Below are 72,089 nucleotides of genomic sequence, written 5' to 3' on the forward strand. Positions count from 1 at the left end.
AACACAGCAATAAATGCATCATGCATGTGATGCCAATGTCATGGTCACCCCGACGCCAGTCGATCATCTCATACAAAAGTGAGGCCGAGTGGGTAGGGTTGACCCTGCACTCTGTCGTCACTACTCACGATGAGTGACCGAGTGGACGGGATCTTGTCGAGTACACCTATCCTCCTACCCCAAATCATAGATGGGGAGCACAATGCTCTCAACTCCCGGTACACGATGCGGGAGGAATCCCTGCCGGATAACACGTTGTGTCACACTACCCATGAGTGGACCAGCGGTGCCTACAGAGCGCAACACACTCTGCCTGAATCGACCACTAACCCATGAGTGGTGGTGTGTGCAGATCCATGTAACTGGCGATGTGCTCAACAATAATGGAGCGGACTATCGCACAGCATGCAATCATGCAAATGATGCATGGCACTAACCACAAGAATATCCTGACCTAATCCACATATATATATAAATACATCAAAGGTCAACGAATCCAAAACAATCCAAAGGTATACAGAAGGTATAAAACCTAGGTCCTGAACATGGTCAAGCATGGCATATCACTACCCCTATAAGCATGTATAAACAGGTAAAATATACCTGAGATGCAAAACCCAATCAATCAATCAAGCATGTAAGATTTGGGTAGTGATTAACCGAAACAGATAAGAAACACAATTAATGCAACATGTTAATTTAATTACTAAGCATATCAAATGACATAAGTCAAAAGTACCCGCCTCCAATAGGAATGTCCAAATCCGACATCGAGATACTCGTCTCGCGTCAAAATCCTGTATCCAATAAATACATTTTTATTTAGCTAAAATTCGAATGAATTGCTAAATAAATCTTTAAAACCATTTAGGGCAAAACCCTAAATAATAATCATCAACTTATCTAAATAAAGTCTAACGATAAATTAGGGTTAGTTACCTAATCCCCAATCCACCATTAGATCAATTCCAAACTACCTAATCCTATCAACCAATCATCAACAACATGATCAAAGTAAAACCCTAAATCTTACCTCAATCAACTATTGTAGATGTCGAAATAAAACCAGCTACTGGAAACAAGGATGAGTTGCTTGATCAAGAACACCACAAACAACAACCTTTCAGCCACTGCCCAACAACTCAATTGATCCAAGGTTGGATAAAAAAATTAAAGATTACAAATCCAAACAACAATCTAACCTTACCTCTTCCTCACAGCCCCTCTTTTGATGATCCTCTGCCAAGATCGTTGCTACTGGCAACCAGGTGAATCGCTGGACCAAAGCACACCACAAGCAAACCGGATCAAAAATAAAAATCCTTGCACCTACTAAATTTCCAACCAAACAAAACCTCACCGTGGACTTGATCAATGGCAAAGAGCACTAGGGCACAAGGTGGCCGTCGTCTCTAGGGCTCGGGTGCCGGCACAGAGGAGTCGGAATGAAGGAAGAACTCGGCCGGCGGCAGCGTCGGGTACGCACGGCTAGGGCAGAGGCGTAAGGGACGCAGCCCGCGCGGAGGAGAGGACAGGAATGGGCTCGGTCGGCGGTGGCTCTGTGCAGAGCTCAGCGTGTAGAGAAGACCGGCGGTGCTGAGTGAGTCCAGGCAGAGGATGAGTCGCCGGCAGCAGAGGATCGAAGAAGAAGAGGAGGAGGAAGAGGAAACCGCCGAGTGGCCGGCGGTTAGGGCTCGGAGGAGTCGGCTCGGGCGGCGTCGGGGAGAAAAGGAAGAAGAGGTGCGGGAACGGCTCGGTTTCGGCGACAAATGCAAAGGAAATAAAGAAAAATAAAAGGAAAAAGATATATATATATAAATATAAATTTTTTTCCTCGCTTAATTCGGGTAGCTTAAACAAGCTTTTCCGGGCCCCGTTTTTATCCCCGTGAACTTATCCGTACGAGCTCCGAAAAATTCCCGAAAAATATCCAAAAATTCCGAAAAATTCCCTTATTAACATTCGTCATTTTTTTTCCGGTATTTTACAAAGCTCAAGTCAAGCTTGAATTGAGAGCTTGATAACATCTAAACGAACCAAGCTCAAGTCAAGTTTCAAACAAGCTCAAGCTCATAAAAAATAAACCAAGCCAAGCTTGAACACTCATTTCAAAAGTTTGGTTCATTTTAAGCTCGGCTTAGTTACCTTACAAACAAGCTTGAACACCCCAAAGTTCAGCTCGGCTCGGCTTGTTTACAACCCTATCTAAACCAAGTAAATTCTTGGTGTTGGCATTTGATCTTTATTTTCTGCTACAATTACTTGATTATCTTAAACGAATTAGTCACGAGCGCTATTCACCCCCCCCCTCCTCCCCTAGCGCTTTTCGATCCTACAAATTAGGGATCTAATTTTAAGCATCATATATCATGCAGTGTTAGTGTAAAGTTACAATAATGAACATAAAGATAAAGTGTAAACATCTACGGATCTATATCAGTTCCAACTTAGACTAAATCAACCACTTGTGGTTTTCTCTTCATCAACTTTCAAGTAACACTATCTTCGAGCATTGATTTTTTCATGCCCCGAGGATATACTTGTCCGCCAAACTGGATGGTACTCCTAGTGACAATATAAGAAATAATCGATACCGAACACATTCAAGCCAATACAACATGTAACGCCCGAAAATTCTCAAATTATTTTTAAAAATATTCTATGATTTTTCTGGAATTTTTAGATATTTTTCCGGAATTTTCCGAGTAGCGGAAGTAGCAAAAATAATTAGAACCGCAAAATAGCTTAGGCGGGAATCGAACCCGAGACCTATGGTTTGCGGATAATGTTAGAAACCAGTGAACCCAGCAGGGCCGTGCTGAAAGAAAGGAGAACCAAATATATTTATATTGGAGTTGGGTTCATTAAACCACTTAATATAAATTAAAAACTTAAAGAGAGTTTGGTTTATTTTGAGAAGTTTGGTTCGGCAATTCCCTCTCCACCGAAGCCCTCGCGCCTCTCTTCCTCTCGGTTCCTCTCTTCTCTCGGCGCCCCCAAGCACAAGCAAAAAGGAACCTAGGGTTCCTTCCCTAAGGGTCACGAGAGCACCTTCCGGCGAGATCTTCGATACAAGGACGTTCCCCTCCGCGAGAGGAACGCGTAGACGCGAGCAGCTCGTCGAGAAGGTCTTCGTTTCCGGAAACCTAACGCTTAGATTTGTAAGAATCTTTGCACACGAGGTAAGAAACCCCTCACCTGCAGTATAATAGCTCCGTTTGGTTTTCTACGCATTAGTTTTAGCTATATGCAGGTTTTTCGGCACATAGGGTGTGTTTGAACCCTCCTCGAGGATTAGGGATCTAGTTGAGCACCTCTAGACGGGCCGGACACGTTGGTCTCCTTTAATTGGAGATTCTAGACGTTGTCGGGTGCCTAGAGGTGATCTCCCTATTAGAGGAGAGAGTTGGAGCACACCAAGTGTTCGGTAAAATGTTAGTGTAGCTAAATACCACCTCAGTTATGTTTAACAGCTCAGTTAAATGCATTAGTGGCATTTAAATCAGTATGTTAGTCTAGTTTCAGCTTACATGGGACTACGGTCCAATGGGTGGGCTCCCACAGTCGCCTCTAGGTTTAGATAACCTAGCTCTAGGTTCAGATAACCTAGAAACAGCAAAATAAGCAATTAGTAGCTATATTCAGTATTTTATTTTCAGTGGCACTGTACTGGATTAGATATCCATTGGGCTGGGCTCCCATAGTCGGTCCCTAGGTTTAGATAACCTAGTCAACCCTACTAAATTCGGGACTTGCAAACCCGGGTCTAGTTAGGGATGCGCGCATAGCAAGTACAGTTGCCGGGCCCAAACAGCATGATTACTATTTTCACTTATTATGATATTAGCTTTCAAACTCTTAATCTAATCCAGTGATTATAGTTTAAGATCAGTTTTAGCGCAGTTCAGTTTCAGTTCAGTATCATGCTTCAGTTTAGTTTTTCCCTGTGAATATGCATGATAACTTTATGTGCAGTTGTTATACATGTTTTTATGTTCAGGTTTAGATATGCCATGATTGTATGCTTATACGCCATGCCATGCTAGTTTATTCAGTATATCCAGCATATGTTTTAAACAGCATGATTTAAAATCATATTTGCATCGTTGCATGTTTTTGTGAGGTAGATGGTTTCTTACTAAGCTCTTTAGCTTACAGGTACTACTTTTCTTATACTGCAGATACAGGTAAAAGAAAAGTGGACTAGCGGAGGCTGGAGGACAATGCTATGGAGGTGTGTGTGTGCAAGGGGTTTGGAATAAAGATCCTAGGGGTCGAAACAGTTTAATTTCAGCATTTACGTTGTTAGTTTATTTATGGTTTAGTCCTTAGCTAGTTAAATGTTTTAATCCAGTAAAACTATGCACTATTCAGTTCGTCCAGTTTAGGACGCATGTAAATTAATGTTAGATTGTTTTTCATATATCTAGAACCTATGTCTGTGAGTTGTAGTACGTTCCAGTGCTTGAAATTTCTGAAATCAGAAACTCTGATTTCATATCAGAGTTGGATCGGTCTGCCGACCGATCCGTTGCAGTATCAGGGTCCTGGATCGATCAGCCGACCGATCCAGAGGCTATCTGATCGGTCGTTCGACCAATCCAGCACCGAACAGAGAGCATCCCCGTGTCTCCAGGTGCCTGGATTGGTCTGCAGACCGATCCAGACACACCTGGATCGGTCCGCAGACCGATCCAGCCTCTACTGGATCGGTCCCCAGACCGATCCATCCAGTGTTCGCGTGGGGGTCAGTGGATCGTTCCACGGACCGATCCAAAGCTCCAGTTTCACCTCCTCCTCAGTATAGCTATGAATATCTAGAAGGTAGTTGGATATGAAATCTCACTCTCACAGAGTTAACAGAGACAACTACAATAGTTTAGTAAAATTTTATTTTACCCAGTTTCCGCACAGTACAGCACAGTAGTTTCAATAGTTAATGTAGCGATCCAGCTCACAGTTTAGTACTCAGGAGTTGGGTCGTTACACAACACTAACAAGGTACAAATGTCAATGCGTGTATGTATGCATGTACATGTAATCATATTAAACTAAATAGTTAAACTATTATAACAAAACTCAGATTTGGCTAGGAAATACGACCATAAACAAAGGCAATGGAAACATAAAATCAAATGACTCGAAAAGGAGAATCCAAACGAGTGGGACCGGCACCCAGTACCTCTGAGCGACAAGACACATCCTCTACTCACTAACCTGGAAATAGAGGAAAACCAAGGGGTAGTAAGTATAACAACTCGCCGGTATAAGAAGATAGTGCATGAACAATATAGTGTAAGGAAATCAAAGGATGCAGTCTCAGGTAATAAATACTTACTACAAAAGTAAGAGTATTGACATAAAATCATCTACTAAACAAACCGTAACCAACAACGTAACTCATTACTAACTTGCTCCACCAGGTATAACCAATAAATCGCCTGCATAAAGCAAACACATAACAAACATATAACAAGTTCTGACTACACGCAATAACATGCTACCATGAATGGATCTCGTGGGCAGATGTAAATAGTCACTATCCGCTGGAGAATGCTCTACCACGGATGGTCCCGTGGGCTGACAGGATGAGGTAACTATCTAGCTCCTCAACCACTAACTGCGGGAGAATGCTCTACCACAGATGGTCCCGTGGACAGTCGAGCTATGTAAACCGTCATTGTCTGCAGTAGAATGCTCTACCACGGATGTTCCCGTGGGCAAACAGGATGTATAAATGGCTACTATCTGCAGGAGAACAATCTACCATGGATGGTCCCATGGGCAGACAGATTATATACATATACCAAGTCATAATCACAAAACAAGTCGTAACAATCCATCCAAGGATAATGCTCTTGAAGCCACCCTACGGTCTAACCTCACTAACATATAAGTATGAGCCTAAATAACAACCAAAGGTCTAGTAAGATACTCGATATCCTACACTATGGTACGATCGTTCGAACAATAAGCACAAGCTCAAACCATCAACCAGGGGTCAAGCAGGATACTCAAGATCCTACACTATGGTATGGTAATATCATACTTATATAAAAATCAAACATGAAGAATAGTGAGACTGCATAGATATAACATGAATCAAACTAAGATATCAAGCCATAAAAGGTCAAGCTCAAGAAGTAACATAAAGTAGATATCAAGGTAAAATAGCTATTACACAAATTAATGCAAATAATAGTATCATGCACTAAGGTCGAACTAAAGAGGTCAAAGCAGGAACTATCCGCCTTAACTATAGAATGTCCTAACCGTCTTCAAGTCAAGAAAAATGCCTCGAGCTCGAATCCTACAAGTATATGATACAAATCCGATCTAAGGATCTATAAATCATTTAATCAACCTATTGATTATATTAATCCATTACTACCCAACTCTCGATCATCTAATTAATTTATCCAAATTAATTATGAATGTTTAATCAATTACAATTCATTTATTATTCAAATTCTATATCAATCCAATTAAAGCCAGCATTAGTCTATCAGATTTAATTACTTAATCAACCTCAAATTCATTAATCAATCTAATGGTAAACTTATTCATCAATCAAATTAAGTAATTGAACTATTAATTGTTCCATAAACCAATTAATCAATAACTATCTAATCCATCGATTAATCATATTAATCATTTAACAATTAATTAATGAATCAATGATTCAAGTATCTCTTGCTCCAAACGATTCAAGTACCTCTTATCAATTTAATTGATTAGGCATCAACTATTAATCACCTATGAATGATTAAGATTTATATAAAATAAATTCACTTAAATCTGTGATCAAGATTTATAATCAATTAATTGATTAACTACTCTAATCCATTAACTTATAACTTATTAAATTGATTATAATATAATCAATTCAAAATTTAGGTAATCATATAATTGATCGTTATCTTCATTAATTCCATTAATCAGTAACCTTATCAATTAATAAACTCATTAATTAACTAATTGATTAATTAAACCCATTAATCAAGCATTAAAAATAAATTTTAATTAGATTTACTTGTACTTAAAACGTTATCAATTCTTCTTCTTCGGTGGTCGAGGGTGGCATGCAGGCCCAGCTCAAGGCATAGGCCATTAAGGCCTATGCCTAGGGCCCTCAAAAAATTAAGGCCCATTATTAGTTAAAAATAAATAAATATATTTAATATCTAATATTTGCATTTAAAAGATAGGGTAATGTTAAGTGGCTAGAATCTGGCCAGCTAGAATTCATGCATGCATGCATGTACAAGGGTAGTTTAGTAATATCATATGCATATATTAATTACATGCATGTACATACATGTATTATGATTGGACGATAGAGAATTCTAGCTGGCTAGATTCTGGCCAACAAGATTTACTCTAAAAGATATAATGTGCAGTCCCAAGCTGCATTATGCACACATGCATACATATTTCGCTTTAATTTGGCTTGCTTCAATTTCCGTTCTAGTGGCATATTTTGCTTTAATTTGACTTGCTTCGATTTCCATTCTAGTGCTCTCTAGATTTTGCTTCAGATTTTGCATTGATTCCAATGCAACGATTTTACTTGATTTTATTTTATTTCAATTTCCACTGTGCTCTTCAATTAATTCCAATGACAACTATATTTAATTACATATTAATTATAATTATTATATTCTCTAATCCTAAAGTTATAATATAACTATACAAGATCTTACATCTAATTTCTTTTCTTTCGTCTCATTTTATAATTAGTTGAACATCTACTCATTCTCTCATTAATGTTCTATGTATTTTTTCCTCTTTCATGTTCTCTAAGAAGACATCCTTCTCCTATTTTACTCGGTAATATTCTTTTTACTCTTTTTTTTAAAATTATGGAAGGAATGTACTATGAACCCAAATCTAAATTATTAGCAATTGCATCAGAATTTTTTTATATATTTGTGTCGATAATAGTCAAACTTTGAAATATCATCAAATTAAAATTACACGACATGAATTTTTAAATCTAGTTTATTTTTAAAAATAAATCCGCCGTTATCGGTTCCAAGTCTGAATAAAAAAGAATAAAGAAAATTTTAATTTTTTTAAAAACATTATTAAAGATTAAATTTTTTTTTTCCTAGGGCCTCGTGGAACCTTGAGACGACCCTGGTGGCATGAGTGGCCAGTGGTGGTCCAGTCGAGTAGCTTCGGCTACCGACGGTGGCAGCAATCTGTGGTGGTGGCAAGACGTGGCGGCTAGGAGGTGGCATTGGTTGCTCGGCGTCAAGTCAAACGCATAGCACCGCCGATGCTCATGAAGGGAAGGCGCGTGCCCCTCATGAAGGGGAGGGGACGGCGATCCTGCTCACAGTGGGGGAAAAAGAAGGCAACACCGCATCGCTGTTGCTCCCGGCAACAACGTACAGGCTGCTTGGATTAGGCGGCGATCGAAGGAGGCATCAAGGAAGGAGGGGAACGCACTGTTGGTGTTGGCTACTCACGTGGACTGTGAAGCGGTGCCAGCAGTCGGGCGTGCAAAGTGTAACGCCCGCCCCTCTGGTAGGGGGCGGGGTTACGGGAACATACATGCATATTAATCTATTTCTAAGCAGCGGAAGTATTTATTTCTATATTCTTTTATGTTTTTAATTTACTTTTCTTTTTAAACACCAATAATTAATTATCTAAACATTTATAATCATATAAGCATGTTAAGCATAATTTAAAATTTAAAAGGTCATGATATCAATTTTCAACATAAGCATGATAAATATTAAGTAATCATGCAAGACCTTAACATAAGATAGGCATAGTTCATATCAAGCATAAATTAACATAAGCAGGTCTTTTTCCTTAGCCGAGCCACCACCACACACATCTCTTGCCCCTCCTGTTGCTCCCTTAGTTTATTCATCCTTTACCTTTATCTACGGTACAAGGAAAGTAAACTATAAGCACACAGGCTTAGTAAGATCCTTTCCTACTCACAAAAATCATGTATCATAGCATCATCACATAAGCATATAGCATGGAGACATAATTATTTAAAACATCATATCATGTAAAAGAGTATCATGTCATATCATATCATAACATAAAAGAGCATCATATCATATCATATCATAACATAAAAGAGCATCATGTCATATCGTATCCTATCATAAAAGAGCATCATGTCATATCACATCATATCATAACCTATCATATCATAAGAGTATATGCAAGATGTCTTTCAAAAACATGCGTCATGTCATGTGCAAGATGTATTTAAAACAATATCATATAATACTTAAATATAATCTCAACATGAGGGTCCGGCTATGTACCACATAACATAAATGCGCGCAATCCCTAGGACGGAGTAGCTAATCCTGAACCTCCTAGGGAACTAGGTCCGTACTACGTCCGTCGACCTAGGGGCGAACTAAGGAGTCCATCCCTTGGACACTAAGGTCCGGTACAAGCCACATAAAAAAAGTAAAATAGCATGTCTTATTTACTTATCATATCATGAAGAGTGTTCTTAGTCCCAATTAATAGGGAAGCAACTCTTAGGCCTTTACTTGTCATATCATAAAGAGTGTTCTTAGTCCCAACAAAAAGGGAAGCATCTCTTAGGCCCTTACTTGTCATATTATAAGGCATTCATACTTGTGAATATAGCCCATCATAAAAGTCATTATCATGCATGATTCATTAACATACATAAGTGGGCATATAACATATCATAGGGAAACATAATCATGCATGGAAAAACATTAACTAGCATCACCTAATTCATATCATAGCATATGAGACACATAGTAAATCATAATTAGGGCTCTAATCCCTAATTCCATGAAGTGGCCGAAACTTACAAGGCATTGAATCTAGGTTACAAGTAACATAAAAGCATATGAACCCTAAACCACTTCATAACACTTATCATAAAGAACATCATGAGCAAGTTTAGTTTAGATTCTAAGCTTCCTAGGTCTTTAAATCCTATTATGGCCGAAACTTGCCAAGTCTAACCCTAGGTTACAAGTAACATAAAAGCATATGAACCCCCCTAAACCAACTTCATAACTCTTATCATAAAGAACATCATTAGCATGCTTAGTTTAGGTTCTAAGCTTCCTAGGTCTTTTAATCCTATCATGGTCGAAACTTACCAAACATAAATCTAGGTCACAAGTAACATAAAAGCATATGAACCCTAAACCAATTTCATAACACTTATCATAAAGAACATCATGAGCATGTTTAGTTTAGGTTCTAAGCTTCCTAGGTCTTTTAATCCTATCATGGCCGAAACTTGCCAAACATAAATTTAGGTTACAAGTAACATAAAAGCATATGAACCCTAAACCAATTTCATAACACTTATCATAAAGAACATCATGAGCATGTTTAGTTTAGGTTCTAAGCTTCCTAGGTCTTTAAATCCTATTATGGCCGAAACTTGCCAAGCCTAACCCTAGGTTATAAGTAACATAAAAGCATATGAACCCTAAACCAATTTCATAACACTTATCATAAAGAACATCATGAGCATGTTTAGTTTAGGTTCTAAGCTTCCTAGGTATTTTAATCTTGTTATGGCCGAATGTTTAAGGAGCATAAAACTAAGTCTAAGCAACATACAAGCATAAGAATATCAAGCTAACTTCATATCATATCATAAGGAAAACCATGAGCATATTAGATTTGATTTTAAGCTTTCTTTGACCTTTAATCTCATCATGGCCGAATGGTTAAGGAACATGAATCTAAGTTCTAAGCAACGTACAAGCATAAGAACACTAAACTAATCTTCCATCATAGGGTACATATCATAAGAAACATAGTGAGCATGTTTAGTTTAGGTCTTAAGCTTCCTTAAGTTTTTATACTTTTGTGGTCAAAAGTTTCAAGAAGCAACCCTAGATTTTTTTTAAGCAAACTAAACTCATGGAAAAACACATGAACTACTTGTACCACAGGTGAGGGGATACTTACATCCTCTTGGTTGGTTTTTTTAAAAGAATGTACCCTTGTGAAGAGGAAGAAGGAAGCTTCTCCTTCTAGTTTTCCCTTTTGCTTCTCTTGCTTGTAAGGAGTAGATCTTGAGGACTCCTTCTTGTGAATTAGTTTTCTTAGGGAGAAAACCTTAGCTTGGATTCGAAAATGGGAGAGGGAAGAGTTTTAGGTCTCGGTGGAGGAGGAAGAAGGAGAAAGAAGGAGGAGGAAGAAGAAGGAGGAAGAAGTAGCCAAACTTTCTTTCCCTTCTCTTCTCTCATTCCTATTTATCCTTAATGAGGAAAAAGGAAGAATGTCCCAATCCATCCTCTTGACTCCTCTATTCTCTTACCCTCTTCATTCCCACGAAAATAGAAAGAAGAAGAAGAAAACAACTTGTCTTTTGCTTGCTTCTTCTCTTAACCAAGAGAAAGAGGAGGAAAGCTACTTGACATTTTCTTGCTTCCTTACTTAATCATACTCTTAGTTTTAACTACAATTTTCATCCCTTACTAATCATATATCATTCATGACTCTAGTGGTTATCATACACCAATTTAGCTTTATCTATTATGAAGGGTTCAAGGTTCAAGCCTTAACTTCTCTCTCTTTTTTTTTCTTTTCTTTTTTTTATATTTCTTTTTGGTTCTATTTCCATTACCTTTTATTCTAAAAGAGAATGCCCATATGTATAGCTTAAATATTTCGTGGGTGTTCCACATAGGGTAACGGAGGACACTATCGCGCGTGTGAACGAGGAGGAAGGTGACGACAGATAAATTAAAACTTCGGTTTTGATTATTAAACATAGGCTAATTGGTTCAATCAACTCCCATTTAAATCAGCCCAGATCCTCTGGTCCGCTTTTTGCGGACCAGAGAAGGGACCACTTACATGCATTGATGGGGAGTAATGGCCCCCACCTGTAAAATAGGTGGGGGTCATTACTCCCCACCAATGCATGCAAGTGGCCCTCCTCTGGTCCGCAAAAAGCAGACCAGAGGATTCACGCTCCATTTAAATAGAGTATTTTCCGATAGCTTTATATATTACCCCTTTATCCCCATAAAATTTAAAATGACTCATAAAAATTTCTATTAATTCATATACACTTATTTCCTTCTTAATTTCTCACTAAAATATATTTATTTTCTTTAAATTAATTTAATTATATCAAATTTTAATTGTTTTAATCTATATATATATATTTTCGGTATTTTACATATTTCTTATTCACCATATACTGATTTTGAAAATATTTACTATAATCTACTTGCGAAATAGATTCTCCACATGACCATGGATCCTAATCAAATCTTTGGTCAAAAGGCTGTTTGCCACTTAATCAAACCAAATTTCCAACATCACTGGTATTATCTTTATGCATCCATGTTCTTCTTGGGAGTTGTATCAAGTCTTTCATAGGTAGCTGGTATCATCCTTATGGATCCTCTCATATAGCTTGATAAATCCATGGAAATTTTCCCTTTGTCGTAAGCTCATCATTGCTTCCAAACAATCTTCTCATGTGTATAAGTTATACGTTGCAGACTGACTGCCTATGTTAAGCATGACTAATAAAACATTTGTGAAATTCATTATTCTCCAATGCTTTTGTCCTCTTTGAGTTGGTGTTGCATGTTGGAGGACCATCAATTAATAGCTTTGCTTTTGGATTTTGTTGTTGCATAAGAATATCAAAAAGGTCTGCTTTGGTCCATCCAATTAATGATCGTTGCCATGGTTAGTTAAATCATGCAGTCTTATGGGTTAGTCTGCAAGTGGTTTTCACTGTCTTACTTGCAATCTAATCAACATCTTTGCTGATCATTGCAATGTTTTGGGTAACTATATCTTTTTTTTTCTGCTTGTAGTTCATAAGGGAAAAGCAATACTTCAGTTATTCTCTCTTTTGGAAAACAGATCTATTCACACGTTACATGTGAGTTTCTCTTTTGTTGCATGAATAAGCGTTTACTGAATGAGATAATAGTCAAGAAAAAGATTGTGAGTCGGACTGTGTCACCAACTTTTGAGCATCACATTATAAAAATTTGAATTCTTCTTTTAGAACTTTCTGATTGGCATCCACCAAAAATTTCTAAAAATATAATCATGCTTTAAAAAAAGGTAGATTCGCTATCTTAGCGGCTCCCCTAGTGCCGGCCCCACGGATATAGAGGGAGGTTCATGCAGGTACACAGGCCATAGGCACATGGCGGGGTAAACCCCAGGTCGTCAGTTCCTGAGAATCGACCCCTGGCCATTACGCCAGAGATACCATGCGCCCACCGTCTGCGCTATGCCCTGGGGGCTATAATAATGCTTTAAAGAAACTACAAGACATGTGTTTATGATGGTATGAACAGTTCCAATAATACCTTAATTAGGCAATGTGAGATTATGACAAATACGTATATTAACTGAGGAAAACGAAGACTAAAGAAGAGGTTAGCAATGATAAAGTAGGATAAACTTCTTTTAAATATAGATGAGGATATAGTAGAGGATTGAGTTCAATATCATAGGAGGATCCATATAGCTGATCCCACTTAGTGGAATAAAGATATAGTTGGTGTTGTATTAAAAAAAATGCAACTGATTGACATATTTTAGATGTGAATATTAGATTGATTTTTTTTTTGGTAACCCAAGTATCCAGCTCTTCTAACCGACTATTAGGCCAACAACAACCAAAACTAAAAAAAATTGTTATACCAGAATTTCACATTACAACCATTGATTTTCACTACATCAAATAATCTTCACATACCATAAGAACTCTTCAAATTTCAAATTGCCGTAGAAATTCAAATTGCAACAGTTGTTGCTGACCTACAAAAGTTTGATAGTCAAAGCCCAATAAAAATTGGTCATGTCACCGTAACCTTCAAGAAAACTGAGATTTGTCTGTTGACCAGAGCACTCATCAAATTTTGATACAAACTTCATATTTATACTGATTACCAGTGTAGTTCACATTTTTTTTCTTTTTCCTTTTTCTTTTATATTTGTATCATTGTATATTACCCAGTTAGTGTTGTGATCTTAGTTGTATTCAAGTGTAGATTTTAACCCTAAGACCAAAAATTTTGTAGATGATGGTGTTTGTTTTTTTTTTCTTTCTCAAGTATTCCTATTTGACTGAAATCAGTTTCATGTGGTGCAACTCAACAAGATTTCACAATATTGTGTGTTCTTTTGAACTTGAATAAATTCATTGTCCTTGCTCATCATCTTCCTTCAAATATTTCAGCTGCAGGAACAATCATACATCATACAGGAGCTAGCCTGAGGATAGCTATTGGTGTTCCTCAAAATTTTTATTATTTTGTAAATCCACATGTAATTGTGAAATGATGTGTAGCTCACAAGGTACCTTTTTCAAGTCCCTTGCAAATAATTTACAAATCAATTTTGCACACATACCATACAACTCATTCTGATTAAAAAAGTGTAAATCCAATTTTGTTCTATAAAATGAGTCCTACTTTGTTATTCTTGAATTTATTATTACTTTGGACTCTCTTGGATATGGCAATTCTTGGATTAGAGATCAGAGTGGGTTTCATATGTTTCATATGACTTATTCTAAGAAAGAGTAGTGCACCAGAATGAGACATTATTTGAGATCGACTTGATAAATTCCCATGTTTGACTCGATTCTTTATAACTTTTTTGTGTATTGAAGGCGATTGTATTCCACAAATTGGACAGCTGAGAATATGCATTTGACCTCCCAACTGTTTACCACTTTCTGACTCAGAAGGCTGCACCAGGTAACCCTTTTGACCATATTTCTGCAACACCAATAACCGCATTTCATAGAATATTATTTTTCAGGTAAAAATCGTTTGAATTACTCTCTTCTTTTATTTTATATTTGTAGTTTTGAAAATTTTACAGATCTATTTGATTTTTTTTATTGTCTATGATTATGTCTAAGTGTTGAGACGATGGACGTTAGGGATGTGGTGCTCCTGTTGACTGGTCAAAGACTCCAAAGACGTAGATCCAATGCCGCCGTGAACCTACAAACACAGTGCCAAGCCGGGGAAGGGTTCTCCGGCGATGACCCTTCGACGCTTAAGTCAAATCTCCGGCAGAAAGAAGTAGAGCGAAGAAGAAATGAGAACTATAGCTACAGTGAATAATAGTGCATACCTCAATCGACGTGAGGGGGTCCTTATATAGGACTCCCCAGAGGCGTGTGCACGCTCCCCGAGGTGTGTGTACGCTCCTCAAAGCATACCTGGAATGGATGTGTCAGGAAAGCGTGCGTGCATATCTCTGACGCGACAGTGGAAGTTTCTCCCGTATGATTCTCTGTATGACCACGCCACCGACCATGCTTCTTGTCGGCGGCACTAGTTCCTAGGAAGATATCGCCAACTGCTCCTTTTGTCCTTTACCAGGTCGAGCGTAGGAACCTCTCGGCTGGCGCCTTCCCTGGGCCGAGCGGAGGACCGTCGGCTAACGACCTCCAGGCGGATGCCCGCTCGGCTGAATATCGTGTCTACTGTTAGTCAAGCGGGATGGTCGCTCGGCTTCCGTTTCTTCCCGCTTTGCCTTGTAAGCGTCGGAAACTGACGTCAGGCCGAGCTGTCGAAATACCGTCTTGGGTGACTGTTGCACCGCTCGGGAGATGGGTCGGCCGATCGACCGACCCCGGTTGTTGGCCGCCTTAACTCTGCCTGACTTTGACTCTCCTCGTGCCGTTGACTTCTCTACAGACCGGGCTTCGCCTTTACTGCCCGGATCACATGCCTCCCCCTCAAGTCTAGTCGAAAGAGGTTGTAAGCCCGACTGACTAGACAAATTAATTTAATGCTCTGCTGGCCGGTCGGCGGTGATGCACAAAGAGCACCGGTCATCTACAGCAAGTCGCTCGGCGAAGCGTACGCAAGCTACTAGGCGAAGCATGTGCCAGCACTTGTGGGGAATTTCGCTCCACGTCCTGGTCTTCGGGTGGTCAAAGCTGACGCCATCCGAATCTCTTCAGCCGTCGTGCAAATCACCGTCATCAAAGCTTAGCATGCGGCCACGCCGAGTAATAGCTCGCATTAAATGCATTTCAGTAAACGGGTGCCACGTGGCATGGTCGTCGTCATCGTACGGCCGAGGCGTAGAGTCCGATGGGACATGCAGCAGTTTGAATTCGACGGTTGGATGCGCGCCTCAACCTCTGCAACCTAGATCGGACGACTCTCCTTGGTCGAGCCCATCCTTATAAATCCGAGAGGCGGCTCCTGTAGCATCGCTTTCGTCCTCCGCGAGATTTGGCGACTTCGTGTGCTTGTGCTGCTCCGGCGGCTTTACATCTCCGTGTTCCAGCGATCCCTGTTCTGTAAGCTCCTCCTTCTCCCGCTGCCTCGTTTTGCTTGGCGAACCAGCTTTCTGTCGATCCTACTTTCTGCTTTTTCCGACGATTTCCTTGGTTGAACCTTCCGCCTTTGTTTTCCGACGATGGCCAGTTCCTCGCAGCCATCCGACCTTGCTCCCGACCCATGGTACACCACCATGGAGACTTAATTCGACGCACATGATGTGGCGAGCCTGATTAATGCCTTTGACATCCCTTCTGATTATGAAATAGTTTTGGCTTCGCCTTCCGACCGGCCACATAACCCGCCGCGCGGCACAATCTGCTTTTTTCGTGACCAATTCGTGGTCGGTTTGCGGTTTCCCATCCATCCGTTTATTTCGAAGTCTACAACTTTTTTTACCTTCCGCTCGCCCAACTTGTCCCCAACTCTTTCTGCCTTTTGTATTGGGACCAAATATGGAGCTAGAGGGGGGGTGAATAGCTCGGTGCGATCTTCGTGGTTGGCGTTGCTTATTTCTTCAAAGATGTGCAACGAAAATGTATAAGAAACAAAATACAACGCTAACAAATTGATTTTACTTGGTATCCACCTCACAAGAGGTGACTAATCCAAGGATCCACACACTCACACACCCTCCACTATGAAACACACTCCTCTACGGTAACTACTGAAGGCGGAGAAGCCTTTACAAACTCTCAATACAAGAAGAAAGGAAAGGATATGAAATACAAGCAAAAGCTTACAATAAACCTTAACCCTAACTTCTCTTCTTACTTTTGATCCGCCTCTTGACTTGGAATAACCTCCAAGAATCTTCAAGAACTGGCGATCTGAACTTGAGAGAGAGCTGTGGAGTCGCTGGCTAAGATCGGAGATGAATCGTATGTTCTCTACTGAAGGAAACGCTCGCCTGCACCTAAATACGACGCCAACGGTCGGATCCCGATCGATTGGATTGCTCCCAATCGATCGAGGAGGCTTTGGATCGATCAACCGATCGATCCAAAGTGCCTCTGTGCTCTCTGGAATAGCCTGGATCGATCGGCTGATCGATCCAGGGATTATCGCGCACAAACAGGCTTATCGCACACAAACAGCAGCTCCCAATCGATCCACTGATCGATTGGGACCTCTGGATCGATCCACGGATCGATCCAAAGGGGTTCTGTTCGTGGGGACTCACCTGATCGATCAGCTGATCGATTGGGCATGATCCAATCGATCGGCTGATCGATCCAGATCTGCTGATCAATCCAGATCTTGGTTTTTGCCCAAAAGCAAGCCCAAAGCCCCCTAAACCAACATCCAGTCAACCATGACTTGTTGGTACATAAAACCTAGCATCCGGTCACCCTTGACCAGCTAGGACTCTCTCACCAAGTGTCTGGTCAATTTCTTTGACCCACTTGGACTTTTCTCCTCTTGTCAAGTATCCGATCAATACCTTTGACCTACTTGGACTTTCACCAGATGTCTGGTCAACCTTGACCCATCTGGATTTCCCCGTGCCTGGTTTTACTCACCAGGACTTTCACCTGGCTTCACTCACCAGGATTTCCCTTCTGCCTAGCTTCACTCACTAGGTCTTCTCATCTGCCTGGCTTCACTCACCATGACTTTCACCTAGCTTCACTCACTAGGGTTTCCTTCTGCCTGGCTTCACTCACCAGGACTTTTCACCTAGCTTCACTCACTAGGATTTTCAATCAAGTATCCAGTCAACTTTGACCTACTTGACTCTCCTTCACAATCTCCCCACATGAACAATTGCAACTGCAATGTTCATGTGTTGTCTACAAGTATTGTCAAACATCGAAACCAAATCATCAAGACTCGAGCTTGACTCACTTCAAGCCCAGTCAAACATGTCAACCTTGACCTAGGGAATATTGCACCAACATTTTGTACGGTGTTGTGGTACTGTTCACAATCCACAATATTCCTCTTAGGCCCCAGATATTCCATTATTTCTATTACCCCAAGCAATCCGAGCTGGGCACCTATATCTTCCAGTCCCGGATCGGCCTAGTCTTCTTCGCTAAGATGTCCACCTTCAATAAACATTGGATAGACTACTTTTTACATAAGACTCCCCGAGCTGTCGTCTTTCCCAACCAAGCTGCAGGTCTGATTCCCAACCCCTCCCGAGCTAAAGAGATACAAGACCCAGCCAGAGTACCTCCATGCGGCCAATATGCTAGCCGACCTGAAGCTCGACATCAACAAATTGTTACCGGAGGGCGTGCTGTGCATGTTTGGGTTGAGTCCAACCCGAACATATCTCCCGGGCGGCATAGGTGAGAAATTCCCTTAAGCTTTTTTCCTTTTGGTCTAACTGATTTTCCCTCCTTTTTCCAATAGCTAACACAATAATGAAGTCGGTGGCGCTCGGCCTGCTGAAACTTAAGGTTGTCGAGGTCGAGGCAGCTGCTGCTAAGGAGATGGAGAGGCTCGGGCTCACGCCGGTCGACTCTCACGAGAGCGAGGACGAAGAGGCTCAAACCATTGCCGGAGAATCCGCCGCGCGGACCACCACTACTAAGGCTGTGGGAGAGACTGCTCCAACCGGCGCGCAACCCGTCATTCAGTCCGAGGGAACCGAGTCCTCTGGTAACGGAGTTCCCCTGAACATGCGCAAATGACGCCGAACGAGCACACCCACCCGTTCGGCCACATCGGCAGTGCGAGTGTCTGAGGAGACGGTCGTTCCTCCAGTTGTCGCATGCTAAGCTCAATCTCTGACACTTCCCCGCTCGGCTGCAGTACTGGGTGGAGAGTGTGACGGTAAGCAACCGCCTAGCGATGTTGGAGGAGGAGCTTAAAAAGCTCAAAATTTTTGGTGGAGCTCCTTCTCAAGGTCCCACATATGTCGAGCTGCAGGCGAACCTGGCGAAGACCCAGAAGTTACTAGAGGATGAGCGGAGGAACTCCTTCGGCCTGCAGACCATGGTGGGTCGACTTGAGACCCAGGTCAAGTCGTATGACCAGAAGATCGATTTGGCCACCACCAGAAAGACTAGGGTCATTGTCGACCTAGAGGCGAAGAACGTAGAGGCCCGAGCCTTGGAGCAAAGGGTCAAGGAGTTGGCGGACCTGCTAACCGCTGAGAAGACTGGCCGCTCAGTGGATGTTACTACTCATCAGGAGGAATTGAAGGTCGTCCAAGACGCGCTAGAGGCCTCGCGTGCTGCCTTAAAGGAATATCAAGAGGGCGAACCGAGCTGACTTGTCGTTCTGAAGCAAAACTACATCCGCTCGGATGAGTTTGTTAAGAAAGCCTGTGAGCAACTCGTTCGTGCCTTCGATCTGTCTATCACTGCGACAGTCACTTATCTCAAAGACAAGGGTCACCTTCCCCAAGCCTATGCCATTCCTGCCTTGGACCGTGCGGAGCTCCTCACCACTATCCCTGACGACATCTTCGAATACTTGGAGTGAGGAGTGTTCTTCTGGGAGGGCTTCGACTACGTGTATGAATCTTTTTGAGGTTATATATGTATGCCTGGGGCTTTTTCATTAATGTGATGTCTTTTTACCAACTTTTTCTTTAGTTAAGCTTGATTTTTTCGGTCGACGTTTGTTACTAGAGAGGTCGAACGAACACCGTACGTGAGGGTTCGGGTCGCCCTTTTGCCTTAGGTGGGTTCAATAGCTATCCACCTTGCTCGAAGGTGTATGTTTAAGATCGAATTAACCCGTGGGCTTATAGTAGCCGTTCGGTGGTCTTCAGTACGGGGTGTTTATGGTCGCCGCTCCGACCCTGGGGTTTAACGTCGCCGCTCGACGATCTTCAACGCAGGGTATTTATGATTGACGCTCCGACCCTGGGGTTTAATGTCGTCGCTCGACGATCTGCAAGGCGGGGTTTTTATAGTCGTCGCTCCGACCCTGGGGTTTAACGTCACTGCTCGACGGTCTTCAAGGCGGGGTTTTTATAGTCGCCGCTCCGACTCTAGGGTTTAACGTCGTCGCTCGACGGTCTTTAAGGCAGGGTTTTTATAGTCGCCGCTCCAACTCTAGGGTTTAACGTCGTCACTCGACGGTCTTCTAGGCAGGGTTTTTATAGTCGCCGCTCTGACTCTAGGGTTTAACATCGCCGCTTGACGGTCTTCAAGGCGGGGTTTTTATAGTCGCCGCTCCGACTCTAGAGTTTAACGTCGTCGTTCGACGGTCTTCAGAACGGATGTTTATAGTCGTCGTTCGACTCTAGGGTTTAACTTCGCCGCTTGACGGTCTTCTAGGCGGGGTTTTTATAGTCGTCACTCCGACTCTAGGGTTTAACGTCGCCGCTCGACGGTCTTCAAGGCGGGATTTTTATAGTCGCCGCTCCGACTCTAGGGTTTAACGTCGCCGCTCGATGGTCTTCAGAACGGATGTTTATAGTCATCGTTCGACTCTAGGGTTTAACGTCGCCGCTCGACGGTCTTCTAGGCGGGGTTTTTATAGTCGCCGCTTCGACTCTAGGGTTTAATGTCGCCACTCGACGGTCTTCAAGGCGGGGTTTTTATAGTCGCCGCTTCAACTGTAGGGTTTAACGTCGTCGCTCGACGGTTTTCAGAACGGATGTTTATAGTCGTCATTCAACTCTAGGGTTTAACATCGCCGCTCGACGGTCTTCAAGGTGGGTTGGCCGCTCGACGATAACTTTGTAAACTTTTGCTTTAGCTTTTAATCCTGCAGTCGAAGGATGCAGAGAACAAAGATTACATGGTATTAGTTACATCAGCGCACCTTTCACCCATCTCGGTACGACTGGAGGTGGTTTGCACTCCATGGACGCTCTAGCCTCCGCCCGTCCTCGTCTTATAGGTAATAAGCACCCAACCGGAGCTTTCCCACGACCTTGAAGGGTCCAGCCCAAGGAGCCTTCAGCTTGGTGACATCCCCAACCGGCTTCACCTTCTTCCATACGAATCCCTTTTCCTTTGCTTCACCGGCCTTACATCCGGTCGGACGTGAAGCTCATGCTACGCTATGCTCGGAGAAACGCGGGGTAGTTCATGCGTGCTCCAAGCGAAGACATCATGATTCCATCGAAGACATCCGATCAGCTTGGCCTTCTGCTCAGCTTACAAGCTGGCTTCTATGAAGGTTGTTACCTCCGTCCGGCTAGGGTGTATCTGCATCTCTTCTTTCTCCATAAACTAGAGTAGGAGGTTTTTTGGTTATGGCGTTTACCTTGTGCCGAGGAGCTTTCCGAGCGGACTAAGCCTCCGCCTTCACGATCTCGACGTAGTAGCGCCGAGCAGCCAGTTGGTCTCCTTTGACTTCCCTGACCTGTTGGCAATAGGTCAAGAGTACCACCCGGAATTTGTTGAGGGTCGGCCTGCCCAAGATGATGTTATAGGCTGATGGGGTGTCCACGACGATGAAGGTGGTGGTCCTAGTCCTTCGGAGCGGCTCCTCTTCGAGTGATATAGCCAACCTTGTCTGACTGATCGGCTGGACCTCGTTGTCGGTGAACCCATACAAAGGGGTTGTCATCGGTAGCAACTCCGCCCGATCTATCTGAAGCTGATCGAAGGTCTTTTTGAAGATGATGTTGACCGAGCTCCCTGTATCAATAAATATACGATGAATAGTATAGTTGGCGATTACCGCACGGATGATGAGGGCGTCATCGTGCGGCACTTCGATCCCATCAAGATCCCTGGGACCAAAGTTGATCTCGGGCTCGTTCGCCCTCTCTTGGTTGCATCCTATAGCATGGATCTCTAGTCATCTAGCATACGACTTCCGGGCTTGATTGGAGTCTCCGCTGGTCGGTCCACCAACGATTATGTTGATTTCACCCCGAGCGGCGTTGCTCCGGTTTTCTTCCTCCCGAGCGGAGTGCCCGACTTGCCCGCATGAGGTTGGGGTGCGGTTGTCACTCCTTGCTTGATGATGATGCCGCCGCTCGAGGGACTGCCTGATCTCCTCTCGTCGTTCAGTACTCTTCCGCCGATATCGCAGTTCAGGGGAAGGCGATCGACGGCGATAACTCCTAGGGGTCGGTTAGGCGATTGCGGGGACTCCACGATAGTCTCGAGTGTTGTGGGTGGCGGATTGGTGGAAGGCATAGAACATTGGAGTCCATACCTTTCCCTTGGGCCTTGGTCGTTCGGCCGCCACGTGCTGGACGGCGTGTGGCCTTACTTCTTGCTGTGGGCGTGTCATATCGGCTCGGAGCCCTCTTAGAGGTTGATGGCTGGTTGACGGTCTCCGTTCGAAGTACACAGCCGGTTCTGATAGCGCTTCTTTCCTTTAGGTCGCCTAAGCTTCCTCCACGTTGATATACTCGCTGGCCTTCTTTAGCATATCGGTCGTAATCCCGGGGCGGATTCCTGATGAGCGAGCAGAAGAAGTCCCCGTCCCTTGGATGAAGGTGTGCATCATTGTTTTGGATGAGACCGTGGGGATGTCAATGGCCGCATGGTTAAAGCATTGAATGTAGGTCCGAAGAGTCTCTCTCGTCCCTTGCTTCATAGAGAATAGACTGACGCTGGTCTTCTGATAGCGTCCGCTGCTCGCGAAGTGGTGGAGGATGGCCATCCTGAAGTCCTTGAAGCTTTGAATCTACCCGTCCGGCAACCTTCGAAACCAACGTTGTGCTGAACCGGACAAAGTTGTGAGGAAGACTCGGCACTTAACTCCATCCGTGTACTGATGAAGGGTTGTCGTGTTGTCGAACTTGCCGAGGTTGTCGTTTGGGTATATCGATCCGTTGTGTCACGCCCCGGAGGAGTCCCTGTCCGAAGAAACTTCGGCAGCATCTCCCCTGTACGGCGGACAATCTGAAACTTTCTACATATTCATATACCTCAGCCACATGCGGTTGGAATAATAACAGTAAATAAACAATCACCCACGCAGTTTATATAATAAGTAAACAGAATAATAATACCCTGACTCGAAATCAACCCTACTCAACTACACTCGTAAAACTCAAATCCGACGTTATCAACTTACCTCTTCTGCCGTCTAGGCAGGCATGTAGTAGAACAAATCTAAACCATACGAAAATCCATCGATCATAAGAATTCATACAATATACAAATCCTCAAACAGAATAAGTCTAACACAGTCTAAATAACAAACCAAAAGATATAAACAGCTTGTGGTCTACAGGGGACTAGCAACTGGAACTCTCTCCTGACAGCATAAACCTGAAAAATAACAACAATAGAGGCGGGGTGAGTCCAACACTCAGCAGGTACAACTGATATACAAAGTAGGGAAATAACACCTAGCACTAATCATGCGTACAGTCTCCTGATATAAGAAAGATAAAAATACATCTGAAGTAAACAGGAGAGAAACTGTACTAACCAGAACCTGGGTATAAGGACAAAACAGTCCGAGTGGTATAGAAATCCTATATGCATGTCAAACATAGGTATCCAAACAATATGCAGCATATAAATGCAGCAAACACAAACACAAGCAATAAATGCATCATGCATATGATGCCAATGATGCGTCCTGGTCACCCCTGACGCCAGTCGATCCTCTCACACCCAATAGTGAGGCCGAGTGGGTAGGACTGTGACAACCGTGCACTCTGTCGTCACTACTCCTAATGAGTGACCGAGTGGACGGGATGCTGTCGGAGTACACCTATCCTCCTACCCCAAATCATATATGGGGGAGCACAATGCTCTCAACTCACGGTACACGATGACGGAGAGGAATCCCTGCCGGATAACACGTTGTGTCACACTACCCATGAGCGGACCAACGGTGCCTAACAGAGCCCCTGCTGCAACACACTCTGCCTGAATCGACCACTAACCTATGAGTGGTGGTGTGTGCAGATCCATGTAACTGGCGATGTGCTCAACAATAATAGAGCACACTATCGCACAGCATGCAATCATGCAAATGGTGCATGGCACTAACCACAAAATATCCTGACCTAATCCATATATATATAAAAGTGCATCATAGGTCAACGAATCAACTCAAATCAAAGGTACACATAAGGTATAAAACCTAGGTCCTGAACATGGCAAAGTATGGTATATCACTACCCCTATAAACATGTATAAGCAGGTAAAGTATACATGAGATGCAAAGCAAACAATCAATCAATCATATAACAGGTATTGGGTAGTGACTAACCGAAACAAATAAGGAACATAATTAATGCAACTTGTTAAATTCACTACTATGTATATCAAATGACATAAAGTCAAAAGTACCCGCCTCCAATCGAAAAGTCCAATCTAGTCCGAATACGACGTCGAGATACTCGTCTCGCGTCAAAGTCCTGTAATACCAATACACAGATATTTTATTTAGCTAAAAATTCAAATGAATTGCTAAATAAAATTCCCAACACAATTTAGGACAAAACCCTAAGTCATAATCATTAACCTACCTAATTAAACACATATAATTTAGTTACTCAACATGTATCAAATAACTAAATCAAACTCCTAATTCAATTAGGAAAACCCTAATTCCAAAAACACATAAACCTAATCAACCGACACATGACTATAATATATTATGTATCATAGCATAACATACCTAAATCATGTATCAAAAACGTGTCAACTCAATCCATAAACCAAACCCTTACCTTACTTCCATAACCTTTATGCTAATGCCTTACCCAAATCCAAATCTGTGAGCTTCTGATAGAGATGATGCCTCTGCCGACCCTCCTCTCCCTTTAACCTAGTCCGGCAGAGGAACGCTTACGGCCGGCACTCGGCAAGGAGAAAGAGAAGGGGGGTCTCGGCGTGTTTCTGATCTCTACAGTGGAGACGGATCTAGGTCTCAAAGCGGCGGCCGGCGCTAGGGCAGAAGCTGAAGACAGGGTCTGCTGCCGGAGCCAAGGCAGAGAGAGCTCGGTGTCACTGCAAATCTAGGGCACGACCAAGTGGAGGAGGTCGGCGCTGGGGTTCGGGTGTCGGCACAGAGAAGCGGCCGAGAGGAGTCAGTGGCGTCGGCGGAGATGCTAGGCCACCGGGGTGTGCGGCAATGCTCCGTGTGTCGCCGGCGACAGTGCTCCGTGCGTCGGCAGTGCGGCTCGGCGCTAGGGCACAGGAGAAGGGTCGCGGTGCTACTTCGTGCGGGGAAGAGGGCAATCGGCGCGAAGATCAGAGGGGAAGGAAGCAACCGGCGCCGAGCGGTTAGGGCACAGCCGTTGGGTCCGAAGGGAAGGCGTCGGGAATGGCTCAGGCTCGCGAGAGAGAAAAAGAAAACGGGAAAGAAAAATAAGGAAAAAGAAAAAGAATTAAATATATAAACTTTTCCTCACTTAAATAGGGTAGCCTAAACAGGCTTTTCCGGACCCCGTTTTTATCCCCGTTAACTCATCCGTACGAGCTCCGAAAAATTTCCAAAAATTCTGAAAAATTCCCTTATCAATATTTTGCCTATTTTCGGTATTTTACATTCTCCCCCACTAATAAAAATTTGGTCCCCAAATTTCATTATCTACCATCAGCAAGTACCAACAACAGATATAAAGTATAAATGCTGAACGGTAAACAAATCACATACCTCAAGTAAAAAGATGGAGATATCGAGCTCGGATAGTATCCTCGAGCTCCCAAGTAGTCTCCTCATCTGAATGATGCTGCCATCCGACTTTAACCAACCGGATAGTCTTGTTCCGCAACTGACGCTCCTTCCGGTTGAGAATCCGTACCGGAATCTCCTCATAAGAAATGTCAGGCTGAAGGGGAACTGGGATATCTGTCAGCACATGCGTCGGATCAGGTACGTATCTCCTCAGCATAGATACGTGAAATACATCGTGGACGCCCAACAGGGACGGTGGTAATGCCAGTCGGTAAGCTACCGCTCCGATCCTCTCCAAGATCTGGAAAGGTCTAATGTATCGCGGAGCTGGCTTACCTCTGAGGCCAATCTCTTCACCCCTTTCGTGGGTGAAACTCGCAGAAATACATGGTCGCAAATGGAGAACTCTAAGAGTCTCCGACTTCGGTCAGCATAACCCTTCTGGCGGTCCTACGCCTCTGACATCCTCCGTCTGATAGTACGGACCAAGTCTGTCTCAAGCTGAGCTCTATGAGGTCCCTATAACTGGGCCTCTCCAACCTCATCCCAGAGGACGGGTGTCCGACAAGGTCTACCATACAACGCCTCAAACGGTGCCATCTAGATAACCAAATGCAAACCGTTGTTGTAGGCGAACTCTCTACTAATGGCAAATGGTCCTCCCAACTGCCTCCAAAATTCAATACACAAGACCTCAGCAAGTCCTCTAGAGTCTAAATGGTTCGCTCTAACTGTCCATCTGTCTGCGGATGGAAAGTTGTACTGAAACAGAGCTGCGTGCCCAAGGCCTGCTGCAGACTCTGTCAAAAACAAGACGTGAACCGTGGACCTCTATCCGAAATAATAGTCAACGGGACACCACATGATCTGATAATCCCCCGGTAAAACAGATCTACCAATCGATCCAGGAAATCAGTCTTCCGGATCGCTAACGAGTGCGCGGATTTGGTTAATCGATCAACGATTACCCAAATCGCGTCATGACCTCGTCGTGTCCTCTGCAAACCTACCACAAAGTCCATAGTAATGTGTTCTCATTTCCACTCAGGAATATAAATCTGTTGAAGTAAGCCGGCAGGTCTCTGATGCTCGGCCTTCACTTGCTGACAGACAAGACATCTTGCTACAAAATCCGCGATATCTTCCTTCAGGTTGTTCCACCAATAAAAACACCTCAATTCTTGGTACATACGGGTACCGCCTAGGTGGACAGCAAATCATGAGCGATGAGCCTCCGGAAGTAACTCCTATAAGACCGGATGAGACTGAAAATCTGCCTCGGAAGTGTATAACACCCTCCTCGTCTCGTGTGAACTCGGTCTGCTGCCCGGAAGCTATCTTATTGCAAATACTGATCAGCAGCCTAGGCTCTCGTATCCTCGTCCTGATCAACGACTGAGCAACCATGGTAACCAGAGTACCCTGCTCTGTCTGTCCTTACCCCTCAAGGCCCAAATCGGAGGAACCTTAAATCAAGTCTGTGACCACAACTCGGTGGCAAGCTAAAATCCCTCCGGACTTCCTGCTAAGCGCATCGGCAACCACATTAGCTCTCCCCGGGTGATAGCTAATAATACAATCATAATCCTTCAGGAACTCCATCCATCTCCTCTGTCAGATATTAAGTTCCTTCTAAGTAAACAGATATTTGAGACTCTCATGGTCAGTGAGAATCTCAAATGTAACACCATATAAATAATGTCGTCAAATCTTCATGGCAAAAATTATGACAACTTGCTCCAGATCATGTACAGGGTAGTTCTTCTCATGCTCATTCAACCGACGAGAAGCATAGGAGACTACCATATCGTGCTGCATCAAAACAGCGCTCAAACCCTGAATAGATGCGTCGGTGTAGAGGACATATCCGTCCTCTCCATAAGGTAAAACCAAAATCGGAGTCGACACTAGTCTCCACTTCAGCTCCTAGAAGCTGGTCTTGTCATCCTCAGTCCAAGTGAACTTCACGCCTTTCCAGGTCAAGCGTCTAAGTAGCATAGCAATCCGTGAGAAACCCTCAACGTATCTCCGGAAATATCGAGCCAAACAAAAGAAGTTGCGAGCCTCTTCTATATACTCCGTCTACTCCCAACGGTAACAACCTCGATCTCCTGTGGAACCACGGTATACTCCTACTGGTGACCGTATGTCTAAAACATCTCACAGAAGACAACCAAAATACGTACTACTGATCCTCACATCTAGACATTTCCATCGAAACATCTCTAGAACTATGCAAAGATTATGTGCGTGACTCACCGTGGATTCGAAATAGATCACAACATCGTCAACAAAGACAATGGAAACCGATCCAAACATCCTGAGAATACCAAAATCATCTAGTCTCTGAAAACATCTAAGGCTTCCCAAACCCTAATGGTAAAATCATGACCCATAATGTCCGTATCATAGACATTTCTAACCATAAGATCTCTGACAATAAGTCTGAAATATAATCACCAACAATACAACTCACCAAAGAATAGATCCACCAGTGTGAGAGCAACACTCCATCACAAGAAATATCACATATGTGGGAGCAACGCTCTACCACAAACAATCCGTAATAGGTGGGAGTGACGCTCCACCACAACAATCCAAAATATGTAAGAGCAAACGCTCTATCACAAACCAACAATAATATGTGGGAGCTCCGCTCCACCACAAACGATCCTTAAGTGTCCAAAGCACCTAACTATCCAACTAGAGGCTGCTTGAGATCACTCAACCACATATCACTGTGGGCAGCCAAAGGTATAACAATCCAGCAATCAAATCAAACTCATCGTCAAATCTATCAACATCGTAGTGAGTCACCCACTAATAAGAATATGGGTTGACAGAGTAATCCAACAAATGACATAATGCAGACATTCCACATCCTGCATTCAACATAAGTAGAATCATCATGCTGCTACCAACAATACACCTGGCACACGTGCACACACAATATAGGTATGATCGACATAATCATCCAATTAGTACACACTAAACACACTCATAGCACAGGTATAAATCAGTGTGATACCTCCAACAACACCTACCGAACCCGTGTGCATATATCAATATAGGTATAATCGACAATACACCTCAAACAATCTCACCTGGCATATATACACCTATGCCAAGAGTATAATCAACGTAATACTTCCAACAAAGCCTAATAGACACAAGTGCATCCATAAATCAAATATAATAAACAAGATACTTCAAATATTACACCAAACACATCTGCACATATCACAACTCAGATTAAATCGATAAAATACATCCAATGAAACACTCAAACATACGTGCACATTCCACAACATAATTTTTAATTGACAAATACCTCCAATAAACAATCAGACATGTAAGCCTATCCACTCGGGTATAATCTACTAGAAACCCACAATAATCATATGTATAAATGTGTACGACCTAAAAGATAAAGTCAGAATTCAAGAACATCAAGACACTTTCATTTTTATCCTCAAAAATATCAGCCCACATAATATCAGATGAATCAGTCTCTACTCCCCATAAGAGCAAGTTAGCATTCAAAACATCAAATCATTATTTATCCACATAGTCTAATATCAGAGGAAGTAAATATCAATTTTATCATCCTGTTAATTAACCACAACTAACCAGATTTATTAAAATCTCATAGGCACTCTAAACTATAAACTCTCTAGCACCCAATTTATAATCTGATCACCAACTATAATCATCAAACCTGTGAATATCATACATGACACTCACTATGTCACCATCAACGACAACCACATAACATTTACTCTCATAAATCATTAGAAATCAACATATCACAATATCTGATCTCACAATATCCCTCAACCTCAAACCATTCTCAACAATGATCAAACATGATAACTCCCCAAATGACCAATTTTCATTGTATCGGGTACCCTAATATCCAAAAGATATGAGTATAAAAACTCTACTGGCTAAATCCACAGGAATATGTAGGTATCATCCATTAGCCCGCTAAAAATAGCAGCGGCTGGTACGTGCCTCCATCTCCTACTAGTAGTAACAGAAGCTAAAACTACTGATGGTATGATATGAAAAATCACCAAAGACTATAATCCTTGATCTCTATTAGGGTCGAGCAAGATCAGTGGCTAACCCATCACATGTAATATGGGCTACAGCAACCAGACAGGTACTAAAGATAAAGTGCTAATACATGTCATAACTATCATAAAATAAACATCATACCTATATGCCGTCTGGAGATGTTCCATCGCTGTCCAGTCCCCAACTTCTGACCTCAAAATTATGAACATGAAAATCATCGGAAATCCATATAAATCCGAAACGAAAATCCATAACATATACTTAATGGAAAAATCCGTACAATCCAAAATAACTACCCAGTTTGACTCGCAAACTTGGGCTAACCCAAATATCAAGAACACCAAAAGCATGTAACATAACCCGCTCTGATACAAAGACAAATCTCGAAAATCCAACACACGGAAATCAAACAAGTATCGTCAAACTTTGGCGCTCTGATACCAACTAAATTGGTATCAGGTTATCCCAAATACCCAAAATACGAAAACAAAGGATCGTAAAATTGCGCTCTGATACCACTAAATTATCACGCCCCGGAGGAGTCCCTGTCCGAAGAAATTTCGGCAGCATCTCCCCTGTACGGCGGACAATCTGAAACTTTCTACATATCCATATACCTCAGCCACATACGGCTGGAATAATAACAGTAAATAAACAATCACCCACGCAGTTTATATAATAAGTAAACAGAATAATAATACCCTGACTCGAAATCAACCCTACTCAACTACACTCGTAAAACTCAAATCCGACGATAAGATCAACTTACCTCTTCTGCCGTCTAGGCAGGCATGAAGTAGAATAAATCTAAACCATACGAAAATCCATCGATCATAAGAATCCATACAATATCCAAATCCTCAAACAGAATAAGTCTAACACAGTCTAAATAACAAACCAAAAGATATAAACAGCTTGTGGTCTACAGGGGACTAGCAACTGGAACTCTCTCCTGACAGCATAAACCTGAAAAATAACAACAATAGAGGCGGGGTGAGTCCAACACTCAGTAGGTACAACTGATATACAAAGTAGGGAAATAACACCTAGCACTAATCATGCGTACAGTCTCCTGATATAAGAAAGATAAAAATGCATCTGAAGTAAACAGGAGAGAAACTGTACTAACCAGAACCTGGGTATAAGGACAAAACAGTCCGAGTGGTATAGAAATCCTATATGCATGTCAAACATAGGTATCCAAACAATATGCAGCATATAAATGCAGCAAACACAAACACAAGTAATAAATGCATCATGCATATGATGCCAATGATGCGTCCTGGTCACCCCTGACGCCAGTCGATCCTCTCACACCCAATAGTGAGGCCGAGTGGGTAGGATTGTGACAACCGTGCACTCTGTCGTCACTACTCCTAATGAGTGACCGAGTGGACGGGATGCTGTCGGAGTACACCTATCCTCCTACCCCAAATCATAAATGGGGGAGCACAATGCTCTCAACTCCCGGTACACGATGACGGAGAGGAATCCCTGCCGGATAACACGTTGTGTCACACTACCCATGAGCGGACCAACGGTGCCTAACAGAGTCCCTGCTGCAACACACTCTGCCTGAATCGACCACTAACCCATGAGTGGTGGTGTGTGCAGATCCATGTAACTGGCGATGTGCTCAACAATAATGGAGCGGACTATCGCACAGCATGCAATCATGCAAATGGTGCATGGCACTAATCACAAAATATCCTGACCTAATCCATATATATATAAAAGTGCATCATAGGTCAACGAATCAACTCAAATCAAAGGTACACAGAAGGTATAAAACCTAGGTCCTGAACATGGTAAAGTATGGTATATCACTACCCCTATAAACATGTATAAGCAGGTAAATTATACATGAGATGCAAAACAAGCAATCAATCATATAACAGGTATTGGGTAGTGACTAACCGAAACAAATAAGGAACATAATTAATGCAACTTGTTAAATTCACTACTATGTATATCAAATGACATAAAGTCAAAAGTACCCGCCTCCAATCGAAAAGTCCAATCTGGTCCGAATACGAAGTCGAGATACTCGTCTCGCGTCAAAGTCCTGTAATACCAATACACAGATATTTTATTTAGCTAAAAATTCAAATGAATTGCTAAATAAAATTTTCAACACAATTTAGGGCAAAACCCTAAGTCATAATCATTAACCTACCTAATTAAACACATATAATTTAGTTACTCAACATGTATCAAATAACTAAATCAAACTCCTAATTCAATTAGGAAAACCCTAATTCCAAAAACACATAAACCTAATCAACCGACACATGACTATAATATATTATGTATAATAGCATAACATACCTAAATCATGTATCAAAAACGTGTCAACTCAATCCATAAACCAAACCCTTACCTTACTTCCATAACCTTTATGTTAATGACTTACCCAAATCCAAATCTATGAGCTTCTGATAGAGATGATGCCTCTGCCGACCCTCCTCTCCCTTTAATCTAGTCCGGCAGAGGAACGCTTACGGCCGGCACTCGGCAAGGAGAAAGAGAAGGGGGGTCTCGGCGTGTTTCTGATCTCTACAGTGGAGACGGATCTAGGTCTCAGAGCGGCGGTCGGCGCTAGGGCAGAAGCTGAAGACAGGGTCTGCTGCCGGAGCCAAGGCAGAGAGAGCTCGGTGTCGCTCTAAATCTAGGGCACGGCCAAGTGGAGGAGGTCGGCGCTGGGGTTCGGGTGTCGGCACAGAGAAGCGGCCGAGAGGAGTCAGTGGCGTCGGCGGAGATGCTAGGCCACCGGGGTGTGCGGCAATGCTCCGTGTGTCGCCGGCGACAGTGCTCCGTGCATCGGCAGTGCGGCTCGGCGCTAGGTCACAGGAGAAGGGTCGCGGTGCTACTCCGTGCGGGGAAGAGGGCAATCGGCGCGAAGATCAGAGGAGAAGGAAGCAACCGGCGCCGAGCGGTTAGGGCACAGCCGTCGGGTCCGAAGGGAAGGCGTCGGGAATAGCTCGGGCTCGCGAGAGAGAAAAATAAAACGGGAAAGAAAAATAAGGAAAAAGAAAAAGAATTAAATATATAAACTTTTCCTCACTTAAATAGGGTAGCCTAAACAGGCTTTTCCGGACTCCGTTTTTGTCCCCGTTAACCCGTCCGTACGAGCTCTGAAAAATTTTCGAAAAAATTCCAAAAATTCCGGAAAATTCCCTTATCAATATTTGCCTATTTTCGGTATTTTACACGTTGTACTCGTCGATCGCCAAGAGTGCGTAGTGTCTTGGCAAAGGATCCTACAAAATTGCTTCGGATAATTGGCGGTTGATCCGCTCGGGTGATGAGTCAACTCGGGGCGCTTTGCCCTTTCTTGCATCCCGAGTGGGAGCTTCGTCTGAGGAAGACCGGTCTCGATTCGCTTGCGCGATCTCAGAGGGCGTCTGGAACAAGGCCCGGTGGAATGGGATCGGCACGGGTGGCGCCTCTGCTTGCATACCGGTCGGACCTTTGTTTTGACCCCATATGGAGAGTTGTTCCGACCAGTCCTCGTGCGCCGCTCGGCCTCCAGATGCTGAAGTTGTTTGTTGCACCAGCCGCTCGGCTAGCGCCTTCTGTTGTTGCTCTATCATCTTGGTCGCTCGTGCCTGCACGAGCGCGTCAAGTTCCTCTTGAGAGAGTGTCACAATGTGTTGGCGTCAAGCTTTTTCCATCTCCTTGACTCGAATTCAGGTGCGTTCCCACAGACGACGCTAATTTGATCCTGTTCGAGTGCTGAGTCGATGGACGCTGGGGACATTGCGCTCCTGTTGACTGGTCGAAGACTCCAAAGACGTATATCCTATGCCGCCGTGAACCTGCAAACACAGTGCTGAGCCGGGGAGGGGTTCCCCGGCGATAGCCCTCCGACGCTCAAGTCAAATCTTCGACAGAAAGAAGTAGAGCGAAGAAGAAATGAGAACTGTAGCTACAATGAATAATAGCGCATACCTCCATCGACGTCTGGGGGTCCTTATATAGGACTCCCCAGAGGCACGTGCACGCTCCCCGAGGCATGCATGCTCCTCAAAGTATACCTAGAATGAATGTGTCAGGAAAGTGTGCAGGACGCCATACTTTAATAGCACGAGCATATCTCTGACGCGATAGTGGAAGTTTCCCCCGTACGATTCTCTGTCTGACCACACAACCGACCATGCCTCTTGCCGGCGGCACTAGTTCCTAGGAAGATATCGCCAACTGCTCCCTTTGTCCTTTACCGGGCCAAGCGTAGGAACCGCTCGGCTGGCGCCTTCCCCGAGCCGAGCGGAGGACCATCGGCTAACGGCCTCCAGGCGAATGCCCGCTCGGCCGAATGTCGTGTCTACTGTTAGCCGAGCGGGATGGTCGTTTGACTTCCGTTTCTTCCCGCTTTGCCTTGTGAGCGTTGGAAACTCGGCGTCAGGCCGAGCTGTCAAAATACCGTCTTGGGTGATTGTTGCACCGCTCGAGAGATGGGTCGTCTGATCAGCCAGCCCCGGTTGTTGGCTGCCTTGACTCTGCCTAACTTTGACTCTTCTCGTGTCGTTGACTTCTCTGCAGACCGGGCTTCGCCTTTACTGATCCTGTCCGAGTACTGAGTCGATGGACGCTAGGGACGTGGCGCTCTTGTTGATTGGTCGAAGACTCCAAAGACGTAGATCCTATGTCGCCGTGAGCCTGCAAACACAGTGCCAAGCCGGGGAGGGGTTCTCCGGCGATGGCCCTCCGATGCTCAAGTCAAATCTCCGGCAGAAAGAAGTAGAGCGAAGAAGAAATGAGAACTGTAGCTACAGTGAATAATAGCGCATACCTCCATCGACGTCTGGGGGTCCTTATATAGGACTCCCCAGAGGCACGTGCACGCTCTCCGAGGCGTGTACGCTCCTCAAAACATACCTGGAATGGATGTGTCAGGAAATCATGCATAACGTCATACTTTAATAGCACAAGCATATCTCTGACGCGACAGTAGAAGTTTCCCCCGTATGATTCTCTGTCTGACCACGCCACCGACCATGCCTCTTGCCGGCGACACTAGTTCCTAGGAAGATATCGCCAACTGCTCCCTTTGTCCTTTACCGAGCCGAGCGTAGGAACCGCTCGGCTGGCGCCTTCCCCGGGCCGAGCGGAGGACCGTCGGCTAATGGCCTCCAGGCGGATGCTCGCTCGGCCGAATGTCGTGTCTACTGTTAGCCGAGCGGGATGGCCGCTCAGCTTCCGTTTCTTCCCGCTTTGTCTTGTGAGCGTCGGAAACTCGGCGTCAGGTCGAGCTGTCAAAATACCGTCTTGGGTGACTGTTGCACTGCTCGGGAGATGGGTCGGCCGATCGGCTGGCCCCGGTTGTTGGCCACCTTGACTCTCTCTGACTTTGACTCTCCTCATGCCGTTGACTTCTCTGCAGACCGGGCTTCGCCTTTACTGCTTGGATTAGTCTATGTTTCTAAAGGGTGACAATTTCATTTGCCTACTCTCTTCTTAAATTTTGTTAATTAGGGTTCATTTTCTATTAATTTTGCTGCGTATGTCCTGTTTGTTAACCAAATAATATGCTTTCATTAGATCAACTCGAGTTTTTCTTTTGTATTTAACAAGTCGATGACCTAAGCACAATTTTTCATTCTTTTTGGCTTTATTCTGGATCCTATCTTCTTCTCTCAATTCTCAAGCAAGAATGAGATTCCAGGATACTTTAGTGCTGAACTAATCCACAAGCAAAGACATGTTCTCTAGTACCCCAACCTCATTCTCTCTATATATATACATTGATATATCTACCGATACATCATTCATCAACAAAGACGAGTATGACGGACGAGACCAATGCCGATGGCGGCAGCTGGTCTGCTACCATCATCGGCAAATTAATCCATTCCTATTCCGCCGACGACCCAGACAATGGCCAACCGCAAGACCGATGGCGAGACTGTCCATTGCTTGGGCAAGGCGATGATTTGCCCCGCCGTGACCATGTCTGCCGGCCGGTTATCATCGGCAGAGACGGCAGGGCCATACCAGTGGACATGGCATCGTTCGACCTCCCCAGCCACCCTCTTCCCCAACTCCATCATCATCACAACCACCACCACGAACGACGACAAGATCAGTATGACAACATGCCAATTGGAAGCGTGTTAGGGCGAGGGAAAGAAGAGTACGTACATGGCGTTGGGGGGTTAAAAAGTGCTGAGGAAGCATGCAGTCATAATAAGAAGGCTAATGAGTGGTGGAGCAAACCGTGGCCGGTGGTGGACACGTCGTCGGCGACGTCGGCTCCATCGGTGATGGAATTGAGTGAGCGATTGAGGTCGAGCGTAGTGAGTGATCAGAGCAGCAAGTCGGACAAGAAGTATGTGGGCAAGTTCGTGTGGTGATTAATTAATTATAACTAAGTTGAAGCGCTAAAAAGGATTCCAAAGACTTTTTTCTCTCTAATTTATGTCTTGTTTTGGTTATCGATGTTATCAGTTTCCTTAAAAATAATTACTATGCTAATGGTTGTAATTCAAGAAGATTGTTCTGATATATTAAACTATTATGCTCCCGTGTGTAATTAATGAGCATGTATATATACGATTATCTTCGGGGTTTGCAAACACTATATATGTTGGTGCTAACGATCGACCTGGATCAAATAGGAATCAGACTAAAAAAAAACGAACTATACAAAGAGCATAGTTTCCCATTTTTAAATTACTAAAAAAACAGCGAAGCAGGGAAACTGATCAGTGTCTCATCATTTTTATGAACACTTAACTTCGCCTTAATATTTGAAGTCGCTAAAAAAACAGCGAAAGAACAAAGACTGCATTGCATATATTCATGTGTATCCCTGAAAATAAGTTTCACCTCAAACAGGACAGCTATAGAATATTAGAGGTGCACCAACAATAATATAATGTAGAGGTTAAATATTAGCGAGTTCATATGATTGAGGGTTAAATTATTGAGGAACGTATTAGATGCCACAACTCATCTTCTATTATCTGTCCTAACGAGTGTATATATTCGGAGAAAAGACTCCTTTTATTCCTTAATCATCTGACAGTCGGCTATAAGTTGATCTCATGATTTAACTCCTTTCGTATAATCTAGCGACGAACTGTGAGAGCTACATCTACATCGGTACGCCTAATCATCTTTTACTAGGTTAAATTATTAAGGCATTAGATGCCACAACTCATCTTCTATTATCTGACCTGACAGATGCATACATTCAGAGAAAAATTTCCTTCCATCCTCTAACCATCTAGTGATCGGCTATAAGATGATCTCATGATTTAACTCCTTTCATATAATCTTACAACGAACTGCGAGAGCTATATCGATGAACATAATCATCTTTTACTATGTTAAATTTTTATCATAAAATTATGAACTCCCTTATTTATATTTATTATATTTCTTGATTGATTTATATTTATTAATCGGAGTTGTCATAGTGCATATTTAATTAAAGAGAAACTCGGGGTAGTCGGGGCGTAAATCCCCGGTCCCTGTGCAACTCATCCCACCTGCCACATGCTCGCTCAGGATGCTATGATTTACTTCCCTCGTAATGGCCTTGGGTCAGGTGTGGCGGGGGCGTTGGGACGAGCGATTTCACCTTTTACCACATATTTAATTAAAGAGAAACATTAATAGTGCGTTATAGTTATGATCGGCTCAAAGACTATTTGCTACGACATTAATCAATCCAAATGTTTGAACTTTGATTTGAGGGGTCATGAAGTTTATAGTTAAAGTTCAATATAAAAAGGTTGTGAGAGATGACACGGTCAAACAAGTTTGGAACGCTCAGACAAGTTGGAGATGAAAGAATCAACAAAATCTTGCATAGCCAAAATATGAAATTGGATCAAGATAACCATCAAATAGCCATTGTGGATGTTCAACTAACTGTCCGTTCGATATTTCTTCTACTTCTCGTATGATCATTTCAATCGTTTTGAAATGAACCTAACCGCACTCATGGTTGCTAAAGGGAAAGGAATGGCAGAGGCCACCATTCAAGATACAACATAAAAGTGATAATTTTAGAGTAAATCACAAGCATATTGTTCAAAACCGGGATAAGTTGTTTATGGCAATGGAGACAGGCCAACAATCTCACTCTCTGATACAACTAAAAAGATCAGATCGAACAACATCATTCTTTCCACACCTCATACCGACCTGTTAGAAGCATTTCTGTGCAGAAAATGGAACGTGATAGCACTTATAAGCCCACATGATGGGAGTATCACACACCAATGATAATCAGCGGATACCAAGGGTTAACAAAGAAAAAAAAAATAAACATCCTAAACATTTACAGACCCCTGTAGCCTTCTAACCACTGAGGCCTATCCAATGAAATAAATCTCAGATGGTTGGGCTGAAACAACAATGTTGACCAAAAAGTGATGTTCTGCAGCAGCCTCAATTGCTCAAGAGCATTGGATGTGTTCGGCTAGCAAAGCAGAAATCTGAATACATCGCTCAGTGAAATTATTCCTTCCACACGTTTGCTTCCAGCCTCAACTATGATAACACGTCGTACCCCTGCCACCAAGCATGGGCAGAAGATATGAACCCAGAACAAACAATGAAAACCAACACTGTTAATAATCAAATTTTACCAGGATTTGCCAATCTCTCCATCACTTTCATCAAAGGATCTGTGCGGAGGCACATCTGGCATCTCTGGCCATCAAAGCCCCCTTGAGAAGGCATATCATGCCCAAGTTGTAGTGCCTGATTTTGGCATAAGGATACAAAAAAACAGTAAAATTCATTTATCTGGCATATATTCTAGGAAAATTAGCGAATATTTGCTTGAAGCTATATATTCAATCCAAAGCAAGGTCTTCATTTTGATATCAGTGGCCTGCAAAAGGATATCATCACACCATGTCCCAGCTCACTGACATTGATAAATGGACTGAAACTCTTGACTAAGTTAATTGCAGCTAATCAGAATTCCCCTAGGTAAAAACTCACTTGCCATCCTCACAAGGGTGGAGAGCGTATTGAGTTGAGCTTTATACAATGATTTCTCAATAAAACAAAATAAAAATCCATAATGATTATCCATGAAATAAAATTTGGTTTCTTTAAAGTGAATTAGAATGGTTCATATGCTGGAATAGGTTTACCTTTAATCTGTTCGTAAAATGGTTTAATAATTTAAATGTAAGCATACTAGTTAGAAGGATTTACTTTTAAGAAATTTTTGTGTACTATTGAGAACAAAAATTAATTAAAGTGCTGTATGTATTTTGTAATTATTATCATAAAATATGTTCATTATTGTTTTATAAGTTATTTCACACCATTTAAATTAATGTAAGAAAAACATTATATGCCTTCAAGACTTCACAACTTCATATCAAAATGGATAAATGAACACTAGAATATTTCTCTTGTATATAAATAAATTCAAATAGGGCTCAAGAAAAGCAACAAATAATCTGGCTGTCAAGAATCATGAGCTCAAGAAAGGAAATAGGAAAAAACACAAAATTAAGGTAGGATAAATAGTACAAGTAAACATTAATTAATAGTGTTATAATAGAAGAGGATGCCTAAGTCGAGCAATGGGAGAGGGCAGCAGCTGGTATTGAGGTGAGCCCAGAAAAACATTTTTTTTTCAAAGAACTACTTTTATTTCTGAAATTTTCCACATTTTTTTTCCACCTATGACATCTTCATAATGCCTAAGAATTATAATAGGGTTCATCCCTACTGTGCCTTACTTAATTCTGCCCATATTATGGTCGACCCATGTAGGCATTTTAAGGTCACCATTTTCAACATCGAACTTAACTTCAAAATGTCACAATAATCTCTCTCACATACAGCTCTGCTTGACTTTCCCATCAGGCATTAATACACAAGTTCAGGTCTTATACACCATAATTAGCCCACCACTCTCTTGTGGGAAAAGGTTGCGGTGTCACATCCTCAACAATATTCATATGAATTTTTAAGATAAAAGAGTCCCAACCTAATGCTATTGCATCACTCCTTCACTTCAAGGAATTTTAGTTTTGAGTTCAACTATAACTAAAAAGGGCCATTAATACTTTATCCAAGGAAGCAATGATGCACTCAAATGGAAAGTCATTGTTGAGAAAAGTACCAAGTTTAAACCGTATCAGTTCTACATGTTACAGGACAAAATGTTGTATGGCAACAAAATTGCTATTATGCTATTAAAAAGCAAGATCATAGCAGACATCAATGTCCCTGATTAAGAAAACTTAATTAAAGGGATTTAGATTAACATGCACAAGACCACTTCACAAATAATGGGCAAGAGAATGAATTGCGATTATTAGATTATCGATGCCAACTTTATCTCACAACTGGATGCTCATAACTGATCAGCTTACATGATTGATTGATCTCTTCCAAACTAGAATTAGAATTTATAAATATAAATTATGGTTCATTACCTGCTGAATGTTCATTTTATCAAGGTGTATTTGCGCATAAACTCTGTCTTTAGCTAATGCTGTGATGTCACTGCAAAATAGAGTAATAAAAAATTTCCTGAAGTGCATTGGGAAAAAAAAAGGGAAGAAGGTCGGTGATAAAGAAAAGACAGTCAGCTTACCTTCTGGAATATATATCCACAAAGGAATCATTTTCATCAACAATCGGGATTGAGCTAACTTTAGCTGCAGATAAGCACTACTCTCTAAGACGTCTGACATGAAAATGAAGTACAGGCAAAGTAGAAAAAGAAGGTTGTCTATGTGGCAAAAAAATATCTAATTGAAGATTGAAAGATACATACAACAAAGGAGCAACTGAAGAAAAAAGCAAGACAGCACCAAGGGAAAAATTAGTTGAATAAACTAAAAAAAAATCATGATTCACATAGGCAATCCCCAAAAAAGAGAGTACAAACTTTGAAGCAGAAAAAATTATATGCTAAATTTCGAACAAAGAGTGCAGAAATTATTGTAGTAGTAGTGAACCAATGTTATGAAGCCTCAGCTTCAATTGATCAATTTAGTCCCCCTCAAACTTTTCTATGCACTTCCAACTTTATCTGCGTGAAGAATGCTAAGTGTGCCAAACATAAATTATGTCAAATGATTTGAACTAGGATATAATAAACGCATTGTTTGGATCTACAGAAAACAATAGGGTACAACAGGAGAGATGTACAACGAACAGTGAGTTAGCTGACCACTAGGTTATATTAACCCTTGCAGAAGGAGAGGAGGGCAGAGCACAGTTTTCAATGTCCTCTCCCTCATTTACCTTGGTAAAAAAAACAGGGAGAAAAGAGAAGAGAGCCCAGGCACTCTTCTGCCCAAAAGGTCATCTTTACCCTCTGAATGATGACATGAACAGGTAGCTTGGACAAAGATGCTCAAGGTTGGTGAGAGCCAAGATGGTAGCTCAGTGCAAGGTATGATGACATATACAAGTAGCTCATATAATGGTGATCGAAGTTAATATAGGGAAGCTCAAACAAGGTCAATGAGGGGTGGCAGAAGTGAACAAGGTTAGCAAAAGGTGACCAGCATGAATAGTGGGCTCAGACAACGTCAATGAGGGTGAGGATAGTTCAAGGAAAAAAAACATAATGACATTGATGGGTAGCTTGGACAAGGATGGTCAAGTCAAGAAGGTGACAAACCTAAAGAAGGTCAAACAAAGGCAATGAGGATCATCCACCCCTTTCTGTCTTCCTATTTACTAAGAAGAAAAGAGGATAGGAATTCCTGCTCTTCTCTCCTCTCCTCTCCCTTGTGCAGGGGTAAACATAGCCTTAGTTATCAAACACCAAGCAAATTCACTTGTAAGGTTATTTTTGATACTATGAATGAATATTTTTAGAATACTCTTTTTTTATGAAATCTCCCACAAAGACACACAAGCTATTGGTGAGATCCAAAATTCATGCAGGAGGCGATGGAAATTGCATGCGTGAAGGTGGAAGGTGAACAAGAACATTGGTGGGTGGCAAGTCAACAAAGTTCCAACTCTATGTGAAACAACTTAGTTGGTCAAATGATATGCAAGAGGCTTGGGAAGGCCAGAATTCTGTCAGGAAAAACACAGTGATGGACCCAAACAAGGATGGTGAGTTGTTGTAGATCTTTAAAGGTGTCAAAGAGCGCTGAACAAGAGTCGAGAGAAGTTGGTTAATAATAGAAGGCTTCTTTAATAATATGAGGGATGTTATTGACAACGAGAATGAGCTAGTTGTGAATGGTGATGGATTGGATGGCATACACGATTGGAATGTCTTAGAGAATGTCGATCAAGCAACAAAGGATCAACAAGGGCTTCAACAGAGTTGTTGATGAGGTAGGTACCACTTGGAAAGATATGTGGCAAATTGGCAAGGCACAAATCAGGACAACTAGGTAGAGTGGGCATAACCAAAGTCAACAAAAACATTGCCCTGTACCTGGTGGAGGTGGTTGGTTATGGAGGGGTGGACGGAAAGAGAGTGAATCAATTTTTGTTGGATCACTATGAAGCCCGATGTGGGTGTAACATATGAATCTGAAGGATTTGATCTCCCTTTTCATTGTATCTCTTTCAATCATTGCCTCTAAAAGCACAAATGAAATGAGCCTGCAATTTACCATCATGGCAAACAAGGCAATAAGCGGTTGTTATGATGTCCAACACATTAGATTACTAGTGGATGCAATTGGCACAGCAGTTCAAGCGAGGCAATTGCTAAACAGAGGACATGATGTACTAAATTTTTTAAAATTTTCAAGCATACCAATTTTTTTAACTTCTATTATTCATTTCTCCAGATTTTTCTCAACACATTTTATTTCTTGTAAGCATATTATTAAACTTTGTCCTAATCAATGTATCTTACAATTTTATTCCTTTTCCTAAAATGTTCTTATGTCCACATTTCCCAAGTTCATCTTATAACGTGAACTAGCTTTTTCATCCACACTCCCCTAAAACTATACAAGAGTCCCAAAGAGAACAAGTGGAACTAGTTAAGGATTTATGTGCATCCACAATTTGTAGACTTGCATAAAGATGGTTGTATGGCCAATCAACTATGATATTCGACTGAATAGCATAAAAATCCACAAAATGAATTATTTAGATCATTATCTGTGAATCTAAAATGAAATCAAGAAATACTTCAAAATGGAAAGCTTTAGGTAAACAGAAAGATAGTGAGAATTGACCTTGAATCAAAAGAGAAAGGGCTAAACTGAGTAAACTGTTCTGTCTTAACACAACTAGTGGGCGCCCACTTTGGTCCTCAATTCGCGGATCCCAAGTACCCAATGGTATTTTGCAAATAGGTTGTTGTAGAATAGGTAAAGAACTAATAGAGTGTCTAAAGTGTCTGCAAATACCTGAAAATTAAAAAGCTGAACAGTGAGGCATTCAATGGCTAACAAAACAAATACATATATAATTTCAACAAAAAAACAAGAGCGGGATGAATATCTAAAGCATTGAGCCCCATAATAATTTCATCACAATGTTCGCTTACGTTTCAGAATCCCTGAAAGAGAAGCAAGATGTAATAGTTGTGGAAATGAACCATCATCATGTGCTGATGGGTACATGATTGGAACAGTAGAGACTTCATTTTGCAAAATCTTCACAGCCACATCTTTTAAAGAATCATATGGACCAGCCTAGTGAGAGAGATCACAAGATCAGTCTAGTAAGCATTTCCATCATACAAACTGCTAATGGAGGGTAACATGGAAAATCTTCTTTAAAAAATGAGTAAAGGCAGACAAGTTTAAATTCACAGATAGGATAATACTTTTCTTGCATGCGAGAAGAATTCTAATAAGAGCAAGATAGTTTCCTTAATCCTACACTATGCTAATGATGTAATTAGTTAGAATGTGACACTAAGGATTGACATCTGATTCGAGTAAAGCATCTAACGCAGACTATTATTGCAATATTTTTTTCATCGTGTACCTTGCTCATTTACAATTACACCATAAAGATATGTACCAGTTAAATTACTTTGCACATGTGGCTCGGTTTGGGACTGAAAACCATTCAATTAGATCTAAAACAAGGACTTAATAAGCCCAATGCAAAACACTAATCATAATGATGGCGCTCAACTCTGCGTTGTTCCTTTAGTATAACTGGATAACCAGCATGTCAAAAAATTGCAATAATTGTGGACAAACTTGGAAATGATAGTTGTGCAACAAGACATTCTGCAAATGGACATGGAACAATCTGCTCCACTTCATGTTCAATGGCATCATCATCATCAAGACATGTTTGCCCCAACTATTAGGGGGTGGGCTACATAATTTAAAATACTCCATTGTGCTCTATGTAATGTCTTATCCCTAATAATGTTTGAACCAATTAAGTCATTTTATTACTCTGTGTTTGAATGCAACAGTTGTTTAGAAACCATAATAATGAAACCTGGGATCTATAGGCATGACTCCTGGAATAACTTTGCAGATAAACTTTGCATTAACAAGCAAGATAAGGCAGTTTTGAAAAATATAACCAGAAATCCGATCACCATTCCATCTCATCCCATTGAATCCCATAGATGACTCGAGGATTGGAGGATTATCTATTAATCACTTAGTAAAGCAGGCCCGTTTTAAGGATTCTCAAGGGCTCAGTTTTAAAATCTTCTCAAACAAAAAAGGGTTTATTTTTTGGTAGAAATATTATCAAAAAGTGTAGAAATATCATCAAAAAATGATTCATTTATGTTGTTGTTTGTGAACGTAGATATTTTAGATTTTTTTTCAGTTTTCATTTTGGTAAAAAAATAAAAACAGCAAACAAAATGTGTTTATCATCGAAATAAATGTCAAAAACAAAGAGAAAAATAACCTTCAAAACTTCAAAGAGATTTAGAAGTTCTTTAATTATTTAGAACTATTTGTTATCATTTTTAAAAACTAATTTCTATTTACCATAAAAAAATCAAAGGCAATAGCAATTATGAAATTATCAATTTATTTATTATTATTGTTACTTTCTTTATAAGCTATTCATATTGGATGCTAAAGTAATTACGTGATATATATAAAAAGGTATACTCACAATATATATATATATATATATATATATAATACTAGTTAATAAATTATCTTTTAAAGAATAAAACTTTTTATTTTAATAAATATCATAAATTATTATTTATTTAACTGCTTAAAGAAAAAAGTATAGTTATTGAAAATGAAAGTTAAATTATATCAAATAAATTTCTTAAATTTTTCATTAAAAAAAAGTGTTTTTGAAATATATGACTTTTATCCAACCAAATAACACTTTATAGATTTCAAATTTTAAGATTGATTACTATTTTCATCTACCAAACATAAGAGTTGAAATTGAAATATATATTTATTGTTAATATTTTTCCCTTTTCATTAAAATGAAAATCTGAAAAATTTCCTTCCAAACAGGATATAAGTGTTCAAGATTTCTATAACTAAATGTTATATTCCTCTTCGATCAATTAAACTATTAGACATGGGGAATGACAACGGGAGAAACCCAAGTTACCAAGGGAACACAACTCTAAAACCAGAGATGGAGGCCCATGCAACTGGATCCTAAGTCATGGCTGCAAGCACTAGTGAACAGGAGTGAGAATGGAACGTTGAGCAGCAATACAAGTAGATCCGCATATGTAAAGGGAAGTTGGAGACACCATCTGAGAGCGAGAGAGGTTGGAGGAGTATGCAGGGAAAGGGGAAGGAACCAAGGCAAAGAATGTGTCAATAAGCACAAACCTTTTTCTTTGTTTTTTTTTCCCATGAACAAAGTTGTTTTATGCAACAACGTAACCCTTTTCATCTTATAAAATCAGTGGTGAAACAAACCCTCAAATTTTAATTGCTCTTTTTTTAAAACTGAAAGATTTTGCTCTACACGTCCTATAGAATTACTAAAACAAAAGAATTCTTGGCATCATTCTGTAACTGTTCAAAATTGTAGGACAATTTGACTATTCAAAAAACATTAAAAAAAACTGTTGTATATATCCTATAGAAAGAAATAAAGTATATATTGAGCATAAGTCAATTATGTGACTCCTTTCAAAATCCAGAAAACCAATATTCTAATATCACATAAATTATCCTCCTCAGGTAAAGCCATAATAAGGGCACGTGATTAAATTTAGATCTTACTATAATTATCTCTTTTGAGTCCACTAGGAATTTATATGTGTTGCACTAAGTTCTATGGAGTCCTTTTTATAGTCGGACTGTATTTTTCCTCCGTTTATAATGATCAAGATGGATAAATATTTTGAGAATTTAATTAGTAATTATTAATAGTAGTTTAAGTTTGATCTTCTAGGAAATATTATGACGACTCTTGATATGAGTTCATTTATCTTAGGTAGACCAAGAACTAAGCCTATGATTTCCTTTTAAACATGCAGATAAGTAGCAAAGACTATAGCTTGAAGGGTGACAAAATGAAACAAAAAAAGCATGGAGGTTTACGTGGATCATGCAACTTTGAAGTGATTTGCCATGATTCTCTAACTGCCCCAAAAGCTGATGCTTCCCCTCCTTCCAAGCATATATTGTATGGGTCTCCAGTTCTTCCTCTCTAAGATTTGAGCCTCGATTTCCAAGCTGACAATGCAGGAAAGTTTTCCATTTATGATAACAGAGGTAGTCAATATAGAAATCATTAAAATACTAAATTCCTTCACCAACATATGACTGCAAAGTTTCCGACTTGCCAAAGAGAAATGTGTATGCAATCACATTGACATAAAAAAAAATAAAAAAAAGCAATGTCAGCAATCAAACAAAAAAGTACCATTTTTCTAGAAATTTATCAACCTCTACTCATCTGTTATAGAACATTTCCAACCAATAATGTCTTACGGCCAGCCAACCACCATCATCTGTTGACACTATTAAATCTTATTACTTCAACCAACCACTATTCATCTGTTATAAAGCATTTCTGACCAATGATGTCGTATAACCAGCCAACCACCCATCATCTGTTCATACTAAATTTTATTACTTCGGTCCGGGTGATAACTAAAAATAATTATGAAAATATCGACACTTTCACCTGCAACACCATCCGTGGAGCCAACCACAAATGAAGCAAAAATATAAGTGACAAGAAAACAACTTCAGTAGTAGGTCTTATGGGGTTTTTTTTTTCTTAGTCCAAGAATTGATTAATGCTTAGCGTCTGGAGAATTATTTTAAAGGGTGCAAATCAATTAATATATGGTTTTCTAAGTTGAAAACTGAAAATGCTCAATAAAACATTGCAATCAAACCCCAAAAAAATGCAACCATTGCAGTTATATATTCAGCACAACAAAAAGACATTCCTAGAGATAAATAAACAGCCATAAACATAGTGACTGTTGTCAATAAGTTCAGAGCAGGGAATCATATACATACCTCTTGAAGAATTAAAATAAAATCCAGAGCACTTAGTACTCCAACAAATTGACACCTCAGAGAATCCCACAGTGGCGCCACAGAAATTCCCTAAATATCCATGGCAGAAAATTGAATAAGATAGTATTGCTGAAGGAAACAGATTAATGTTACCATAGGCAAACAGCCAATTTAATGGTAAAATGAGGAAATAATATAGCACGGCATACAAGAAAGAGAGTTACAGGCATGGCAATAGTGAGGCATAAATGTCAGCTGTGCAAGGCAAGGAGAACCAAAAAAAACTTTATGAGTTACTAGAAATAATAAAATGAGAATTAATATAACATGAAAATTATATGGCGTTAACCCAAAGCTCCAAATCTAGTTGTAAAATTACAACTTATAGCTGTCTTTTAAAATTAATAATAATAATAATAATAATAATAATACTTTATAGAATCATTGACGTTTTCTTAAGTAAAAATTCCAAATTAAACACAAAAAATATAAGCCATTTCAATCAAGATGATGGCAACATTAGAAATATATAGATAAGCAAAAAGATACAGATGTTCGGAAACGTAGCATTAGCATACACCTAGTGGTTTGAGACAATAGATGGAATGAGATTATGACAGAGAAGAGTAGAAGACTGACAAAATGGTCATTGATTTCAAGTTATTATGATAATCTATTTTCCACATGCCACCCTTCACATTTTGAAGTGGCAGGTTTGACGTGGCATGCACATGCAATTATGATTGCACCAAAATGAAACAATAAGGAATGCTGAATTACATTCAATAACCTTTATTGTTTCTGCAAAGTAATTAAATCAGCACCATGATGACTCAGCATTAACTTGAAATAGCAAGGACTATTTTGACATCAGTACAAGTCTGAATGCATCAAACAAAAAACTACAAGGTGATGTAGATTGTCCTAAATGTTAGATTGAAAAGCATTTGAGTCAGAAATACTACAGGTTAATTTACAAATCCACATCAAAGGAAATACCTGTTCATAGAGAATATGAAATGCCTGCTTCACAGGCAAATTAACATCGAGTGCAACAACCTGAATTATTGTGTAATATTAGATGGGTGTAAAATGTCACCAGCATTATATTAGTACGTGTTTATGCTGACAAATAAACATAAAGTGCTTATACCTTTCCGGAGTCAGGAAGTAAATCATAAGCTGTATGTGACGACAAGAACATAGAAATATGAGAGCGGGATATTTTTATATCCTCCTCCGAAATCCTAACAGTGCCACCTTGCATGGTTCCTTCTCGCAATGCTGCCTAATTGATGCCAAAATACTCACCGAGACATAAAATAATAATAATAGAGGTAATCAAGCCATAAAATAATAATAGAGGTGCACATCTATGTCATACGTAAGGTGCACAAACCAATTAATGATGAAATTTTCTGTTCATGAACAAGACCAGATAAGCGTCACCACAATGGCTCCAGACAGGAAAAAAAAAGCACAATTCAGAACAGAACACACCCATGCCAATATAGGAACAATGCAAATGTGTCATGTAATGTTCAGACAATTGAATGGCTAACATGATGGTGAATAGCAATATGGTATTAGTGAAGTAATTAATTCGTGATGTATTTGATAGCGCAAAGTAAATGCTTGCTCCATTTGATACTAATATGTGTCTAACACTTTTAGCAGAAAAAATGGCGAAATTATGAAACACCATAAACATCATATGTTTTCAACATAAACTAGTTATTTTGCATTAATTATAAGCATAATCTAGTTTTATTATAGTTCACAGTTTAACAAGGAACAATAAAATAATTGTTGCAATATTGTCAAACATGTCAAGTCATTGCACTTGTAAATGCATTGCATTGACAAGAAGCAAATTCCAATAAGTTAACATACTGCATGGTGAAATGTTTCGTTGTCCACATCCATTCCCATTCTGTTATTAGGCGTCCCAGGGCTTGGTAATGCAGCCAAAGGATTAGCCTCGGAAAGTATACAGATAGTGTTGACTACTCCATAGTTTCCACTGAGAAAAGGTTGGCGTTCATCATGCCTCCACTCCCCATCAACATAAAATTTATACTGCATTTAACATGACAAAGTAAAAGTCAGCCCATCCTAGCACATAATTGCACCATAATCAGTCATACAAGTAGAAATGGTCCACTCAGAAAGGTACAATAGACCCTGACTAAATGAAACAATACACCAATATTTATGCATCCCAAGTTTTCATAGATAAAGATAAGCATATTTTAATATCGCATAAATCAAGATCAAGAATAGGTGACCAAAAGATATCCACCTAGGTGATAAAACATTTTCAAAAAAAAAATATAATTTTTTTGCTCTCTAATTTTTAGACAACAATGCAACCAAAATAGGGAAAATCCAAAAATATACCTGATGTAACCCTGGTGATAATCTGCAAATAACCTGAAACACTGTAGGACAACCCTCCACAGGAGACATGGGAATATGTTCGGACCATCTGATGCATGGATTACAAACTTATTAGGTCATCTTGGTAGTTACATCAACTATATGAACAACTTTTGTAGCAGATTGAGCTACCACTATTTGTAATTTGAGATGTTTGTAATATATTACATAATGAAGTTTACATTTTGACTAAATTTATTTACCATATCAATCACAAATAGGCACCCTGAGAAAAGAGAAATTTTTAATAAAGCATCTCTGAGGTAGCAGCTCGAAGCACGAAGCTCCCGCTATGCGGGGTCCAGGAAAGGATCCATTGTATGCAACCTTACCCTGCTTTTTGCAAGAGGCTGCTTCCATGACCTTTTGGTCACAAAGTAACAACTTTACTGCTCCTCAATTAGAAGAACAAATCAATACCAACAGTCAAAACATAGAGTAGAACAAACAATGGAGTGACAGAACAAAAGAAATTACGATAGAAACGACTGTACACTGGTTTCATGCAATGAAATGCAGAAGGGGAAGTAACCACTGTGAGACTGACCCTGTAAAAGAGCCGGTAACGAAGACCCTTCTCCCACCATAAGGCCACACAAACCGTGTGGGCGCTAACACACCGCCAGCAACATTTGCTCCCACATGCGAATTTTCCGCATCCCGAGGAAACATTTTTGCACGAGACAGCCAAACAGCTACTCCAAGGCAAATTAGCCCGCTTCGAATCCCTTCACCTCGTATACAAAATTGCAATCTCCAGCCGTGGGTCAGACAACCACCTCTCACAATTCAATTCTTTTTTCTTCAAGAACAAGAAGTAAGCACCACCCTAATTTAAATTACTTCCTGCAACGGGATCCTCCACGGCAACGTAGAGGACCCCTCAGTGATTGGCCAGAGATGGCATCAAATCACGGAAAGTCGCTCAATAAATGGAAAGGTTGGCCTCAAATCCGAGTCCCTCAAACACTTCAGGGACGCGGAAAAAAGACAACCAAGTTCGTCGATACCAACCAGAACCCGCTTCCAAATCCTCCTCAACTTCCAAATCCGACCATCAGCTCTGGATTTCAATAAAGATCCGACAGCCAAAATGTAATCCGTCCGATCTTCAACAGGCCCTATGGTCAGAAACAAAAGCGTCAACTGGATCTCAGAACGCCGATCAATAATCAACCAAAAACAAAGTAATAATAATAATCATCTAGACCCCAAATAAATATCCCGATCCTATGCGAACCAGACTCGTCTAAAATTTCAAAGTATGGAACCCTAAGTCGAAAGGAAACAACGGGCAGCCAATCTCACCTTCGAGGAGCGAACGCGAGGAGAAGAGACGGGATGGCGACGAAAAGGGCGGAAAAAAGGGAGAGGGGAGAAAGTGAGAGCGAGGCTAGAAAATAAAAGCAGTAGAAAGAAGCCCACCACAAATCTTGGGTCACGAGTTCGATTCCAAACCAGGCCGACTTGAGGCCAATTTTGGAAAAACGAAGAAGAAGAAAAAACCGAATAAACGTAATGCCGCCCTTTTTCTGCGGGGAGCGAGTGCATGCGGAGGAGGGCAGAAATGGAACATTAAAACAAAAAAAAAAAAAGTGAAAGGAAGTAGATAAAGGAGAGATGGTGATCAGATCTCTACCGCAGATTGGAGATCGTACGATCTCTGAAGGCTCAACCAAGGGACCCACCAGAGACTACCGAGATTCGTGGGCTTGAGGGCCCCAAACCAAACCAGACCGGTGGGTCTGACATCAATAGAGTACAATTGACTCACGTGATCTGCACGATTATCTGAAAGTTGGGTGCGTATCTTTTAAAAAACAAAATTTTTACCGAAAGGCATTTGGTTTAAGGGTATAAGAATAGGGAATTGAAATGATTTTTTGTTTTTTTAATGATGGGTTAACGGGGATAGAAATAAGAATGAAATATTAGAATAAAATTTAAAATTTTGGGAATGGATGAAATTTAATATACAAATTTATTAATATGTATGTACGCTGGGTTATAATAGTTATAAATAAAATTTTACGTATGAAAAGAATTATGAACCTAAAGTAAATATTGTTGGAAATTTCGGACCGCAAAAATCATTTTTTTGTGTTGCGGAAACCCCGATTCCCATGTCACCGGATCCGTGCGAAGAATAAAATTTCGTAAAAACTTCGAGTACGAGTTTCCTACTCTAGATCTACATGATTAGAAGATTTACCCTTGATGCGAAGCCCTTCGCAATCCCGCTCGTCCAAAGGTTCGCCGGATCTCGAGATCGTCAAGTGTACGATCCTCTATGCGTATCCACACGAACAAACTAGGTGGAGAAGATCAAACAAATGTGTGCTAACACCTTAGGTTGTTCGACCAAGGAGGAGGAGAGGGAGAGCAAGAAGATGCAAGGAGGAAGATGATGGAATGAATTGGCTTGAATGAAAAAGTAATCCATCCATTCAACCATAAGTGGCCGGCCACCATAAGGAGTGTAACCTCCTTTCTCATTTAATGTGGTCATTAAGAAGGAGATTTGTAACCTCCATGAGGTGGCACACACATGTGCTAAACTTAATGATGTGTAACACCATTATTGGTCACTTAATGTCAACTCACAAATGAGGTGGCATATAGTCAAGTCAAACTTGACTTTTCATCTTCCTCTCAAGTCAAGTCAAACTTGACATTATAACTCCCATGGTTGATCAAATACAACCATTTGATTCAAGCCAATTTAATATAATGGATCTAATTCATTTAATTAAATTGATTCAATGAGTCATAATCTAAATTAGACTCATTGAACACATGAATCAAATTGAGTCCAACTCAATTAGTTCAATTAGGATTACTCTTAATCCAATTTGATTCATCACATGAATCTAATCCTCTTGGTTCATCATATGAACCTAATCTCCATCTAATTGTCCTTTGCGTGTGACCCTATAGGTTCTTGTAACGTTGGCAATGCTTCTAAATCCATTTAGAAGCATAAGTAATGAGCGGTATCTAGCAACACATCATTACTACCCAAGTTACAAGAATGTTGAGATCTAATATCACCTTGTGACTACTAATTGCGACTTCTCACAATATATGACATTGTCCTTCTATCCTAGACATCTAGATTGATCAATGTGAGGCATAGACCGTGTCATCCTCTAATCAATCTAAATGTTGAACTCCAAGTAGACTCACTAAATCAAATGACTTCAGGTCCTGGTGACTTCAGGTCCAAGGACCAATAGTCATACTAATAGCCACATGAGAAAGTATATGACACTCATATTGTTAGAGTGTATACTAAAAGCCTAGCTTTTGGTATAAACATTTATCTAGAAATAAGAATCACATTGGTCAAATGTCTACATTTATGATAAATGTAGTTGTTCAATTAATTTATATTGTAGATAACATGGTGTGTGGTGTCACACACAGAGGATCATGTTATCAGTACCTTAAAATTATAAACAGTAGCTCGCGACCATAATGGAAATGAACAAACCATTGGAAGGTCGTAGTGTAATTAGGTATTAGTTTATCTTAACTATATAATTACACTAGTACACTTAGAGTGTATTGAGTAGGACCATTAGAGGTCATTTCTTTTATACTGATTTTATAAAGAAACAAAAACCTCAGTTATTATGGAAGTGTGTGCTCTTAATCCTAATATAATAACAAGCACATATATTTGATATTTATTTCTTTAATTTATCAATGGGTGAGATTTAGTTTGATGAATCAATAAGCCTGATAAGTTAGGAAATGATATCACTTATAGTGTGTGTTGTTGATTATAGAAGGAAACTGTGTCCTAGTGATCTAGGTTGAGAATGTCCCCAAGGTGGACTTAGTCCGACATGACGATGAAGTTGAGTGGTACTACTCTTGGAGCTAGATATTAATTAAGTGAGTTGTCAGTAACTTACTTAATTAGTGGACATTTGTTATCTTAAACACAGAGAGACTAACACACTCATAATAAGAAGGAGCCCAAAATGTAATTTGGGATTGGTGCGGTAGTTCAATAATAATTCTTTAGTGGAATGAATTATTATTGATGAAATTAAGTTGTGTGTTCGGGGCGAACACGGGATGCTTAATTTCATCGGGAGACCAAAACCAATTCCTCCTCTCGGTCCCTATCGTAGCCTCTATATATAAAGTCTTGTAACCATCCAAGCCCATCTTCTAATCCATGTTGTTGGTGTTGCTATCCAAGGATGCTCATGTTGTGATTAACATGATCAGCAAGTTCATGTTTGCTTGCTGTGAGATGCCGTTTATTGGTGTTCAATTGCTTCAACATTTTTCTTGCCAATTGTTTTTACCGTGAGAAGCTTTGAGTTGTCAACGTGAAAAGCTTGAGAAGCTTTGAGATATCAACATGAAAATTTTTGAGAAACTTACCAAAAGATGATGTGTCAACGTGAGAAATTGGTGAGGCTGATCCCATGGAATTAAAAGGAGTTTAATTTTTAAATTCTTTTTATAACTATCCAACCAGCCAACGTTGATATGATTCATGTGAGAAATTGGTAAGGCTGATCACATGGAATTAAAAGGAGTTTAATTTTAATTTTTTAATTCTTTTTATAACTATCCAACCATGAAGGGATTAAAAGGGGAAAATTTATTTCCGGAAGCAAATAAGGAAGTTTTAATTTGTGTTTAAAATTTTATTTGCTGGGAGATTTTAATGTGGCCGGCCATTGAAAAAAGGAATTTAATTTTAATTAATTAAATTTTTTATGGCAAAAGAATTAAGGAAGTTTTTATTTAAATTTCCTTATTTGCCAAGACCAAGGATTATAAAAGAGGGGGTAGAGGTGCCTTCATGGTGAATAACTCTATTCTATTCTTCCTCTCTTTTCCTCCTTGGTGGCCGACCCTATCTTCTTCCTCTTCTCTTCTTCTTGTGGCCGGCGGCAATTCCTCTTGGAGCTCTTGATGGTGGTCGGTTCTAGCTAGGAGAAGAAAGAGAGAAAGGAAGCTTTGTTTCTTGCATCCCTTGGAGCTTGGTGGTGGTGGTCGGACCTCTACTTCTCTTGGAGAATTTTGGTGGCCGAAACCTAGAAGGAAGAAGAAGGTGTTTGGTGGTTCTCATCTCGGAAGATCGTTGCCCACACAACGTCCGAGGTTAGAAGAGGAATACGGTAGAAGATCAAGAGGTCTTTCTAAAAGGTATAACTAGTATTTTTCCTTTCCGCATCATACTAGTTATTTTTGGAAATAATACCAAATATAAGAGGCTTACGATTCTAGTATTTCGAATATGTTTTTCGATGTTGTGTTCTTTTGTTTTTTTTATCCTTGTGATTTGATTGTTCTTTTCGGTTAACCTAAAGTTATTTTAGGAAATTAAATATTAGCTTTCTATAAAAGGTTTTGTCTAGTCGGTGGTGGTTGCTCTCATATCCAAGAAGGTCATGTGCCTCGCCACGTCAGTACTGGGAACCAATTATGGAAATTAATATTTAATGGAATTAATAACTTAAGGCGATTTGGGTCGAACGTGTTAAGTTCCGCAGGAGACCCAAGTCAAAACCTAAAAGAACGAATAGATTAAGTTTTGGATCAAACGTGTTAAGTTCCGCAGGCGATCCAAAATTTAATTTAAAAGAACACATGGTAGCTAGGAAAAGGTTCAGACCTTTGTACAAAATTTTTGTACAGTGGAACCTCTAGGTTTTCCGAGTAGCAACCAACATTTGAAGCTAGTATCGTTTGCCTCGTGTATTTGGTATTAGTTTAATTATGCACATGTCATACATAATTTAGGCAGGATAATAGTAGGATGTGCTAACTTTGTGGATGTAGGATCCAACTATTATGGCTTTTAGTTATTATGTGTGTGATTGGACCCTTGGACATGTCAAGGGCATTTATATGTGTGTGCATGATTGTATTATAAAATACAGCAGGAGCTGTATTTAGTTTTATTAGGATTTTATTTTTGATCTAGATACATGTACATTCCTTTTATGGAATATAGGATCAAAAATGTAAAATTCTATTTATGTCGCGGATCGAATCTTGCAAAGCGTGGAACCTTCTAAGGACCAGAGGCGCAGCGGAACTAGGAGCAAGATGAATGCGACAGCTAGACCCGGTGGCGGTGGCCAAATATGGCAGCAGCTTGGGATGATAATACACGGAGGACAACTAGAGATAAAAGTCATAATAGTTGAAAATTAGATTTTCTATTTATTGCTTTTATATTGTACTGTGTGTGCATGTTGGTTTACATATTTAGTAGGCTAGCATAGTTAAAATTCCTCATTTATAAATAACTAAGTGGGAGAGGGATTTTTAAGTAAATCCCATGGTCTCCATTACTGGTTTGTAAGTGATGCAAACAAGCTTGCGCGTTGGCTCTCAGTGCCTTCCTCCATAACGGATGAGCTTGTTTGTGGATCACTAGAACAGACTTCCATTTTTGGATGACTATAGGAAGTTAATTAAGTGTGTGTGATCTTCCCCAACGGAAGGGGCATAATCTTATTAATGGACTTAGTGTCAAGTAATGGTATACACTTAGACACATTTAATAGTATCCTCCCCAACGGAGTCACTACTATCACTTGTGTGACCAAAGGGAAACCAACTATTGATTTGTCATAAAACTAGATTGGCAATATAATAAAATTAATAAACTCCTCTTACAAATGTTTGAATTTGTATACGTCCACACTAACGTGGCATACAAGATTCATGGTGTTTGAGGTAATTTTATTTGTCAAAAAGTTATATTGACAAGATAGTCAATGGGTAAAACCCTCCTCTTACAAATGATGAATTTGTATACGTCCACACTAACGTGGCATGCAAAATTCACGGTGTTTGAGGTGTTGGTGAATTTAAATAATATTGTTTGAGGAATCAATGTTATTTTAAATTCAAAGAGTTTTGACCAAATATTTGATCAAAGACAGATCAACTATTAATTTTATTCGTCATAAAGTAAAGTTGACGAGATAATAAAATTAATGAATAAAATCTCCTCTTCGATTTTGTATACACAAAATTCATGGAGATTTTAAGGAGTTGATCTTGACCAAATTTTTTTGTGATTCTTAGGATGTTTGTCAATCCCTAGTAGTCATACTATAGAAAAAGACTTAGTAGTCCCAATTGTAGTGATTGGAAATAGGACTTGGACATTAAGGTAGACTGTCTTCTTAGAACTAAGAACAATTTAGGTGTATTTAATTCATTAGTTGAAACATGTCTAGTGGTGTTATCTACTAGAACCTGGAGTGTAGATACAAGATGTCATTAATCATGTCTGCAATTCATTGCAGGGTTCCAGGAAACTCGACAACTAAATAAAAGGTAAATCACCGTCCACATGGGCACTACTGTAAAAGTGGTAGTTGTTGCAGTGGGAGATGTTTATCTTTTGATAAGAATAAAACATGGATTTTTGAGTAATTGTCTTTACGCACCAAGTTTAGAAAGAACTAGTTTTCAGTTTCTAAACTATTCAAAGAACTTGATATTCTGCCCCTTTTAATAACAAAGTTGTTATTAAGAAAAAAAGGAAAGTTATCTGTTCTGGTACGTTGGTTGACAATTTATAAATCCAATAACTCTCACGATGCAACAAATGGAAATTAGTAATACATCTTCTAACTTTAAGAGAAAGTAACCTTCGGAAATGAACCAATTATATCTTTGGCATCTAAGGCTAGGTTATATTAACTTGAGTAGAATTCAAAGGTAGCTGATGAACTTTTGGGTTCATTAGTAGTGGAAATCTTTCCAACCTACGAGTCTTACTTGGAAGGAAAATAACCAAGAAGCTTTTAAGTCTAAGGGGTATGAAGTCAAAGATATATTGGAATTGGTTCATTCTGATTTGTGTGATCCTATGATCATCCAGACAAGAGGTAGTATTGAATATTTTGTCTATTTTATAGACAACTATTCAAGATACAAATAAATTTACTTAATGTACCGCAAGACTAAGTACTTTGATTAGTTCAAAGAGTACTAGGCTGATGTGGAGAAACGACAAAGTAAAAAGACACTATGGTGAGATCATAGTGGCAAGTACCTCTTGGGAGAATTTATGAGTCACTTATCAGAAGTAGGGATTCAATCCAAACTAACTGCACCTGGTACACCTCTACAGAATGGTGTAGTAGAAAGAAGGTATAGGACTCTTATGGAAATAAGTAGATTGATGATGAGTTATTTTACCAAATTCATTTTAAGGATATACTCTGGAAACGGAAGTGAACATAGTACCTTCCAAAGTCAGAACTCTCTACTCATATAGAATTGCTAAATAGGCGTAAGCCTATTTTGAAGCATATTCGGATTCGGGTAGTCCAGCACATATGCAGAAGAGAGACAATGATAAGTTGGACAGGAATTCACTTGTTTGTGGGTTATCCTAGAGAAATGAAAGTAAGTTTATAGTCTTAAAAATCAGAAGGTCATTGTTAGCATCAATGACAGATTTTTAGAAAAGGCCTATGTAATAAACCATGTGCGCATAAGAAAATTTGTTCTTAAGGAAATAATAAAAGATATGTCTAATCTAGTACCAACTGTACAAGATGAGATACCACAAGGAAACTGCAACACGTATCACAAATGATACACAATTACAGAAAGTGCTTTGTTGTAGTGGGAGAGTTGTTAGGCAACCTAAATAGGTTCATGTTTTGGGAAAGTTTTTGGACTCGATCCCTGGAAGACATGAACCTGATCTCCAGTCATATAATGAAACACTCCAAGATAAAGATGCAGCATCTTGACAAACAGTAATGAATAACAGAATTAGAATATATGTATTCTAATAAAATCTGAAAGCTTGTAGAATCACCAAATGGTGTAAAAGCCGTTGGGTGTTAAAAGGTCTATAATAGGAAAAGAGGGATAAACAAGAAGGTAGTAACTTTCAAAGCAAGGCTTGATGAAAAAGGAAACTTTTTCACTGGTAGCCATGCTTAAGTCTATCCGGATTCTTTTATCTATTTGGCAAGTGGATGTCAAGACAGCATTCCTTAATGGAAGTCTTGAAGAAAACATCCATATAAAGCAACCAGAAGAGTTCATTGCAAAGGGCTAAGAGCATCTTGTGTGCAAGCTCAATCAGTCTATGGACTGAGGCAAAGCTTCAAGATCTTAGAACATCCGGTTTATCAAAGTCTATGGATTTAGTAACTGGATAAGTCTTGTGTATACAAAAGGTGTGATGGAAGCGTGGTGGTATTTCTTGTATTATACGTAGATAACATTTTTGGTAGTTGGAAACAATATCAAAATGTTGTCAAGAGTAAGGGTATGGTTGTCCAAACAATTCGATATAAAGGACTTGGGAGAATGTATATATATTCTTGAGATCAAAGTAATAAGTGATTGCAAGAAAAGAATATTTTACTTATCCCAAGCTTCATATATCAGAAAAATCCTTGCTCGTTTTAAGCATGCAAAACTCCAAGAAAGGTTTCTTAACTTTTCAGGATGGAGTAACTTTATCTAAAGATATGTCTCTGTAGACATCAAAGGAGATAAAGGAAATAAAGGCAGTTCTTTATGCTTCGGCTGTCGGAAGCCTAATGTATGCTATGCAAAAGATCAGAAATCTGTTTTGCCAAGGGCATAGTTAGCAGATATCAAAGTAACCCTGGACAAGGACAGTGGATTGCAGTAAAGCATATATTGAAGTACCTTAGAGGCACTAGAGAATATATGCTAGCTTACAAGGCAGTTAATTTGGTCCTTGTTGGTTGCATGGATTTTGACTTCCAATCGGATAGGGAGAATAATAAGTCAACCTCGGGGTTTTGTGTTTACTTTAGGAGGTAAAGTCATAACTATGGAAGAGTGATAAGCATAGGTGTTTTTCTGGACTCCACCATAGAAGCTTAGTATATGGCAAGCCTCTGAGGTAGCCATAAAAGCTGAATGACTCAGTAACCTCAAGATAGACTTAGATATGATTTCTGGTTTGTCCAAAGATTATTATAATTTATTGTAATAATGTTGGTGCAGTAGAAAACTCGAAGAAACCATAAGTCTATAAGGCAAGTAAACACAATAGAGCGCAAGTACCACCCAATACGAAAAATCGTATAAACGAGGAGAAGTTGTTGTCGCCTAGAATGCATCAGATGATGACCTATAGATCTTTTCACTAAGGTCCTTAAGGTGAGAGTTTTTGATGGACATGTTGAAGGGTTGGGAATCAGATGTATGGCAGCAGATATGACAGTTTAGTCTTTTAGTATAAGTGGGAGATTGTTAGAGTGTATACTAAAAGCCTAGCTTTTGATATAAACATTTATCTAGAAATAAGAATCACATTGGTCAAATGTCTACATTTATGATAAATGTAGTTGTTCAATTAATTTATATTGTAGATAACATGGTGTGTGGTGTCACACACAGAGGATCATGTTATCAGTACCTTAAAATTATAAACAGTAGCTCACGACCATAATGGAAAGGAACAAACCATTGGAAGGTCGTAGTGTAATTAGGTATTAGTTTATCTTAACTATATAATTACACTAGTACACTTAGAGTGTATTGAGTAGGACCATTAGAGGTCGTTTCTTTTATACTGATTTTATAAAGAAACAAAAACCTCAGTTATTATGGAAGTGTGTGCTCTTAATCCTAATATAATAACAAGCACATATATTTGATATTTATTTCTTTAATTTATCAATGGGTGAGATTTAGTTTGATGAATCAATAAGCCTGATAAGTTGGGAAATGATATCACTTATAGTGTGTGTTGTTGATTATAGAAGGAAACTGTGTCCTAGTGATCTAGGTTGAGAATGTCCCCAAGAGGAGCTCATAAAGATTGTCATGTTAAACCTGCAGGTGGACTTAGTCCGACATGACGATGAAGTTGAGTGGTACTACTCTTGGAGCTAGATATTAATTAAGTGAGTTGTCAGTAACTTACTTAATTAGTGGACATTTGTTATCTTAAACACAGAGAGACTAACACACTCATAATAAGAAGGAGCCCAAAATGTAATTTGGGATTGGTGCGGTAGTTCAATAATAATTCTTTAGTGGAATGAATTATTATTAATGAAATTAAGTTGTGTGTTCGGGGCGAACACGGGATGCTTAATTTCATCAGGAGACCAAAACCAATTCCTCCTCTCGGTCCCTATCGTAGCCTCTATATATAAAGTCTTGTAACCATCCAAGCCCATCTTCTAATCCATGTTGTTGGTGTTGCTATCCAAGGATGCTCATGTTGTGATTAACATGATCAGCAAGTTCATGTTTGCTTGCTGTGAGATGCCGTTTATTGGTGTTCAATTGCTTCAACATTTTTCTTGCCAATTGTTTTTACCGTGAGAAGCTTTGAGTTGTCAACGTGAAAAGCTTGAGAAGCTTTGAGATATCAACATGAAAATTTTTGAGAAACTTACCAAAAGATGATATGTCAACGTGAGAAATTAGTGAGGCTGATCCCATGGAATTAAAAGGAGTTTAATTTTTAAATTCTTTTTATAACTATCCAACCAGCCAACGTTGATATGATTCATGTGAGAAATTGGTAAGGCTGATCACATGGAATTAAAAGGAGTTTAATTTTAATTTTTTAATTCTTTTTATAACTATCCAACCATGAAGGGATTAAAAGGGGAAATTTTATTTCCGGAAGCAAATAAGGAAGTTTTAATTTGTGTTTAAAATTTTATTTGCTTGGAGATTTTAATGTGGCCGGCCATTGAAAAAAGGAATTTAATTTTAATTAATTAAATTTTTTATGGAAAAAGAATTAAGGAAGTTTTTATTTAAATTTCCTTATTTGCCAAGACCAAGGATTATAAAAGAGGGGGTAGAGGTGCCTTCATGGTGAATAACTCTATTCTATTCTTCCTCTCTTTTCCTCCTTGGTGGCCGGTCCTATCTTCTTCCTCTTCTCTTCTTCTTGTGGCCGGCGGCAATTCCTCTTGGAGCTCTTGATGGTGGTCGGTTCTAGCTAGGAGAAGAAAGAGAGAAAGGAAGTTTTGTTTCTTGCATCCCTTGGAGCTTGGTGGTGGTGGCCGGACCTCTACTTCTCTTGGAGAATTTTGGTGGCCGAAACCTAGAAGGAAGAAGAAGGTGCTTGGTGGTTCTCATCTCGGAAGATCGTTGCCCACACAACGTCCGAGGTTAGAAGAGGAATACGGTAGAAGATCAAGAGGTCTTTCTAAAAGGTATAACTAGTATTTTTCCTTTCCGCATCATACTAGTTATTTTTAGAAATAATACCAAATACAAGAGGCTTACGATTCTAGTATTTCGAATATGTTTTTCGATGTTGTGTTCTTTTGTTTTTTTTTATCCTTGTGATTTGATTGTTCTTTTCGGTTAACCTAAAGTTATTTTAGGAAATTAAATATTAGCTTTCTATAAAAGGTTTTATCTAGTCGGTGGTGGTTGCTCCCATATCCAAGAAGGCCATGTGCCTCGCCACGTCAGTACTGGGAACCAATTATGGAAATTAATATTTAATGGAATTAATAACTTAAGGCGATTTGGGTCGAACGTGTTAAGTTCCGCAGGAGACCCAAGTCAAAACCTAAAAGAACGAATAGATTAAGTTTTGGATCAAACGTGTTAAGTTCCGCAGGCGATCCAAAATTTAATTTAAAAGAACACATGGTAGCTAGGAAAAGGTTCAAACCTTTGTACAAAATTTTTGTACAGTGGAACCTCTAGGTTTTCCGAGTAGCAACCAACACATATAACGATCCATGATACTTTCTCATGACGGGTCATTCAGTATACATTCTTCAATGCATACTCATGTGTCAACTTGATATCTCTATATCCATGACTTATGAGATCAAGTCATCGAGTTGACCTACATGATAGTCTCGTCGCATTAACATTGTCCCTGAATGTTAATACTCGATTAAGAATGATTAAGAGTAGTGTTCTCTATATCATCTCACTATCGATTCAACCAATCGATTGATATAGGTAAGAACCTTCTACTCAAGGATGCTATTATACTTAGTTTATTTGGCACCAATACAAGTAAGCATAATAACCAAAACCAAAAGCCTTTATATATAAGAATATAATACAATGAGTCCATACAACAATCATCAAATAATTGGCTCTAGGGCTTAACTAACAAAGATATCTTCAGTTAATATAAGACTTTTTGAATAAAGTCTACAAATAAAATCATAAAAACTTAGATTTAAAGTGGATAATATCATATCATTATAGAAATATCTTAATTTTTTTTCTTAACAATTAGTATCAGAGTTCGAATTACTAAAAAAACTCACGATCGACTAAAAATAATTATTAAATTATAATGATTACAAATAAAATTTCACATTAAAAATACATATAATATAAAGGCTTCACATAGTTTCACAAAAGGTTTGAAAAGTAGAGTCCTCTGCAAGACGCCTTATGTATATAGAGATCTCATCTAGAATAGTGGTGGGTGGGCCCAACAGAACTACTTCCGAATTTCTTTGTCTAGAGGTGGCAACTACAACAGTTCTTAATTGTCCCAATGTTAAATAATTGGGTCTATGAACTTTAGGCTATGCATTATTTGAAAAGGTTGTAATAGTCTGTGCATATGTCTTTTCAAGCCTTTCTTGGGCTTTTTCTAGCTGATCTGTTTCCATAGGTGATTTGCCCCTGTTTTTAGTAGGGTACTAATAAAGAAATTTGGCCCAATGACTGTTCTGGCATAATCAAAAGCATCTTCTAGTGAGTAGAAACCCCGAAATGAGGGAGTTGCACATCCTTGAATAGCAATTGTAACTTCTTCCCAATCATAATATACTTCTGCTTGGGAACCTGAGTAAACTACATAACAAGAGAACTTCTTTCCAATTGGTTTTTATATTGTTATTTGGAAGTAATTAGCAACGACATTGATTATGGCTATCTTGTATTTTGTTCCACCAGGGATTGTGGAAATGTTCCATATGTTGTCTAGAAGACATGTTTGTATGTGGTCTAATTTTTCTCTGGCTGGAAAATGAAATTGTTCTTCATAACGGATGAATTGTTGAAGTTCTTGATTCCCGAACCTCATAACTTTCATTGTAAAAGTGTTGACTTTCTTTTGTGTATCCATGTCTGCAAGACTAATGTTAAAGTTTAGTGTAATAATCGAGATAATGTATCTGCCAAAGAATTGTTACTCCCCTTAATGTGTTCCCATTGGATGGTTAATCCTTTGTTAATAATAGTGTCTGTAAATTTTAACCATCTTTTTGTACTAAGGCCTTTTCGAAGGCCTTTGGTTTGTTGGCTATATTTTACAATAGCTTCACAGTCTGTTCTGACTGTGATTTCTCTTTTGCTGCAAATAAAAAGTCTGAAAGCATCAAGGCAATAAATTACAGTTAAAATTTCATAGTCTAAAGAAGTCAGTCGACCTTTTTCTTTGTATGACCTGAAGCATACCTGCATAGTGCTTCTGTATTTTTAGGATCATATTTGTTGGATTTTCTGTAAAGAGTGCCTCCCCATCCTGTTTCACAACCATCTGTTTCTATAATCAGATAGTCTGTATCAAGAGGTAGTGTTAATTCAGGCAAGTTTTTTACCATATTTTTTATTTGTCTAACCAGGTCTATATCTTGTTGGTTAAAATATTTTTATCCTCTTTGTAATGTTTTATTGTACAAAGGTCTACTGATTTTTCTAATATCTTTTAGATATTGCCTGGCATATTTTAAAAGACCTAAAAAAGATCTAAGTGTTTTTGTATCTTCCATTTTATCGGGAAAATTTTGGATTTTAGTAGTAATATATGGCTGTAGTGTTATTTTCCCTTGTCCAATTTCGGCTCCTAGGAATTCAATGTGGTTTACGGCTAGTTTCATTTTACTTCTAGAAATAATTAATCCGTGAGTTTCAAATAAGTTAAAAAGAAGATGTAAATGTGCATAATATTCTTCTTTTGTTTTAGAAAAAACTAATACATCATCTATATATACACATGTACAATTGGATAGGTTTCTAAATATATTATCCATTTTTTTTTGAAATATTTGTGGCGCTACTTTTAAACCAAAAGACATTACTAGCCATTCAAAATGTCCTTCTGGACAGGAGAAAGTTGTTTATTCTACTAAGTCTGGATGCATTTTTACTTGCCAAAACCCAGATTTCATGTCAAATTTAGAATATCACTTTGAGTCTTGTATTTTATTTAGTAGTTGATCTTTGTCTGGGATTTTATATCCATCTTCTTGACAATTATTATTAAGCCTTTTATAATTGAAAACTGTTCGAGATTGCCCTCTTTTTTGTTCAGATCCTTTGTTTACTATGAAGGCAGGGCTTCTATGTCTAGAGGTAGAACGTTGGATAGCCCCAAGTTTTAATAATTGTTGAATGTGATTTTTACATTCTTCGGCTTCCCAATTTGTATATTGCAATTCTTGTGCTTTTATAGTTAAGTCTGGGTTTATTATTGATAAGTGACAATATATTTTATCTCTATCCCAATATTTAGTGGGGTTGTCTCCTATGATTTCTAGCTTTTCTAGCCTAGAAATTACATCGTCTAGATTTTCTTATTTTGAAATTAACTGGATAAATGTTTTTGGTGCTAAAAAGTCTTTTGGTATTTCTAGAGAATTAAAAATATCCTCATCTAATAAGTTATCAGAAATGTTATCCTCTTGAAATTCTTGGAAAGTTAAGTTATAAATGGGTTGTTGGTGTATTAGGCAGGAGCCTTTACACGTATTTTGGTTTTTGCAATTATAAATTGTTTGACTATGTGTTTTGGGAGGTACTACTTTAGGTGGAGGTAGTGCTGAAGAGGCAGGATATTTTGAGGAGTATCTCCATATTTTTTTACTGATGCTGAATAGTCAGAGACAATAAGGGATACAATAGGGGTAGAGAGAAAAAGAGCATAATCCTTAGTCAATAGGAGAGCACGGTCGGGTTGGACAAGAAAGTTGAGCCCTAGTATTAAGTGAATATCTGAGTACAGTAATGGTTTTATCCAAAGTTTAGATAGTGATAGGGGTGGGATAAAAGTGTCACAGTTATTATAAAACAGGAGGTGTATATTTGTAACAAACTTCGTACTGGTTAGGGTTTGACCATCAAACTAGGTACTTATCATTGGATGAGTAGCAGTCTTGATGAAGGAAGAGGGCAGAACTGCTAGAAGGGTTTTTTCATCAATTGTGGAGTTAGTAGCTGCACTATCTAAAAAGGCATGAAGTGTAAATTCATGACCATGAATATTGGCTAAACAGCGGACACTAATGTCCATTGTACGGTCGGTATTACAAACACTGGGTGTTTTAATAAATACCATGTCTAAGTTTTGTTGGAATTCAGTGACTATTATTTCTTTACCTTTATCTACTTGATGTATCTTATGTGACTGGTCCTTTGGCCTGATTAAATTGATTTCATCTTTTAGGTTGTTAAGTCTAGTTTCTAAGACTACAATTCTTGTCTCAAGAAGTAGATTTCTCGGAGGTCCTGAACTTATAGATGTTGGTATAGAAATACCAAAATTTTGCTCAAGGCAAATTGTACAACATTGTTGTTTACACAAGGTACACCTTCCTCTTTTGTCTATAGAAGGATAATAACCACAAAGAAAACAAGGTACATTAATGGTTCCTGATTTTAAAGTCCATTGATGTGGCAGTTGGGATATGTATCCAAAGTAGGTGATAATACCTGTCTGAGCATCATATCAAATGGTTGATATATCTCATCCCACTGTTCTTCAAAGTCATTTAAATCTTCTTGTAATGTATCTGTAGTGAAATTATATTTAAAATTCTTCTTGGTGATTGTAAGAAAGAATTTATTAAGGTATAGTCTGAGGATGATGGGATTTCTTCTATGTCGTCAATTGAGACTATTGAGTATATTGAAGATGTGTCTGAAACATCTGGTTGGATTTCTACTAAATCCATGTTTGTACTATTTATTAACTGTGCTTCTCTTGTGTAAAGGTTTTTCTTTGTAGGACATGCTGAAGAAAGATGTCCTAGTTCGTGACAAGCGAAACATGTGATGGTGTTTGCATATGTTTTCTTAGGTTTATATTTTCTTACATGTTTGTCTTTATTTAGGTAGGGTTTCCGTTCATTACTTTTTCGGACAAAATATGTTTTCTTTGGTTTTCCCTTATGTCGTGTTTGTATATTAGGTTTATGAGGCTATTTTCCTTTCTTTTATTTTGTTTATGCGGATTAGCTCCATATTGTTGTGGAGTATAAATTTGACTACAAAAATCGTAATGTTGGTTTTTAAGTTGTTTTTGTATTTGTATGTAGGTACATTTTTCTTTCAGTACTGCTATAATGTGTTGTATTCTTATTCCTATGTTACCATATTGTGGAGGTACTTTTATATCTGCCCATGCTTTATGGATTTCTTTTCCTAAATCTCCTGGTAATTTACTAAACAATCTTTCTCCTAATCAGGGTTACAATAATTTCCTGAGATTGTTGTTAGGGCCAAAAAATCATTACAAAATGGTTTGATCCAGTTCCAACTTAGAAGCTGTAATTGCTCTAAGTCTCTTATTGCTTCTCTTTGTCTTAGGTCTAAGCCTGTATTAGCATCTTTAGCTGTTAATAGGCAATGTATAGTATAACAAAATTTTAGTATATTATTTCCTTGGGCTGTTATTCTAGCAATGCCTTTTGGAAAATTTTGTTTATATGCTTCCCATGCAGCTCTTGCTACATCTCCTAAGTAATTTTCTCCTATTCGCATCATAGTTTCACCTGATTCAATGTCAAGTTCATGTTTTGCTTGATAGTCCCTTTGGACTGAAACAATCTATTATTCTAGATATGTGTCATACATTTGGGGATCATCACATTCTGCTATATTTAATAGTACAGAGTTTTTTTTCCAAAATAAGTAATTTCAGGTGGTCGTCTTTTTCCTATTTGATCCTGTCCAAGCGCTTAGTCGACGGACGCTGGGGACGTGGCACGTGTTAGGACCAAAAGTAGCTAGAGGGGGGTGAATAGCTCGTCGCGTTCGCTCGGTGCTTGGCGTTGCTCGGCGTTGCTTGGCGTTGATTGTTTCTTCAAGAATATGCAGCGGAAAATACAGAAACAAATACACTCACGCTAACACTAGGATTTTACTTGGTATCCACCTCCAAAGGAGGTGACTAATCCAAGGATCCACACCACGCACGCACCCTCCACTATGAAACACTCCTTTTCGGTAACTACCGAGGGCGGAGAAGCCCTACAAGACTCTCGGTACAAGAAGAAGGAAAGGGAAACAAAATACAAGCACAAAGCTTACAATGAATGCAGAAAACCCTAACCCTAGCTTCTCTTCTTGCCTTTGATCCGCCTCTTGACTCGGAGAGCTTCCAAGAACCTTCAAGAACTGGCGATCACGAGCTTTGAGAGTGCTGTGGAGGAGCTGGCGAAGATCTGAGATGAAACGGTGAAGAGATGCCGAAGGAAATGAACGCCTGCGGCCTTTATCGACGCCAACGGTCGGATCCCGATCGAATGTTCCCAATCGATCGGGAGGCTTTGGATCGATCCACGGATCGATCCAGCGCCTTCGCTCTCGAAAGCGCTGGATCGATCCACGGATGGATCCAGCGCTTATCGCGCGGCAGCGGCGTCCCAATCGATCCACCGATCGATTGGAACATCTGATCGATCCACGGATCGATCCGACTCTCTCGCTCGGAGAAGCTGGATCGATCCATCGATCGATCCAACACTTGGTTTTGCCCAAAACCAAGTTCCAAGCCTCTCAAACCAACATCCGGTCAACCTTGACCTGTTGGTACATCATGCCTAGCATCCGGTCACTCCTTTGACCTGCTAGGACTTCCCACCAAGTGTCCGGTCAATCCTTTGACCCACTTAGACTTTTCTATTCATGCCAAGTATCTGGTCACTCCCTTGACCTACTTGGACTTCCCAACACCAGATGTCCGATCATCCTTGATCCATCTGGATTTTCCCTTGCCTGGCTTCACTCACCAGGACTTTCTCCTAGCTTCACTCACTAGGGTTTTCCATCTGCCTAGCTTCACTCACTAGGACTTTCACCTGGCTTCACTCACCAGGACTTTCACCTAGCTTCACTCACTAGGGTTTTCCATCTGCCTAGCTTCACTCACTAGGGCTTTCACCTGGCTTCACTCACCAGGACTTTCACCTAGCTTCACTCACTAGGGTTTTCCTTCTGCCTGGCTTCACTCACCAGGACTTTCACCTAGCTTCACTCACTAGGGTTTTCCTTCTGCCTGGCTTCACTCACCAGGACTTCCCTGTCAAGTATCCGGTCAACCTTGACCTACTTGACTCTTCTTCAATCAATTTCTTATTGTCAAACATCTAAACTCAAACCAAGACTCAGCTTGGTCACCCAGGTCAACCTTGACCTGAGGGATATTGCACCAACAGCACGCTCCGCTGTCTCCGACTAGTAGTGTAGTTCTCCGACGAACCTGCAAGGAAGCCGAGCCTGGAGGGGTTTCCCGGCGACGGCCCTCCGACACTCAAGTCAGGCAACGAGAGAAGCAACGTAACGAGGCTACAGTAGAGATGTGTGCATACCTTCGTCGACATCTGGGGGTCTTTATATAAGACCCCGGGGAAGCGCGGGCATGCTTCCTGATGCGTGCACGCTTCCCCAAACATACCTTAATAAGTCTGTGTCAGAAAAGTACCTCTGTCGCCACTCCGTAATCGTCCGAGCATATCCCGGATGTGACGGCGGAAGCTTCCACCGTATGTTATATGACCATGGTATATGACCTCGCAACCCTCTGATCCTTCTCCTGGCCTATGGTATATGACCATGGTCAGCCGGTTCGACGAAACTGACGCCGGACGCTTCCTTAATGAATTTGAACTGCCTCCTGACCATAGACTAGTTTTAGCCACCTCTTCCGATCGGCCCCATAATCCGCCGATCGGCACTGTATGCTTCTTCCGCGACCAATTCGTGGTCGGTCTGTGCTTCCCTCTACACTCTTTAATCCAGGAGGTTTGTAATTACTTCCGCATTCCGCTCGGACAACTTGTCCCTAATTCCTTTAGATTGCTGTGCAGCGTAGTAATCCTTTTCAAGTTGCACGGCATTCCCTTAGCCCCTAGAATTTTCCATTACTTCTACTATCCCAAACAATCCGAGTGGGGCACTTTTCTCTTCCAATCGCGGATCGGCCTTGTCTTCTTCGATAAGATGCCGACCTCGAACAAGCACTTGGAAGGAAAGTTATTTCTACCTTCGCTTTCCCGAACTGCCATCCTTTTGTACCCAATGGCAAACCACTGTGTCGAGCCCGCCTGACCTCGGCAAATATAAGAGCCAGCCGAATTATCTTCATGCGGCCAATCTATTAGCCGGTCAGAGGTTCAACATCAACAAGCTACTCCACGAAGGGGTGTTGTATATATTTGGCTTGAGCCCGATCCGAACGAAGCTCCCGAGCAGTATGGGTAAGCACTTCCCTTGTCTTTTTTCCTTTTGGTCTAACTAATTTATTCTTCTGTTATGCAGCTGACATCATGAGGCGCGCCAAGGTTGCCGAACGGCTGAAGTTGAAAGCCGCCGAAATGGAAGCGGTGGTAACCAAGGAGATGGCTGATCTAGGCATCGCGCCGGTCGGCTCGCATGAAGACGAAGGCGAAGGCACCCCAACTGAGGCCCGAGAGTCTGCCGATCAGGTCGCCGCAACTGGAGCGGCAGGGGATGCTATTTCTTCGGCCGATCAGCAGCCTACATCTGAGGACGCGGAGCGGTTGGCAGGCGATTCCCCACTGATAGTACGCAAGCGCCGTCGGACGACCATTGCGCATGCTGAGCCGGTGATTGGGCCAGTCGACGCCTCCTTAGAGACGACCAACCCGCTACCCGCCGTGAGGCCATTTCTTCTGATCGGACTCCCTCCCAACTCGACCAGCCAGCAGCTTCGACTGGAGCGCCACCCGTTAGTTCTGTGCCTCGGGTCCGACTTCGGCTCAAGCGCTCGGACATTATTTCTGCGCCGATCGGCGAATCGTCTAACCGAACCGTTTCTTCCCAATCGGATCCGAGCGGTCGTAGAGTGATCCAATTCGTCCTCCATCTTCCCACCGAGGAGTTTTTTTTGGCGACGGATCAGCCCACTGCTCCCGAGCATCAAGTTACTATTCGAGGGCCGCTCTCCAAGACGTGGGAAGATGCGAGGGGTCGGGTCGCCCTGATGACTCCCGGTCAACTAGCCGACAGTCATATGCAGCAAGCCACCGGGGTATGTTTCCTAACACGCTATTATGACGACTTCACCAGGTTCCTGACATTATCCCATCCGAACGCAGCAATGGGTGGAGAATATTGCAGTCAGTAATCGTCTGGCCGAACTGGAGGAGGAGTTGAAGAAACTCCAAATTTCTGGAGGGGCGCCGGCTGAGGGGCCCTCGTACGCCACGCTCAAGTCCGAGGTGGCCAAAACAGAAAAACTGCTAGCGGCCGAGCGGCACAAGTCTTCCGGCCTGGAAACCAGGGTAGCTAGACTCGAAGTCCAAGTCAAGTCCCATGACCACCAGATCACTGTGACCACCAACATAAAAAAATAGGGTCGTTGCTGATCTGGACGCAATGAAGGTGCAGGTTCGGGCGCTGGAGCAGCGCATCACGGAATTGACTGACCTGTTATCTGCTGAGAAAGAGAGTCGATCTGCCACTGAAGCTAAACTGCAAGCAGATCTGAAAGATCTTCAGGACGCTCTCGACACCTCCCGAGCGGCGCTGAAGGAATACCAGGACGGAGAGTCCGACTGCTTCGAGGTGATGAGAGGGAACTACCTCCGATCGGACGCATTTGGTGAAAAGTTTAGCGTCTGTGGGAACGTGCCTGAATCCGAGTCGAGGAGATGGAAGAAGTTGGACGTCAACTTCTGGTAACACTCTCTCCCGAAGAGCTTGAAGCACTCGTCCAAGCGCGAGCAGCGAAAATTGTGGAACAGCAGCAGAAAGCTCAGGCCGAACGAGCAGCGCAGCAGGCAACATCGGTCTCGGGGGGCCGAGCGCCTCTCGAAGACAAGCAAGAGCAGCTCTCAATATGGGGGCAGAACAAGGGGCCGGCAAACACTCAGATGGGGGCACCGCCCGCCCCAATACCTTTTCATCTGGCTCTGTTCCAGAAGGCCTCAGAGGTAGCACATGCTAACCAAGACAAGGGATCTTCATTGGACGAAGCACCCATCCGGGATGTCAGAAAAGGAAAGGCGCCCCGGTCGGATGCGTCTCCCGAGCGGACCAACCGGCAGTTCTCAGATGCCATCCTTCGCGATCCACTGCCAAGGCATTATGTGCCCCCTGCGATCGGGAAGTACAACGGGACAACCGACCCGGACGACCACCTGGGTAAATTCGACAACACCGCCACTCTGCATCAGTACACAGATGGTGTGAAGTGCTGAGTGTTCCTCAC

At 40.5% G+C, this 72,089-nt stretch overlaps 2 protein-coding genes across 7 annotated transcripts in view; one reads left to right on the forward strand and one right to left on the reverse strand.

Annotated features, from left to right (window-relative positions):
• Nucleotides 1-4,211, forward strand: part of LOC122023288 — a 25,783-nt gene extending 21,572 nt beyond the window's left edge. For all 5 annotated transcript variants that reach the window (XR_006123096.1, XR_006123098.1, XR_006123095.1 and 2 more), the window contains one exon: nucleotides 4,182-4,211. The gene's annotated coding sequence lies outside the window, so the exon portion shown is untranslated. The remainder of the gene's footprint in view (nucleotides 1-4,181) is intronic.
• Nucleotides 4,212-37,889: 33,678 nt separating this feature from the next.
• Nucleotides 37,890-51,128, reverse strand: LOC122023319 (sucrose nonfermenting 4-like protein). Of its 2 annotated transcripts, XM_042581376.1 has the most exons (14): nucleotides 50,993-51,128; nucleotides 50,232-50,805; nucleotides 49,646-49,733; nucleotides 49,139-49,324; nucleotides 48,399-48,533; nucleotides 48,245-48,304; nucleotides 47,246-47,335; nucleotides 46,313-46,447; nucleotides 43,342-43,489; nucleotides 43,028-43,201; nucleotides 40,456-40,519; nucleotides 40,295-40,364; nucleotides 38,477-38,591; nucleotides 37,890-38,399 (listed from the first exon to the last, which is right to left on the reverse strand). In XM_042581376.1, the coding sequence occupies exons 2-14, from the start codon at nucleotides 50,354-50,356 to the stop codon at nucleotides 38,308-38,310; spliced, it is 1,482 nt and encodes a 493-aa protein (XP_042437310.1). In that variant the 5' UTR covers nucleotides 50,357-50,805; nucleotides 50,993-51,128; the 3' UTR covers nucleotides 37,890-38,307. The 2 variants fall into 2 exon arrangements, 1 of the variants encoding a protein (XP_042437310.1); XR_006123099.1 differs by lacking the exon at nucleotides 37,890-38,399 and having other exon boundaries at nucleotides 40,456-40,548.
• Between the last annotated feature and the right edge of the window lie 20,961 nt (nucleotides 51,129-72,089).

Source organism: Zingiber officinale, chromosome 1A (genome assembly GCF_018446385.1).
Source record: "Zingiber officinale cultivar Zhangliang chromosome 1A, Zo_v1.1, whole genome shotgun sequence".
NCBI classification, from domain to species: domain Eukaryota; kingdom Viridiplantae; phylum Streptophyta; class Magnoliopsida; order Zingiberales; family Zingiberaceae; genus Zingiber; species Zingiber officinale.

Excerpts from the sequence above, each read along its gene's own strand:
- LOC122023319 (XM_042581376.1), bottom strand. The coding sequence starts at position 50,356 with ATGTTTCCTCGGGATGCGGAAAATTCGCATGTGGGAGCAAATGTTGCT. Across the intron at positions 49,734-50,231 it reads GTTACCGGCTCTTTTACAGG|ATGGTCCGAACATATTCCCA; the intron begins GTCAGTCTCACA and ends TCCATGCATCAG. Across the intron at positions 40,365-40,455 it reads GTGGATATATATTCCAGAAG|TGACATCACAGCATTAGCTA; the intron begins GTAAGCTGACTG and ends TCTATTTTGCAG.